The following is a 72089-nucleotide window of genomic DNA, read 5'->3' on the forward strand; positions in this document are numbered from 1 at the left end:
CATTCTACAAGTGTGATATCCTCATAGAACACACACTGATATATGTGGAACCTCCTTTTTCTTGTTTCTTATACGAGTTTTTCTCTGTGTGAACATTCTTGTCCATGAGGGAAAAGGACAGTGAGTTCCAAACATAGACGCTTCTCTGTGCGCCCATACCACCCCTGGATATTTCACAAGTCTTGTCAGTCAGCAGCCAAAACACATCGACTTAAGGAGGCATGTCACGTTTCCCCAAGACTTCGCAAGAGAGGGAATAATGAAAGTTTCCCTCCGCGGTTAGACTGAAAAGACTCTTTGTGATGTTTTATTTGACATATTGGTTGAGTGTCGAGAATAGTTGTCTTGGAGAAGGCCAAGCATCTACATTGAGAGCGCAGAAAAGGTTAGGGTGCGACGATTTATTTATAGGACAAACTCCAGATATTTTAAGGCAGCAGCTGCTCTTGAGGATCACCTTCATATCATCTACATATCAATTATTGATTTAAAGAAAACAGACATCATTAAAAAAAAGGCACGCTCATTTCGTGGCGCCTAATACAAACTCGTGAATTTGTAATGTGTGCATGTTTAAATGCAACACTTTTCTTTTTGGAGAGAGAGAGACAGAGGGGATGCTGCTCGCACCTTTCCAAGACCAAAAAGACCCATATGTTATAGGCCAGTGAAGCGAATGCGGTGCCTTATCAATATTTCATCAGCAGCTTTCTTATCTGAGATGTGCCCTCTGATGCTGCTGCTGCTGCTCACACTGAGAAATGCAAGCTCACATTGAGGACCAGAGATGCAGCTCAGTCTCGGCACAACTGGGTGGAATCAGGGGGGGCGTCAGGTGGGGATGGAGAGGTGTAGGCGAGGCCTCAGTGAGTTTCATTTTTTTAATCGGTAATGGAGCAAGCAGACAGAGCAGATATGTATTTGGAAACGCTACTTCTAGAGGGAAACACTTGATTTGTGCAGTCTAATGTGTTATTTCTATGATATATTTTACTTAATTATGACCTGCTACTCCAGAAAACACTAACCTAAGTGAATATATGGGAGGTTTTGGTGCCAAATGCACATCCAGAGTCAGACTTTCCCACATTTTACGCTCCTGTGCAGCATATATCTCCAAGCTATGACACACAACAGGTGACTAATTGGTTCATTTCTCTTTCCCGCAGAGATGTAAAGACAAGCTGAACTCTCTGGCCATCTCAGTGATGAATCAGTGGCCCGGGGTGAAGCTGCGGGTCACCGAGGGGTGGGACGAAGACGGACACCACTTCGAGGAGTCTCTCCACTACGAGGGCAGGGCCGTGGACATCACCACCTCGGACAGAGACAAGAGCAAATACGGCACTCTGTCCAGACTGGCGGTGGAAGCCGGATTCGACTGGGTCTATTATGAATCCAAAGCCCACATCCACTGCTCTGTGAAAGCAGGTACGGCTGCAAGATATTGTACCACACAGAGAACATCTGTCATGCGCACTGTGGAGGAGAAAATAAAGCAGATCTGTCACCAGTGCGCATTTTCCGTCAGGTGCGCGATTATGATCATGTAAAAAAAAAAAAAAAGAACAGGTGCACCTCTGGGAAGTTGAAGTCCTGATTTAAATCATTGTTTTGCAGTTTGTAAGTGATGAAGTGACAGCGCATGCGTCCAAAACAGCAACCAGCCATCATTTACAAGCTCCTAAAAACTAATCCTGGCAGCAGAAATCCAATAAAAGGTGTCTTAATATCTGCTGGTTCGTGCATACTGCAAAGCAATGATCACAAATGATCAGTTAATTAATAGTTAATCACAAGCACGTGAACGCATCATGTATCTGATGGAGTAATTAGGGTTTAGAGCTCACATGTTTGGGTATATATTCATGAATTTTGTTAAGAGTCGCGCATTATGAAACACATTTCTATGACTGATGTATGGGCACATCCCAGCCTGTGGCGTTGTATGCGTTTCCCATGCAGTTTATTTCTTGATCTTACATCGCCCCACACTGTCTCCTGGTGGGAACCACGACCAGAATCTCACAAGGCTCCTCGTTGTGACCTAGAAAAACAAATCATTTTGTTCTCTCTGAATTTTTTTGTGCTTTTTTTTTTTTTTTTTTTGCACACTAGTGGCCAAAGCCAAAATAAAATGCTGTGAGTTGTGATTATTAGGTCATATTTTGGATTTGATCAAATCGTGGAGAAACGAAAATGTTTTGAAAAAAAGGTGGATTTGATTTATTTAAACTTTGAGATTTAGTTTTTTCATTTTAATACGAGCTTCATTATGACTTCTTTTTAGGTTAAAATAATCTCCACTAAACTAAATTACACTCAGAAAACATTTCTTCACGCTGATTGATGAACCATTGCACTTTTCTCTCTCTCTCTCTCTCTCTCTCTCTCTTAGCTCAGACTTTATTGATAAATCCCTTACTTATCATTCAACACACACGTTTTGAGATCACAGTATGGGCCAGGCCGACGTGTCATTAGGGGTCATGCGACTTTACCAAAAGGATTTGGCTGAACAATGTTGAATTGGTTGGGGTAAATCTGGTTTTCAGTTGTCACCTTATTTCATGCTCGGGAATCTTAAAAGAAGATTAAAAGCCCCCAAATTCTGAGTAGGAAACCCCCTTTTTTTTCTGTGTGCAGGACAGTGTGATCCTAGAGACTGGTATGTGAAGAGCTCCACCAAGGCCAAAATTATTGTCATCAAGACTGACAACAAAGCAGGGAGAGGTGGTAGAAAGAGGGGACATTGATGTTGCACAACAGAAAGCATTTAAGAGTCTGGGCCCTCATTTAAATTCAAATCTACAACTCGAGAGGCTTGGAAAAGTGGCTCCACTGGGTAAATAGTAGTTGTGAGTCGCCTATTTGTGTGAATTGTCACATAGAGGTTTCTGCACCTGAGTAAATATGGGAAGAGTAGCTGGGAAAGGCGTAAGTGTTCTTTACCGAGAGTAGCTCGATCCACAAGCTGATTTAGAATAACAATGCCTGCTCTTTATTGGGTTTTTTAATTAAGAATAGATGAGCCAAGGCTTTCAGTTTTCTCGTCTCAGACAACGTGGGCCAAGCCAATACGCATTTGGCATGGAGGAGCAGACAGGGCATCATTATGCAAAATGCATATGGCCCACCATGATGTGTGTAAGCAGGAAAAATACGAGCTAAAAAAAAAAAGAGGGAGGTTTGTGAATGGGATTTTGAATGGGGCGGTGGTCCTGAACTGTAAAGGCTCAAAGCACCTGTAATTTATTTATTTGGAAGTCTTAAAAGTGTTTTAGATAATGCTTTTTGTGAGATGTTATGTGTTGGATGTGTTTTTTAAAAACATTTTCCGGTGGTTTAAATTATATTTTAACACCATAATCTTTTATTTTAACAGAAAACTCAGTGGCAGCAAAGTCAGGCGGCTGCTTCCCAGGCTCCTCCACTGTCACCCTCCAGGATGGCACCAAGAAGGCGGTCAAAGACCTACAAACCGGCGACAGGGTCCTGGCAGCGGATGACAACGGAAACCCGATTTACACCGACTTCATCATGTTCATAGATCAAGACTCGACGACCAGGAGGCTCTTCTACGTGATCGAAACCGACTCGGGCCACAAAATCACCCTCACCGCCGCGCACCTCCTCTTCGTCGGTCACAACAGCACAGAAGAGGAGCGGATGGCGGCGATCTTCGCCAGCCAAGTCCAACGTGGACAAAAAGTGTTCGTGTTTGATGCCGAGCGAAGTCGACTCGAGCCTGTGACCGTAAAACGGATTTACACGCAAGAGCATGAGGGCTCCTTCGCGCCCGTGACCGTGCAAGGGACTGTCGTGGTGGATCAGGTCCTTGCGTCCTGTTACGCAGTGATCGAAGACCACGTCCTGGCGCACTGGGCCCTGGCACCTGTCAGGCTCGCCCACTGGGTGTCCTCGTTGCTTTTCAGTTCCCAGCCACAAGTCAGTGCACAGAACGACGGAGTGCACTGGTACTCCAAGATCCTTTATCAATTAGGAACATGGCTCTTGGACAGCCACTCGATCCATCCACTTGGGATGTCAGTATCCCCGAGTTGAAACCCCTACTCCAGGAACAGAACGAGACTTAAATGTAGGACACACGAACTATTCAGTAGATTAAAAAAAATAAAATAATAATAATGATTAAAAAAAAACAAAAACGAACGAACAAACAAACAAGACAAAGGCCCCAGCGGAGTTGGGATATTTATTTCAGTGACTTTTCCATGTGTCCCCCTTTCAAAGAATGAACGGAGCCTTAAAAAAGTTTCTCTTTGAATAATTTATTCTCATGTGAACTGGCTGCTGTCACACAACTGGATACTGAAACGGTGTGAGCAGCAAATTGTGCATAATCTATTTTTGTATATCTCAAATGCAAAAAAAGAAAAAAGAAGAAAAAAAAAGAAAAAACGAAGATAATAAAAAAACGAAAAAAGAAAAAAATATATATCGCAAAGAGAGAGAAGACCATGTAGAAAGGAGCTAACTCTGACAGGTTGTAATGTTCATATGTGCATATATGTGCAACTGACTGTTATATTTTGGGGAGAACAAACTTCGCGGGGTTCCATAAATTATATTTTTATACACAGAATTGTAAATTAGATTTTGACAGATCGCTACCGAATCACATTTCGTTATTTGAAATAGTGTAAGATATGAGAATATATTTTAATTTAAATACAGTAGTTGGGAAAGTATTGGAAAATCTTGTACTGCTTGGTTTATTAAGAATTTTATTATTTTGGAAACTGTTCGTTTAAGTTGTCGGAGAGGGACAGATATTCTGCCTCATGTCTGCATTCTCTGCTTTTTTATTTTTATTTTGTTGTGTTTCTATTTTTTCTGTTTTCTTCTGAGGAAAAATATTAAATGCAGATTCTGACAATTCAGTAACAGTTAAAGTAGTACTGAAACAGTTTCGTTAAATAAATTAATAAGTAACTCCTGTAAATGTACTAAAAAATGTATTTTTCTTTTCATATTTTGTAATAGGGAAATAGTTTTATAGAAATGACCTGCGGCAGATGCAAAGTTTGGATAGTCTCTATAGCCAGACCATACCAGTTAACTTTCATAACAGGGCGATGCGTCAAAAATGTCTAGAGTTTATTATTTATATGTTTATTATAAAATGAGATAAAGAAAATCTTCAAACTTGCAGTTGTTACATGTCTTTGTCTGAATGAGCTTCACAGGAAACACAAAGAGGAACATTTGCACGACATTATGAGAGATTTAAGGTCTTAAATCAGTTGTTGGAACAGCTCATTGATTGAACAAATCAGCCAAGCTTGTTCTGATATTTTCCCTTTTGGTCCAATTAAGTTTTTATAACGAATAGAGCTTTAATTTGCGTTATAATTAACATATAATTGCTTTACATGGTAATTGAATGGGTTTCGCCTGCTGGGAAAGCTTTAGCAAACAATTCCACCCTCCTTTTCTGTCTTTTACAAAATGGGAAGAAAATATGGCGCTTTGAACTACCTTTTGCATGCTTGCGAAATGTTGAGAGCCCATGTCAAATTTAACGAGGTTTGCCCTCCGCAAATAACTTCTAACTTGCAGACAAATTAAACACAAGTGTGTTTGTTGGCCCTAAAATGTGCTTCTCGGTGTGTCTGCTGCTTGAGGTCACATCGCTCCATCAGTGACTGACAATCCGGTCCAAAAAGAAGAAATGCAGCCATTGTCTAAATCACAGCTTAGTAAAACATTTGTCAGTCCTAACAAATCGCTATAATCCTCCAATATTTTCACAGGGACTTATAGTGTGCATGTAGCACTTAATAGTGAGATGTATTTTTGTCCTCTTGAGGTGTTCTGTGGTATTAAGAAGGCTACGTATCTTTCTGTGATTGATTACAGCATCAGTTCCTCCCAGTGAGCATGGGCTTTAAGTTGTACAAGTGCGACACCATGTGGCCAAATAACGGTACTGCACACTGGCAATGCTTGGGTAACATTGGAAAATATTCTGCAGCTTGGAGTTTAAATACTTTATGAAAACTGTCTCACATGCAGAAAGAAGCAGCAACTACTGTTTGTGAGTTAACTAATAAATAAATTAATTTGTGGGCAGATTTATGGGCTGAGAGAAACTGAAGTGGCTTTCAATCTAGTTGATTTTAAAGGGTTTAAAGTTTGATGCCTCAAACTAAATAAATGTGTGTAATGACAAGTAGAAGTGCGAGTTAATTGCCAGAATATATAAGAACGCCAATGGAAATTGATATTTCTTATCACGTGTTACCATTTATTATATTTTTCCAATCAAAATCACAAAAATGATCCCATGCTTCACCCAGACTTATCAAAGGTAAAAGGGGCCCATTGAACCGGAGTTTTTGAACGCTGTAGCAACATGAGCAGGAATTCCATTTCCTTCTCTCACGTCGCCCACATTGTGTCTTGTTGTTGATACTGTGAGGTGGAAACTTTGGAGAGGGACAAAGCGGCCCATCTCTCCCGGCACTGTGACCTTGGGTCCCTGACAGATACAAAAGCGTCCATGCAGGGCAGCATTCCTTAGAGCAGGTAAACAGAGCCTCCTCTAATCCCTCTGGGGGCCCTCAGTCTGCTGGAGCTCAACAACGGCTTTTACAAATGTTGACATTTGCAAACACGAACAGTCTGGCATTCTGGAAAACAAGACTCTGCGTTTCTAAGAGAGTTCTGCAAATGGCAGCCCACTGGTCTTTTCCAGGCAACATTTACCACTCTGTTGCAACAACCAAGAGAGCGCTCAAGACAGACGTGAGTGGTAAGTTAGAGGGGAAAGTAATTTTACAAGGATCTGGTCTTAAACATGGTAACACACCTTTACTACGGCCTCCTCATTTAGTGCCAATAAACTGAAACAGAAACCTCAACTATTTAAGACAGAATCATACTTTGCAAATAAACTCATGATGGACAAATGTCAAACATGATACAGTAGAAGGACAAGAAGGATAGATCCTAAAAATACTGTAGACATGATTCTACTATCTTTTAAAAACCAAAAAAAAAAAGAGAATCAGTCAGGGTTGTCAGATGAAATAAAAATTTTTTTTACAATTACAACCCTTCGATTTAAATTCATTTTATTTTGGAGAGTTCTCAGCATTCCCTGTTGGTATCGTCCATAAAGACAACTTCTCTCAAATCTCTTCAAATGCAGCAGATAGATATTTCAGTTGTACCTGAATATCAAAATAAAGAGTTAAACATTTTAGTCTTAGAATTAATTCTAGCGGTCCTCAATTTCATGTGAAAACATCATGAAACCAACAAAAAGTAAAAAACTAACCAGCAACAAGTGCAACATTATTGAGGTTGTTCCGGCTTCGAGAACGCGTCGTACTGGAAGAACAATGATGCAGTTTCTTTTGGATTTTGGATTCCTTCAGATCAGTGGTTTCCAGGGGATTGGGAACCCTTGAACTGGTCGCCAGATTAATCTGAGGGTTTCGCAAGATAGTTAATGGGACAGGAAAGAAGGAAAATATTGTATTTTCCATTTTTCTTGACCTCTCTCTAAAGCTTTGCCTTTTTCCACTCACGTACAACAAAAGGTAGAAGCCTAAAGACGTAAAACTAAGATTCAACTAAAAGGTTTAATCACATCTTAGTTTCACTGCTCACAACAAAAAATATATCCAGCCAACAATGAGTGGTCACAAGCAGACGATTCTTTTTCATTTAAAGTGATCAGCCAAAAAAGGTTAACCATTCAGAGGACCCCCACTTCCTGTCTAGGTATTTCCCTCTGACTAAAGGACCTTGGTGGTTTTGATCTGAAAGAAAGTAGTTCAGAACTCAATTGCCAAACACTTTCACAATAAAAAACAAACTCCACGCCATTTCTGTGTTTATCAAAAAGTTTATTTTTAAAAAAAGTTTCTGGTATCAAATTTAACTCGTTCCATCTTTTTAAGAATGATTCACTTTTTAAAAAAAACATTGAATCTCTTTAGAAACACCATTTACAGTATCAGAACACATTGCACAGTGATTTCAGAGTTTTCCAACACAGAATATGATTACTTCATGTTATACATCAAAGTGTGAACACGACAGGATGGATTGTCAACGGCTTTAGTCAAAAATCGAGGTTGGATTTTCAGTCATTATTCGGTGTGTCATACTGCTCGATGTGAGGAAACCACTGTAGTGTCTTTTTCAAAAATCCAACCAAATAATGAATGTCAAGAAGCTTGGATGACCTTTGGTGCAGTGAAAGCCTTAAAGTGGCTTTAGAGTTACGTGTCTGCTCTGTGAAACCCGGCTGTCGTCACAGAGATGGAAACCTCCATCCACTGGGCTAACAAACAATGGTAATCCAGGTAGGCCACCCTGCTTGATACAGAAGTCTTAAGTTCATTCAACAATGGCAGCATCAAGGAAAAGATGAACAACTGTCAAATATATGTAAAGTTGGAAGAACAGCAATGGCAGGAAAAGCGGTAATGGAAGGAAATGGAGCAGGCCCAACACTCTTTAGTGAAGGAAATAAGCTCAAGTAAAGTCTTCATTCCAAGGCCGGACACTGTAAAAGAACCTAAAGTGTTGAGTGAGTGAGTTAAGGCAGGAAAAGTGAGAGTATTATGGCTAAAGCTGGTCAGTGGCTCCTGTCACCAGTACGCTGTTGAAAAATTAATGTTAAAATACGAGAGGTCATTCTGTTTTGGTGATGTGGTGACACCTGTCATGACTGGTGGTCACATCAGGTGTGTTTTCATAAGACACATCTCTACAGTAAAGCATCTGTCCAACTACAACCTCAAACAGCCCAATGCGTTTTAAACCATGGGCACCCAAAGTGTCGGACCATGCCAATGGTTTGGCATGCTTTCACTCAACCTGTTTGTACCTCTCATGCAATCAATACTTCTATTTTTAAAGACTTTTGCACTAATGATTATAACCACAGATTTAAGCCATGGATTTCATCAAGGCAAAAAAGCCCAAAAAACCCTGTAGGTCATTTTTCAACACTCAACGCTCTTTGCTGGTACAAAAATTATTCCATCTGGTATATTAAAAATGTAAATAAACCAGCTACAACTATTAACTGAACCAAACAAAGACAAAAACTGGAGATGACATACTATATCTTCTTGGTTGTTAAGCACTTAGAGAAAGAGGTTAATAAATAAACTTTCGGTCTGGTGATGTATTATTTACAACATGCAACAAATGAATTATTTTTCATACCAGCCTGATTTAAAAAAAAAAAAAAGCCTTTAAGAAATCAGGAAACGTCTTCAATACAGTAGCAAGTGGTTTCAAATGACCTGCTGGGTTTTTCCAAAGTTAACGTTAAATTGTTACATTAGAGGGACAAACTAGAAACTACCCAACTAAAATTTCAGATGTTGGAACTTTAAGCATCTAAACTTATAAACAAGGAACCAATATCGTCATCTGCTTTTCATGCAACAATAAAAAACTGATAGTTCAATGTGATGGATTACAGATCTTAAGCAAATTTATTTTCATATAGTGCTAGCATGAACTTAAACCAACAGCTGCCTTTCAGTTGGGGAATCTTGTAGTTATAATTTGTAAAGTGGGCAGCGGTAAATTATAACACATCTCTAACCCAATTTGTTGATTTGCTAAAACATGCTAAACCCTTGGTATGGTCCTTTAACGTTACTTTTGGGGGCTAGAAATCACAGCAGCGACAGCTGGAAACACTTGCTCTGTTCAAGTGGACGTGATCTGAGGAAAAACAAAGAAATAAATGATTATTTCAGCTACTAGCAGCACCCCTGATCGCCAAACAAACCTGTTGAGGAAAAAAGTTGTAAGTTAGTGTTATGTAGAACCCGACAGTGTTGTGTATTTGACCCAAAGCTTGTATAAACATTCTTATAGCAGCCATAATGAAGGTCTCTTATGCAAGCACAAGAAAGCCTCATAGACATGTCACAGATGAGCTTACTTAAATAGCTAAATATCCTACTGCAACCATGAGGTGATGCAATTGGAAAAACATCCTGCTTGTTAAGTAGCCTACAGTAATTCAAGTTGTAATAGAGCACCATTATTTTGAGAAATAGAACAGCATATCTTAACGTTCAAAAGGTACATATATGTACGAAATACTTAAAATTAAGGTACAGATAGATCCAATATGAATCTGTTCTGTTATTACAAGACCAAATGTCTTATACCGATATAACTACACTGGCATAGCCGATACTTTTTTCAAATCCACAGGATTTACCACAGCACTAAAAGTCAAGTGTAACCCACAACATAAAAGACATTAAATACACATTGTTAGGCAACAAAAAGCTCTACATCATTTCAACTAAAAACAAAAGGAATAAAAACATAAAGAAGTCAGTTTAGAACAACTGTACAACATACAAAAAGACTTGAAACCACGCAACCTCAAGTTTTACAAGAAGTAAGAAGATATCAAGAGTTTAGACATTTTCAGACACCGCATTTGTCCCAATACGTTTGATACTTAGAGCATATTAAGAATCTCGTCACCTTTACTGGCAAGAATCGTGCATGTGTAGATTATTTGGATTGAGGATTATTGAGTTATTTCAAGTAATGACTATTTCTAAAAAGGGAAATACCACTAAATTTATTGATTTGACTTACACATGCAGTAAATGACAGAGGCCAATAAATACTTGTGAATAAACTTTCTCAAGTCTTTAAACCAGATAACCAAGAACTTAATCTGTGATGTCATCCAGATGCACAGCCAGGATCGGATTTACTAAGTAATTAAAGAGACTGAATGTCTAAATATCAGCCATTCAAATTTTCTTTGTATAAAAGCTTAATCCAACCAACAAAATCCAGTAAAATCATTAAAATGCTGCTACATTTACTTATTGCTTTACCTCTAGCTTGGCAGGGCTGTACGGAGCTGAACATTAGTATGACATCACAGTTAAATGGGAAGGACAAAAATTCTCACGTTTCTGGTTATGAAGCAAATAATTTCAATGCCAAAATTCAGTGGCATCCCCCTAAATCTATATGAGGTAGTACTTCTTGCCATACAAGGTGTTTAAAAAAGTTTTTTCAAGTGTATGTGATATGTTGCAAGTTGAATACCCAGGAACTTACACAATACGAAAGTAAAAATGAATAAAATGCAGCACAAATAAGAAAGATCATTCATTGTAAAGGCACCAGACACATGGACATCACACAAAACCACACATCTTTGGGCTAAAGTTTAACCGGCTTCACATACCCGCAAGCTCACGGTATATTGGCCATGTTTTTATTTTCTTGTTATCCCTTAAACTTTTTGTCAAATGTCTTATAAACAGAAATGTGGTCCAGTCATTCTTCATTTTGGCTCTAAATTAGAAACAAAACACTTGTAAAATGATTTATGTCTGGACACGTCGGTATATCCTTACATATAAAAAATGTTTAACTTGATACAACATATGTAAAGAATAACGCAAAAAAAAGTTAACAGGATAAATATTGGGAGAAAGTTCTGGTCTACTTATGTACATGATTACTACATGGATAAAGGTTGCCCCCTCCGCTTCTTTTGTCAAATTCCTGCGAATGATGTACACGACGTTCACTTCTGAACTGCAGTCATTGGTAGATACAGGTAATGATGTTTGAATATTTAAAAGAACTGCTTTCAATCAACAAACTTTAAACCCAGAGTAGACAAAAATGTTGTGTGATGAAGAAAGGAATAATTGAATTATGGAAAAAGTAACTCAACCTAAATTGGTATATTTACATTAATAACTAATGTCTAGTGAAGTTAAAGAGCCAGACCAGAGAAATTAAATATTTAAAGAATTTAAAGTTTTCAATGATGTGGCAGCACTCCCCAAACAAGGGCACATGCTCAAAGTAAAATAAAGTGAAGCATTAGAGATTGCTTTTTCACACCTCAGTATGTATCTATATGTAGTATGATAACTATATGTTTAAGAGCCCAGCATTTACAGAGGATATCTTTATTATAATAGGGGTAATTTAATTTATGGGGCAAAGTATTACCTCCTCCGGGTATGCAGTGAAGTGATAAGGCACCAAATAATTTAGCTGATAGTCTCGCAGATTCTGATCCGAGTGGAGTAAAACCAAATGAATATATCCTTGCAAAAATGTACATAATGTGTATTTGAATTTATACGCAGTTTTCTCCGATCATACACGTATACGATCAATATTGTATCCCCAGTAGTATGCGTTTCAATTGTAATCATAAAAAATCTCAAGAAGAACTTACATACGCATTCCCTCAACGCACACTCCGCTCATTTGGAAACCTACCTACTCCATAATCACTCATACAACTAAAAAAAGACATCGAAGAGGCATCAAGGATTATTCCAAAATGTATGCCCGTTAACAGTTAAAAGACCTAATAACAGTTTAACAAGGAGCAACGCCAAATGGCCAAAGTGACTAACTTAAGCAAGTTATCTGAACAATCCGTCCCACAAGCAGCACTGAAACTAAAAAAAAAAAAAGTAGCACCACAACATCTACACAAGAGTCACATTTACAAGTCCCAAAACCACTGGGAATTTAGAAAAAAAAATGTTACATCCAATGCCAATTTGGCCCCAGTCACTGCTACATGTCGAATGTTTAAAATCAAACCAACGTGCCTGTATGCAAGTTCTCCACTAGGTAGTGCCATTCACCCAAAAACTACTTGGAGACTCATCTGTACCTGAAAGCGGACTCCAGTTGGGGGGGGAGAAAAAAAAAATGAAGCACCATTAGTGATGAAATACTGCCATCTACAGTTGGGGAGAAACACTGCTACTGAATGTAAACAGGCTGGCCACAGTCTGCCACAACTACTCAATGCGTCCGAACCAAAACACACAAGCCACAAATAATAAAAAAATGCTATTACTATGAAGTGATCGCATAAGAATCACAAAGGTTAAGTGTTTTAATAATGAATAGAATTGAGGAGGGGAGCAACCATTATCCCATGATAAGTTCTACGTGTATAAGTGTCCGTGTAAGACGCTCTAAACATTCTTCACAAACGACATCAAAGTAGGATAAACTGTCCAGTGTCTCTCCGGTGCCATTTTACAACAATGGACTATTGGTAGACAAAGTCAAACAATGGCCAGAGTAGTCTTTATGTTCACTGTTCCAAGTAGACGGGAGATGAGCGATGCTTCTGTGCAGAGACGTCGATGGTGGGTGTGTGTGACGCCCACCCCCCAAAAGGGCAGAAGAAATATTCCTACGCCAGGTTGGAGCTGTGCACGAGAGGGTTCCCGCGTTGGGAGAAAGTGACTTCTTGTTACGGGACTCCCTCGCTCTTTTGTGCTCCTCATCCATCAATCAGCGACACATCAATGTGGGACAAATCAATCATGTGCCTGCGTAGCAATTGTGATAATAATGTTTGAACCATTGCTCCACGGGGCAAAGACACTAATGAATGTTGTGCTGCGTGCAATCTGCTCAGCAGCTAAATATCCATCACATTGGCAACAAGTAAATGCAACCAACCACAGTATATTACTATTTTAATTGGTGTATATTAAGGTGACTATAAGAGGAAGGAATACTGATTACCTATGGAAGCTCATTTGAAAACTTGCTGCATGCTGGGCACTGGAAAATTTGGCGACTGCTTTCCTCTGCTGCGGCATCATTTTGAACATCTGCAACACACGGAAATCATAAGTACAAATTGAGTGCTACTAGTATCTCCCCTTATCCACCAGAGGGAGTGAGGGTGGTGGACGGATATTGATTAATTCGTTCACTGTCTCTACCTACCTAATCACTACGACAGAGGGCGCTATTGGATCACACTAAGAACATTTCATTACTGCTACTCTGGTGGGTGTAAGTATTGTTATAATGTTAGTAAATATCTGTGTTCTCCTCATGAGGTCGTAGCTTAAAAATAGACATAGTTACATATGGCATTAGTTACAACTTTAACTTCTTGTTAAACTTGTTAGACTCTACAGGGTTTACAAACATTAAATGTACCTACCTCGATGGGGCCAATGGACCTGAGAAGGTTCTTCAGTTGAACGTCCGTCGTGGATGAGGAGAGGCCCTCTATGGAAACGGTACAGCATTCGCTCTCTGCCGCTCTTTGGCTCTGTCTGGTGGACACCGGACGACCTCGACCCATCTGACCACCCCCTCTAGCTCGGCCCCGGCCCGACACGACAACCTACGCCAACGGCAGGTGTGAGAAAGATTGCCCACGTGAGGTACGAAGAATAAATATATATGTAATACGGGGAAAGGGTCGCGAAAACAGTGACTGAACCTTTCACTGCTTAAACAGGCATGTTGATGTTTTAATCCTGCATTCAGCCGTGTGAGAGGAGCTATACCGTTTCTGAGCACAAAGGAAGATTTAAAAAAAAAAAAAAAACGCTATGTGTTTTCCTCTCGCACCTCTCAGACACATGATTGACTTATCATATTTCTACATAGAACATCAATGTCAGAACATGATGCATGTGGCATGGCATATCTTCATTTGAGCTTTGAGAGGGAGAGATATGTTTCTTCAGCTGCAGAGGAAGAGGAGGTGGAGGAGGGAGAGACCCCCAAAAAAAGAGGAGAGGAGGTAGAGTGAATATGTGTGTGTGTGTGTGTGTGTTGGGGGCGGGGGAGCATAAAGGGAGAGGGAGCCATGCAAGCGTTATGGTGACTGCCTTACCCTGTCAGCGTCAGTGAGTATGGTAACTGTGACAGCAGCCTGGTGGTGACAGGCGTGCAGAGAGGCCAGGGGACCTTGTGTAGCCCCCCGTGTTACACTGCTTTCAGCTTGTCAATACTCCTGCACCTGGCATACTGTCCTGTCTTATTACCACTACTGCTCGATTGGTATGTCTGCTGAATGCCAGGGTATCGCCAGCGGCACAGGACAACTTTACAGGAGACATTTCAGCTTCCTTTATTTCAGAACTGCCATTACCCAACAGTCTGCTCTATTAATATATAGCTTTTAGGTGAGATGGTTGCTGGTGTCCAAAGCGCAGAAGAAGGTGAGTGCTCATTTGTGACATACCCTGTTTTGCTGTGGGTTGCCCATGCCCCCTCGGCTAGCCTGCGGTGTTTCGCCTGGTCCTTGTTGCTGCTGTCCTGTCATGGTGACCTTCCTTTGGACGGCCTGGTTGACCGGGGTTGCGGACCAGGTGTCTTGCTCCTGCGCCGGGCCGTCGGTGACTGCGGGTCCCTTTGCACTCTGGATGGGGATGATGGTGGACACACACTGATTTAGCACCTCACACAAAATCCAAGCTTTTTTTTAAAAAAAAAAACTCACATTAAGCATTTAGGCCGTGTGTTTGTGGACAAGAGGGAGAAATGCAAGGCCAACATGTACAAAGTAAACAGAAAATGTGCCAGCATCGGAGCTGGATCCTTATCAGACATGCTGTGGGGAATAAAGATCACCCTAACAAGGTGATGGTCTCATTATCAAATAAAGTCACAGCTCAAACTCTGTTGACATGCGGCGAGGAATTGAAGGTCGTCTCTTCCCCCGACTCAGCGGAGAGATGTGACAGATCAATACAGGGGAAGAAAAGAGGCGATATCTCTGACCTGTCCCCAGTTGAGAGTAAATGGATTAATCCCTCCTATAGAAATCACAGCTCCTGATTGCACCCATCAAATGCTAAGCTGCATTACACTGGAACGACAGCAACTCGATGTGTACCCCCCCATCCCCCTTTACACCCCCCCTCCTCCTCCCCAGCTTTTGTGTCTTGCGCTGCTTTGTATTATCCCTGATGAAAATATAATTTGCCTCTTATCTGTGTGCCTAAGCCATACAAATCCAAATCCTCAAAAGTGGCAACTTTCTTACACAGGTATTATGTCCCACTCCCCTCCCCTTCAACCAAGAAAGATTAATTACAAGGGTCTTGGATTGGCATCCTTTTGTTGCCTCACACCTGAGAGATGGGTTGATGGAAAAGAAAAGAAAAAAGCAACCCAGGGATGACAGAGAGGAAGAGAGAGAGCAAGGGGGGAAAAAAAAGAGAGGAGAGGAGATAACATTGTCAAACGCCCGTTGATGACAGCAGAACAATGTGGAAGAGGGAGCATCTAGACAATCTTCTTTTCACCACAGCTATAGGCCTTAGCTGTTTCTTTCCGTTTCCACCTCACATCCCCCCCTTTTTATTTTTTTTTCCTCCAAGATGCAGTACATCAGATAGCTCTGCGCAGGTTTCCATTAACGCACTGACACCCAGTTATCTTCATCTGCAGCCAGCCTGCGATTTTTTGGCTCTGCGGCTTGATCCTCTGGGATGGAGACGGAAAGCGGCTTATTTCAAATACTATCACATCCCACCAACACGTCTCATCAGTGACAAGTCTCAATGTTTAACATGCACGTCTTTGTGGTTTTTCAATAAAGATTAATGCGTAATTAAGGCCACGGCAGTAACTTATCAAGTGAGTATAAAATAGTCGGCAGTGGTAATTCTGGACTTTGTTGGTGTTACTGTCATTCTTGTTTTACTCTCTCCAAAGGCCTCTATCTTTAAAAGAATACTCTTCTGCCCTTAAAAAGAGGATATCAACCTTTAAGAGCAGTGATGAGGTGTCCCCAACTCTACAGATAAATGTCATACTGCTCTCTTTAATGCCTACAGCCTTTCTGTGTTCTAAAAGGTAAATTGTGCGTAAAGGCGTTGTGGCTTAAATACCAGTTCGGAAAGCTTAAGAGAGGAAACTCTTAACAGATCAATTTTGCCAAAATGACACAGACATCACCTTGTCATTCCCATAGGTTAGATATCTTTTAGATTACAAAATAGACAGCGTGAGGGCAATCGGTGGCATTTTATTTCAAAACTGTCATCGTTTCCCTTGTGGACGACATCTGTTGAGGGGGATCAAATAAATGTCGGACGGAAACACAAAAGAAGATTGTTTAATAAAAAATGAAACTGCACGCTCACCACTCCTGAAAGTTTGACGACTCTGACTTTTTGCGGCACCGGCTGCCCTTCGCAACCAGAGTTCTTCCGCTGCATCACAGTTCTTTTAGCCCCGGGTTTGGGTCCTTGTGTCTGAGCCTGGCCAGGGCCCGCGGAAGGAGTTACAGGTATGTTCTTTGGAGGGCCCTGATTGGACTGAACCTGACCACCAGGCCTGTTCACGTTCTGCAGAGCACTGTTCCTCCGCTGTTGTAGCATCTGCTGCTGATTTTGTTGGGGCGGTTTCCATTGCTGGTCTGGACCAGGCCCGGGGTTCTGTTGCTGCTGGGTGTTGCCTTTTACCATCTGCAGGCGTGTCTTGACGTTGGGACGTGGTGTAGGGGTCTGAGCACTGCTGTTGGGAGGGATGGGGGTGCCTTGATTGGGAGTCTTCAATGATTGATTTAATGGTTGCGGTGTTCTCTGAGGGAACTGTCTCTGCTGTTGGGGCTGTAGTGGTTGCGGCTGTTGTTTTTGTTCCTGCTGCTGTGGAGGAGGAGGATGTGGTGGTGTTGGTTGTTGTTGTTGTACAGGGTGTGGCATTTGCTGATTTTGTTGTGTGGGTTGAATCTGTGGAGGAGCTGGGTTTTGGCTTGTAGTGTGGGAATTGAGCCTGTCCAGCAGCTCCTTCTTTCTGACACCAGCCTGCATCTGCCTTCGCATCTCCTTTCTCTTCAGGATCTCCTCTCTCAGGCGCTTCTGCTCCTCAATCTTCAGCCGGTACTGCCGTGTCTCCTCATCCTCATCAGGGTTCTGTGGCAAAAAAAAAAAAAAAAACACAAACTGACAATATCACTGCCTGTCTACAGTTGCTGGAAGGAGAGCCATGAACCACTGTGTCTTATTTGAACCGTATTACTTGGCCTGACAGATGTAATCACAGGCAAAACCCAAGAGAAAAATGTAATAGTATTGATCTGTTCTATCCAACTGAACGAGACTGCTGTCATTAACAACCTTATGATTGGGCTTTTAATAAGTGGGAGTCCTTCTCTGCACACTAATAAGCTTCGCTGCGCTTACAATTTCTGGGACATTGAATATAGCTAAGCTTCGCTGCGCTTACAATTTCTGGGACATTGAATATAGCAGGAAAAAAATCCTCCGTTTACAAGAACATTTCAATATTTAAAAAAAATACTGAAACCTAAAAAAAATAATAATACTCTTATCTTATTATAAATAATCATTAATCCAGCAAATTTAATGTTTTTTTTATTCCTTTGTTTTATTCCACAACTGTCAAACTGACCTGTGGTGCCGTGCTGGACTGTGTGCTTGGGATTTCCTTGCGAACCACTGTCCTGCCGTCGGGCCCAGCGTGCGATTCATTCTTGGCAGCGACTTGGCCTCTCCCTCTGCCACCGGCAGGCACCAGCTGAGCGTTCTGCCCGGGACGCACCCCCTGTGTTGCCTTGGCAACAGGCCTAACGTTGGCGGCGGGGCGGGTACTGTTCATGTTTGCGTTGCCAGGTGCTACAGGGAGCTCACGTAGGTTGCTGTTGCGTTGTTGCATTTGCTTGGAGAGAGGTGTGTTCTGTAGAGAGAGAGAGAGGGCAACATAAATTAACAACCAATGTTTACAATAAATCTGATCTTAATATACATTTAACTAGTTTTATACATTCCCCATGTGATATTTTTGTTTGAGGAAAGTGCCGACAGAATAATGTAGAGTAATTGGCACAATGATAAAATATGGACCCCGTTTGACCAGTTTCATCAGTCTTAGAAGAAAATAGTTGAGCAAATATGGTAATCTCTCACCATCCTCTGCCTGTTGGACATATTTCGCTGTTGGGGGTTCTGAGGGCGGGGAGTCATCTGCCTGGGGCTACCGTGCGCCTGATGTTGGTGGAAGGGATTCTGGCCATGGTGCATCATGGGGCGAGGCTCGTTGACATTTATTTGCTGATGCTGATGATGGGGTAACTCCTGCCTGTGATGTTGCTGGTGCTGGTGCATGGGCTGATGGGATGGCATGGGGTCGTGGTGCGGAAGCTGGGAGACGGGAGGGCCGTGCATTAAGCCCTGAAATATCAGTGAAAGATGACAAACCACAACAAGAACAGTGTTACTTTTTAAGAGGGCTAATCTCGAAACTGAATCAAGCATTTCCTGCATAGAATTAATCTTCATCTGGTCCTCAAGTATCTAGTAGTAGTACAACAATGGGGATTCAATCACTAGAGGGAGCTCTTGTCTATGTCTCATGACAAGATGCAGAGGTGCCAGACAGACATGAGTCTTTTTCTTTAACACTTCAGAAGCCGTGAATATGATAACTAGTCTAGTTTATTCATGTGTACAGTCTAGTCTAGCCTTTGCCACAGTAATTTTAGTTATTTAGAGCAAACACAACAAAAACCAATACATTCATGGCAGAGAAAGCATGTGAATTGTTTGCCAGGCTCCGTTACAAGAATTGTCAGAGGTAAGAAAGAGAAAACACAACATACTCAGGTCAAATTACTATAGTGAGCAGGCACATAATAAGAATTTCATAATAATTTTAGAAGAACCGCACATGGACACAAATACACAAACATGTATTGGTTATAAAAATCACTTACTCTTAGTCGTACCTGCATCCCAAACTGGACTTGCGGAGGGGGAAAAAGGTTCCCCTGTTGGCCAAACGGCTGACGAGGGCCCATGAAGGGTCTGGGCTGGTTAGGGGGGCCGCCTTGTTGATCCAAGCCGACCATCCCCTGATGACCTTGGTGGGGAGGGAGGTTGGGTCTTGGGGGTTCTCTGGGAAAAAGTCCTAGCGGACCCTGGCTGGGCTGGTTGAAGGCTGGTCTTGGTGGGCCGAAGCCCATGTGGCCCTGGCCAGGCATCTGCTGCTGGTGGTGCAGGTTGTGGCTGTTGTTCATCAGAGGGCTGGGGCCCTGGTGATCAAACATGTGCTGCCCTGGAAACCTTGTTGACTCTGTGCGCTCTGTGCCCACACGAGGAAAACCAAACAGCAGCAGCACAACAGAGATGTCAGTTTTTTTTTTGCCTTGTGAGCCAATTTCAATACATCAGTTAACTCCCTCTCCAGATGTATAGTGTTACGGCGAGGGAAACAAAAACAGACAACTCTATCAAGGTGAAAGGGTAAACAACCAAGTGGGCTCTATTTATTCCTGCATTAACACTGTGAATGTAACAAATCTGAAATATAGATGTTTAATGCAGTTTCCAAAGCTCATTCAGATGTATATATATACACATGCATTTAACATGAGTGCTGCTAATAGAGCAGCAGCAGCAAGCTAGCAGCGTACCCTGTAGGTATACCGCCAGAGGTGATGTCGAATAGGATTAAGTATGCTAAGAGAGCTTTGTAACCCTCGTGCAGGCTCGGTGCGGGACTCACCTCCCATAAAGAGGGGCTCTCTGTCTTGGGGGCCTTGAGGTGGCTGGTTTCTAAAGGGCTCCATGTGATGAGGGGGCCGCTGGGGCTGACCAAAATTACCAGACATGTGCTGCTGGAAGTCTCCCGGTCCCTAGGAAAACACAAAACTCATGAATTATAGGCCATACTGGGAACTCAATAATCACAAACAAATTAAACTAATGAAAAATGGGAATTTGTTGTGGAACATTGCATCGGGCATGGGGTGCTTGTAATTGAAGGGCTAGGATCATTAAAAAGACGCAGAATCTTCAGCTGTAAACATCAATATGCATGCCAATATTAAAGGAACCCTTCAGCCTGAATTTGTGAGCAAACCTGCATTAATGCTACTTGGGGCATTGTTGATAAACCTTCTAAAAGCCTGTTTCTATCAAGGAAAGGTATTTCAGGAGGGGATAAGTGCCCTCACCTTTGTTTCAACCACTTCGACAGCTTTCTACTTATTGCCTGCACGTTACTCCCCATCTATCTTCCAAGGAAAACTAGATAACAACCCTTTAATCCCTCCTTGGAATTCGAATCCACCTCATAACTGTCTCCTTCATTCTTTCAAACTTCCATCTCTGTTGAAAAATTAACCTGCTATTCAACACATGGCACTTCCACAAATGGACTGCCTGCCTCCTCCAAGCCTATTGTAAATTACTTAAGATGCTATCAAGGCTTAATCCATCTTTATTCCACTGCTGCGTGGCGGTATTTAGTGAGGAGAGGTGTTAGAAAGCTAGAAGGCCAAGAGTCCCAAAAAAAACTTGCTTAACAGAAAGTTAATCAAAGGGGCTTACAAAGACAGGGCATCACAATGGGGGCGCAATCAGACTGTTCTAAAAGGTCAGATAGGCAGGTTTGCACAATGAGGACTCTGGTGTCCATGTAATACCTCTGAAATAACAGCTCATCCTCTCGCTTTTAATCCTTGATAAACAGGCTGCAGGCTGCTCAATATGTAACTGATGTGAGGATAGTTCTCAGCAGTGAGGGGATAACCAAGACATAGATAATGGAGAGAGGCCAAATGTCAAAGTATTTAATAAAGAACAGAAATTTGGGTATAAAGAGATGTTTTGGTTCTGGGCTTCATGTTAACTTCTTACAGCTAATATCAATAAAGACTGCAGGCACTGGTGCGTACTCTTTGTTTTCTGGATTAAGTGCTCTTCACAAGAGAGTTAAGAAGCTTCCAACTGCTACCAAGGAAGAATTTTATTATCAAAAGACACTTCTACTTTTAATTTTTTTTAATTGAGATATTCTACCAAGTCCTTCACAAGATAGAATAAATAAATATATATTTAAAAAAATGTTTTTAAAAGTGTCAATTTATAGAAATGACAGCACCGTACGGACCACAAATTCATCATGGCATCTTTATTTCGTGATCAAACTGAATGTCATTATCTAAACGGACGAAATATTCTAATAACTTTAATTGGCGCGGAGATTAATATTTCAAGACCAGCCTGCACCAGGAAAAAAAATGTAATGCAGTAATACTAGAGGCTATGACCCCCATTCGCCTGGTCTTTTAACAATTAAATTTGATGGGATGATAATGTATGATAATCATGAGTAATCAGGTGCCCACTGGTAAATGGAATGTTGCCGGCTGGTATGTCACCTGCATTTCAAATTGTGTCCTTGGCAACGGTAGCCTAAACGCGATTGACAGCTGGGGAATCTAACACTATGCTGTTCATCAGCCCAGTTGTCTGCATACCCTTCCAACCCCACCTTCTACTGTCTGATAAGAGCCAAAACAGCTTCCTTCTACTGTGCACAATCACAGACCTCGGGGAGCAGGAACTACACGTTACTGATATTGAAGGTTGGAAAAGTGGTAAATAAAAACAATTTTATTTATTTTTTTTGGACAAAGATTGACCTCAATGTGAAAGCCTGGCTCGTTTGGCAGCAGGGTTGTAAAATCCACATGAATGCAATTGGACGCAGCTATTTTCCAATAGCTAGTTTGCATAAATCCATACAAAATGCACTTTCCAGGAAGATGTCAGTCAATCCCAACACCACCTGATGCCTGGGCATCATTAACTCGGAGAACAGAGTAACTTAAGGCACTTTGGCTGACTTGCTGCGGGAGCCATTCCCCTCAATACAGTAATTACTTTAAAGGCATTTCCGTCATCTCTTGGACGGGTTCTTTGTGAGTGAAATAAAGGACCTTTTCTTACAGGAAATCACTGACTTAAGACCCCCTTTCTCCGACGTGAAATTCAGCCTACGGAATACACGGTGCAAGAGGCTCACCCCGGGCCCCATCAAACCACCATGTTTCATTAATTCAAATACCGTTCAAAAAAGGTCTCCGTGCCTTTGGGACACAAACTTCTGGAAAGTGAATTTTAACTGGCAGTATATCCTGGTTTCACAATTCCATTATGTACCAAGATGGCTAGTCTGAGCCCCAGCCCATCCATGAAGAGTTGCTAAATAAGTCCCGCCACTGAAGCCCCGACCTCCAAATGTCTACTGCCTAAAGCCCCTATCACGCATTTCCAGTTGTGCAGCCAGACTCGTATCAGTGTTTACAGATTTGCGTTAACAGTATTTGGCCAGGGCAGGCGGTCTAATTGCCGTGATGATATTGCCCTCACAAAAAAGGGACGCTAACCGTGTGGAGAGGGAGAAAAAGTGAGGCGAAAGGGGAGGGAGAGGAGCAGCTGCTACTCACAGGGAACCTCTGAGGACCCACAGCAGGTCTGGGCTGGCTCTGAGCAGGAGGCATCAAGGGCACTGCAATGAGGTAGAGAGGGGGAGTGAGAGAGAGGAAGAGAAAGAGGGGTGGAGGGAGGAGGGGGAGGAAAATGAAAATCAGGGGCAGTAGGCAGAGAGAGAGGGTGGTGATGGAAGAAAAGGAGGAGCCCATTAGACATCTCTATGCTAAAGGCAGTTACACAGACATACATGTTACATTTTATATCAGAGCTGCTGCTCACATCTTCACACATCTGGGTACGGACCAGGAAAGGAAGGAAACATTAGACACATGAGAATAATATGCTAAATACAAGAAATAAGAATAAATAAAGACATTTGCTGTTTGACAACATTTGGACCAATGTCAATTCAATAAATATACTGCTGGCTTCAAAATAAGAGAGACTGTAATTGTATGTCAACATCTACAGCTGGAAAACATTCAAGTGGAATCTTTCACTTAAATAAATATATAAGAAACAAACAGACAGACACATGCACACACACACACACACACTTAATCATAACCACAGGCAATCCCCGATTTTCCAGAACACGTCTTCTTCTCAGGAGCAAAACTCAAACCCCACGCACACTTGCACAGTGACACACACACACACACACACTAACATGCTTTGCTAACAAAATTTCAATCTTGGCCTGGACAGACAGGCCAGATAAACCCATCTCAGGGAATGAAATGGTGATGGCGCCAGAAGAAAAATGAAGGATAAACCCATTACTGGCTGAGAGAGCTATTCACTTGTCATTCAACCAAACAACTAAATGACATTCTAATCCAGACACCTTTCGGGACAGTGTAAGGATAACTGCCAGCCATGATGGTGCATCATGCACCCTAACTGAGCGTCTTACCGTTTAACTAGCAATTTTGGATGAAGTGGAAATTATGATTTTGAGGATTTAGAATTTTTAAAAACAAAAATATTAATTGCATTTTTTTTTCCGCTTTGTGCAGCAGCGTCCTTGAACCTTGGTGTGTGATTTGGGACAGCAGCACAGCACTAGCACTGTCCGTCCACCAGCCAAATGCTGGTAAAATATTCAAGTGGCTGGTAGATTTGTCTCACTCAGCAGCCAGAAAACCAAGTCGTAATCTATTAGGTAGCTGCGGAAATTTGAACATTCGCTAGCCATTTGGCCAGTGGACAGAATAATTAATTTTGCACCCTGGGACTGTCACAGCAACGCTGCACAACACAAAGGCTTACTCATACGGGGCTGCAACTTATGCTTAATATCATTCACGATTAATCTGTTCATCATTTTTTTTTATTGGTTGTTTGGCCCATAACATGCAAGAACTCTGAAGACTCAAAACAATTAATTGATTGAAATATTTGGCAATTAATTTAATAGTCAATACCTAAAATCGTTGCTTTATAAATGATGTGCTTGTGCGTCTCACATTTTGCCTTTGCAGAGGTCATCATGTGGTTTAAACTCAGTCCTCTGATTTGCTGAGGCAGCTTGTGTGTAATTAGGAGAACTTAGTTTGATTCAATAGACTTTCTTGCTAATGCACAGGTAGCTGTTATAATTTATGAATGAAATTTCTTAATCATAATTGAATAACTATTAACTGTGCAGCACTGTAGTCACCCCAGGAAAACATTGGAAATGGGGAGAAGTTAAATTAAAAAAAGCACATGAGTGATTGTGATTAGCCTACCTTGTACAGAGGATGACGTTGGCCCTCTGAAATGGGGGTTAATGTGGATGTTTTTGGGCTGCGGAGGCTGCTGCTGCTGCTGCTGCTGCTGGTGATGCTGGGGGAAGTTGGGAGGTGGGGAGCTCATCATCCGTGGTGGCGGCTCCATCTGGGGCCGCAGCGGCGGGGAGCGGTGAGTCATGTGCGGGGGGATGAGGGGCTGAAGGGGCTGCTGGGTCAGCGGGCGCCCGTGCTCCTGGAAGGGAGGAGGTCCTCTTGGACGTGAAGGGTGGTGCTGCTGGGACTGCAGTTGTTGCTGATGAAGCTGATGAGGAGGAGGCATTCGGGAGGATGGCTGCTAATTGGAAAGAGATGGGGGAAAGGAGAGGAGGCGAAAAAAAACAAAACAACCTGTCAAAACATATTTTGATATCACTGCTCGCAGCCGTGCGATGACACCGACAAGTCAATTCACCAGCAAGAGTGAAGGTGGTGTTCTAACGCATTTTAATGTAAAGCTCCTTGAAGATTAAAAGTGAGCTACAGCCACTAAGAAGAAACAAAACCCAACACCATCAGTCAGCTGCCTGCCAGCATTGGAATATACGAGCCAGGGATGCATCAAATAATAACAATAATTATATCGTCACGAGACGTTTCAAATAGATCCTTGATAATTGGCCGTTTGAGCTACCAAACAAACAAACAAACAAACAAATATGCCAGTGACCAAATTAGTCAAGTGGTTAAACAGACAGTATGTTGTAAAATGCACGTGCTCATTAACAGCAGTCAGCAGAATGTTTGTGGTGTTGCCATGTCGTCAGTGTTTTGAATTTTACAGCCCATTATCATTAAATTCTAAATAAATAATGATAATAACGGAGAGCTGGAGTGAAATGTCACACAGCCTTGAGAACAATCGCTTCACATAATGACATATTGGTACTTTAAAAACCACGTACTATAGCACAATGCAGCTTCTTTCAGTGATCAAATCAAAAATAACATAACTGCTTTTAAGCCTACGATTAACAGGGAGTGATTATAGTAACGACTAGTCCCGGCCCAGTTTTAAAATCTGATAACTGTGCAACTGAAAATCATCACCACTCTTCTCTTCTTTTGATTTAGGTTACATGTTTGAAGTGACTCTTCTCCCACCCTAACCTTCAAAAGGTGTTGTATGAAGTGACGAGCCATGTAAATCAAAGGATTAAATGCTTAAATGCTCAGAGTGATATCTAATAATAAAAGCCCACAGGAAACTTAATCCTGGGCAAAGAACACATTTAATTCGGTGTAATACTTTCTAAATGGACTACTGCCAAATCATTTGCTATAATCCATATATCAACACTGATACAGGGGAGCAGAGTGTTTTGACTGTTATCATGCGTAGCTTTGGAGGTATTGGATAGTAAGCGAACAAAACAAACGTTATAACTGTAACAAGAAGATAAAAAGGAGTGATTTCAGATCATCTTATCCAGCAAAGAAGAGTGTAACCAAATAGATATTCCCTTTAAAAAGTTGTTCAGGTAAGTGGATGACTGTACACTGGCTTACCTGCATGCCCATGTTTCCCATCAGGGGGATCCTGTGGTCATTCATTCTTCCTCTGTTTCCTCCTCTAAAATCCATCATTCCAAAAGGCGGGAAACCTCCTCTTCCCCTGCCTCCTCGGCCTCCTCCTCTGCCTCGGCCTCCGTAACGGTTTTGTCTCTTTTGCCGTTCTTGTTCCTCAAACTCCATCAGATCCTGTTTGGCCTTCTCAGACAGTTCTGATGACAGGCGGAACAGGAAAACAGCAGTTGTACATTAACAGCTCAGAGTTATGTAAACCTCCGCAGTGTAGAGGAGCGATGTAAGGTCAGAAAATATCTGAGGATTCAAGGTTAAATTATGTCCAGCAGGAATGATTTGTACCTAGTGTTTCGGGGATATCTCTCCTTTTACTTGCATCAGCCAATCGCACAACAGCGCCATCCTTTCTCTCAGATTTGAAGCGTATGCGACCAGACTCTTCGTCTTCCTCATCCTCCTCATCGGATTCGTCTTTCGTTTCTTCTTCAGGCACAGCTTCATTTTCAACCTGAGGACAAAAAAAACAAACATTGTAACTCTCGTCTAATTTTACAATGGGAATAATTGTATGGAAATTTGGGTTAGAGGTGACACTTTGCTTGTGTTTAAATTCATCATGGTGTACTCTTGTCTCGAGCTGACACAATCAACATTAGTTGATCGAAAGCGGCAACAATTTTCATAATCAATATACAGTTTAACATTTTTAAGCAAAGATTCTAAAAAGATGTGCCTCCAGCTTCTAAAATTTCAATATTTGCTGACTTTTTTAGTTTTATGATATTATGACGGACCTTTTGGGAATTGTAAAGACAAAAGTATTAACCGATTAAATCGTAAAAAGACCGTTCAAGAGACTGTTAGAATAATCGCTCAATATCAATCTTTAACCTTCTGCACAAATAAAACAAAAAAACTACCAAATTATTATTTAAAACTTAACTTAAAAGAACCAGTGTGTAGTGTTTAGTGGCATCTAGTGGTATAGTCACTGATTACAACCCCCTTGCTTCACTCCTTCCTAGTCTGAAGGAGAAACTAGGGTGACTGTGTATTTATTCACTCATGGAAACATAGTTATGAATATCATATTGCATTTCTGCCATGTTCTGTATATGGAGCCCCATGAATCTAAATCACTGAATGCTTTGAACGCGTCAGCACCACAAACGTGTGTGTTGTATGTATATGTATGACGAAGAATAAAAAGGATGAATCAATGGTTAACTATCAGCTCGCTCTGAGCTGGCCTGCAGCAGATTCTGAAAAGAAAACGTTAATACACAACAGCAAAAAGCGTAAAGTCTTGTGTGGAGGGTCTCGGCATACCTCCTCTGTGTCAAAGCCCTGAGAGCCTTCGGCGGCGTCTTCTTCCTCCTCTTCCTGCTGCTCTTCTCTCCCTACTGCCTCCTCCTCCCCCTCGGGGGCCTCCTCCTGTTGGACTCCATGTTCATCCACAGGCTGATCGCCATAAGAGGTTTGATATTCATCATCCTGTGGATGGATCACACGGATAATGTGTATTGATTAATAAAGTGGTAACAACGCTTGGATAAGAATCAGCAACGGAGGATTGTATTTCAGCCACTGTGGACAAACAATCAGCGTTTCTGTTGAAAATAAAACATTTATGGTAAATAGATGTACGGCAAATATATATAAGCATAAGAGATACATGGATGACTTCAACTGACATCCAAGAGCAATTTTTATGACGTGAACGTACATAAAAATGGAAGTACATCTCACTTTAATAGCTAAAATAAACAAAAGCGGACTAATTGATGATGGTACACTTTTGAATATTTGCAATTTAAGAAAAAGAGACAAAAATCACGCAGTGCATAAAAGGCAAACATTAAAATGTCACGGAGAGGATTTTGGGGAGACCCCATGTAACACCACCCCTCCTTCTCCTCCCAACACAAATTACCATAACAGTAGGAGCCAGGCTTCATTACTATTCCTGACAGCATTTGAAATTCAATGAGATGTAAATGTTTGACATGATATACAGAAATGCAGGCGCAGATAAAAAACACTCCTCCCCAGTTCAGTGATGGTGAAAATATCATTGACTGATTCCGCGCAAATCACTCCCGTTATTGGCCGCGGTGTAAGTTCACGACTCCGTGCCAGAAACATCGCGCAGACGTAAACATTCTGCGAGATGACAAATCAGTTTTTACTACTACACACAAAAAAAAATTCAAACCATGATGCAAATGTTTCATATAAGCCAAACAGCCAGCTCCTACTACCGGAATAGGAGTTGCGATCCATCCTATCTGCATAACACCCTCTAACAAAAACTCATTGCTAAATAAGGTCAGACTGTAGGTCACACCAGGGTGTTTGGTGTTGCGCTCCATTAACCTGCCAAACAGCAGCACATATTAATGCAGAAAAGAAAAGAGAAGGGAAAAAAAAAAAAACACTCAGCAAACCAGATGGATGGACAGGCTGCCCCAAGGGAACACAACAGCTTAATCCTTTAAACTGTTCCACAGAGTACTCAGTGAATACCGTGGCAAGCAAAATGTCAAGGCCAGGCAGTTTATTGACCTTGTAAACAGTTATTACACATAATACAAAAAACACATCTGCAGATATTTCCCCCAAAATAGGCATCCACTTGTGCTGCACACCCTCAGTAAGAAGGTCAACATCTTATCTTTGTTTGGAGAAAGGAGGCAGGCTAATATATCTCTGTCAGGTGTCAAATACCATCACACCTTGGTAAATGGACCATAACGGACATTTGCACATGGATCTGGTCTTATCTTTGATCCTCTTAGTCCCGGCTAAGAGGGAAGGGAAACGAATAAAGGGGAAACTCGCATCAATCATTAGAAAACTGTATGGGGTGTCCTCAGGAAGGTCAATAATCTTTTCACCTGCATGAGACTTTATCAGATCCAGTCTAAAGCCCGAGATAAAAGCCCCCCACATTAACCTCCGCCAATTGGCAGCACATCTACCCGACACAAAGCAGCTTCTTACTCCCCCAAAGATACAGGCCCCAAGGTCACAATGGCACGGGGATTTGGAGGCGACAGCAGAGCATTACCTCGTGCCAAACAAGCTGTCAACACAAACTTTGTCAGCAAGATGGAGAAATTAACTGGCAGGAAGCGATAATGAATCTAATCCTCCCCCTGCCTAAAAACGCCAACCAACATCTCCTTCGCCTGAATAGATTTTCAATCCTGACTGTCCTCTTACAGAGACAAGAAATCTGACATTATCTCTGGGTGACAATAGAGTGAGACAGAAAAGGGAGTGGGAGGACGAGTGTGTGTGTGTGTGTGTGTGTGTGTGTGTGTGTGTGTATCTGCAGGCTTTTACATGTGAGTAAGCAAACGTGAGAACTCACTTGAAATTCACCATCTATGGGCTCATTGATTTGGATGTCTAGCACTTCATCCTGGTAGCCATCGTCACCCTCAGCCTGCTCTCCAATGTAATCCATTTGGTCTTCAGGCATCTCGGCGTTGTCATCCTGGCTGTATCCCTCTGTGTACTCTTCCCCCTCTTGCTGGTACCCCTCCTCCTCCTCCTCCTGCTCCACATCCCCTTCTTCGCAGCCCTCTGCGCCCAGGTTTACAATGTCATCTGTGAAGTCCGCTTCCTGCAAGTTGCCCTGCTGGTCATAGGATGCGCCCAAGCTGTACGTGGCATTGAAGCTCACATCCTGACCGCTGAAAAACAAACAAAACATTGGGACGTTGCAGAAAACAAACATGGGGTATGATTGTAAAACATGCTAAATCTGAGCTTAACTTTGTCGGCTTTACAAGGAAAGGTGTTACAAAGTTGAACACATGGCACTTTTGTGATTAGTGTACCTCATATTAACATCTTCATCATCACTTTGTAGAAGGTCGTCGTTCAGCTCCTCGTCCGACACTTCTGAGGGATTCTGAAGCAAACATACAGTAATGTTACGGCGTGCTCTTTTAAAATAACATTCTGCTCTTCCTCAGTTGTTTGCCTGTGTGTATGGTGTGGGGGCAGGGGACCACCTCCAACCCCAAAGGATGCTCTATTCCCATGTGGTGAAGGCAATCTGGGCAGGTCAACACAGTTCCTTTTTGTCCAACGTACTTCCTCCTGGTTCATATCAACACTTCCCCCTGTGGAGGAGCCACCTGCTACAAGTCAACCACTCACTTCTATTTTATAAAATCGTCTACCAACCGCAACACCCCGATGTTTTGGATGTTATTTTCCATTTCCTGCTTGTAAGCAGAGAACCCACACTGAGTGTTTGAGTATAAAATCAAAGTAAACAAAGCAGTGAGACTTACCTTTTTACCCGACAGCCAATCCTCCTCCAACAACTCTTCTTCTAAATCACTTTTAAATAGGAAAAAAGAAAAATCAATAACAGGTTAGTCAAGTCATAATACTCACAAATGAGTCCTTATTGTTTTTATTATTGTTGGTCTCTTCTTAGAATCTGACACATTGAACACATTGAAATAAGAAGTTGTTTATTTAGGGTAATTCTTCACGATATTCATAATTCAGAACCATGAGACACTTCTTTAATTATTTTATTCAGCACGAATAAAGTTTCACTGTGTGTGCCAGGTCGTCTCAACCTTTATTAAAACACATATTGACAATCAATAACCTTAAAACTGACGTATGAATTCATAATTTAAGCCTGAAGGTGTAAATTTCACAACAGGCATATTTTTGTGACCTTACAAATATTATTAAAAAAATTGTAGTTGTTATGAATACAGATAAATTGAAGGACAACGTGTTTCTTTATGGAATATATTCTTCTACTCTCTCTGCTAAACACAACATTCAAACAAAGTTGTTGTTTTGTCAGGAACCCGTCTTGAATTAGACTATCGTAGCAGTTTGTAAATGACAGACACTACAGCACTCTCCCTGTGGAGACATGAGGAGATAATTTACCTCTCTAGATCGTCATCTTCGCCTCTCCTCCTGCGTGACCGCTCAGCACCGGGTTTGTCATATTCATCAAAGTCTGCAATAAAAAAAAAGCAGTTTTGCTTAAAAGACTTCATCAGCTAATGCTGAAAATGTGCACCATCCTCATGAAGGACGACGGCAGTCAGGCACGATGGTGTAATGAAAACATATGTCAATCTGAATCAATAACTTGTGTGGCAAGTACACAAATGCCCCATGTACCAACAGCAGGGCACACAACAGAGACTGGTAAACACATCTTTCGGTGAAGCCTGTCAAGGCTAAACCCAAATAGAAATGTACTGTACCATTTATATATACTAACTTATGTCTCAACAAAAATCTGTTATTGCAGCACCTTCCACGCCTTCTGCTGCTGTGTGATCATCAACTGATAAACGTCAACAACAATAATTTAGCCTCATGAGCTCAATGTCTTCCCAATCTTGCCACCATACGATTTAGCACACTGGCTTTATCAAAAGGAGGAGAAGAAAAAAGGCAGCTTGGGCAAAGAGGAAGCCTTTATTTTCCAAAAGTCCCACAACGTGGAGGAAATATGGGAATAACAGAATGGTGACTTCACATATCCCCTAAAAAGAATGTCATAATCAGGCACGATGGTGGAAACAATGAAAACATTTACATCCAGGATGGGTCTGTCAATAACACTTAGATTAAAGTTGGCCTTGTGAGCTCAGACCATTTGCAGTAGACAACACACAAACTGTACAATGGCAAACAAAGCCACTGTAAAAGTTTTGAAGCATTGAACCATTGTGTAACTTTTCTACCATAAACGATTCTTTTTAAATCAGATGAATGGTGCCTCTGTCACTCCCACACTCCTGTGAGAAGTATGACTTTACAACCCCTGGCTCTGTGAGGTCGCAGTGAAATTCTGTTTCTGTTCTCCACACAGCTTCATACCACACCAGGAGCATTTCAGAGCTTCTACCATGAGTAATTAGCGCAGACGTGCCCGGTGGGATTGGGCCACAAGTCACAAAGCACCGACTATTTTGCTTATTTTGGTAAAACTGGATCTTGATTTATGGAGAGAATGTTTCAGCTGCTCCGCCTTAACTCTCTCTGATTTACATTGTTTCTCATGGACAGTAAAGTAAACTGCCATGAACTATAGCTTTTATTAGCTTATGTTAGCTCAGTTTATTAGCCGGGCTGTTTGTACCACAGGCGTTTTGGGCCACCGGGAATAGGAGGTTTTCAGGCAAGGGGGAATACAAACTGGGAGCAGAGACAGTGTCATGCCAGAACCGGAGCTGGGCAAGCAGCTGATGTAACAGCAGCCTCTGTGGACATGATGTCAGAGATGAAAAGAGGATGTTGATGGAGGAAGCCAAAGCCTTATTCACACTGGAACGTAAGCGCCGCCGAACGGCTGCGCTGTGGTCACCGGAGCTGATCGCTGCCACTCTAATCAATGAAACTATTCCCACCGGGCACGCTGTGGATCGTCTCAGCAGCGACTCTCCGCGATGCAGCGCTATCATTCCGTAGCACTTTTATTTTTGATGCGAGCTGCTAAACCGTGTGAATCTCAACAGAGCAGATTGCACCAGACAGGAAATCCGACACAGAATCACTTTATTACACTTCCGCCCCCTTTCAAAATAAAACAACACACAGCTCATGTAGCCTATCACGACTTCACATCAATATTACGTCAGCAGTCAATCGATCACAGGGTCTCAACATGAACGATGAGACGAATTGTTGAAGTGGAACAACACACAATAATTTATGACACAACAGATCCTTTTTAAAATCTCTTCCACATCGGAGAAGCAAAGTCCGCTGTTTGTTGTCATTTTCTTTATACACAGTTTATCGCGGGGTCTCGCGTACATTCAGGATTCTTGCATGATCTCGTGTGAATACGGCTGGCTGGCTCGTTACGCTGCCGCCAAGCGCCCGGTGGGGATTGATGCCTTACGTCCCCGGTGTGAATCCCCAGTAAGAAGAAAACAAGAGAGTGATCAATGAAGAGGCTGTCAGACAAGTGACCACCACGTTGGTGAGAGCTTGGTAAAATAAAAAGCTGAAAGACAGACAATTTTTTTTGTGACTGTCTACGTGCACAGACGTGACGGAGTTCAGGTTTATCAGGTTAATATCAAAATGTGTCTGAACGTTTTTTAAGATAAGGTTGTGGATGTGGCTACATTAAATACATTAAAGTCTACAGCCTTTCCTCTTACATTTCAGTCTCTGCAGCTTGCAGCTCTCAAATCTCTCAAAAGCGTACTCAGACATAACATGCTGATGAAGCTGCCCGTTACAAAAACAGCCACGAAATGCAGACAGACTTCTGCTGCATGATTTTGAAAAAAGAAAAAAAAAAAAAAAAACATTTGGCAGCCCGCAGCTGAAGCTTCCCACACTTCATTTTGCACCAGTCAGCTGTTTAACGACAGCACAAGCAGTACTCACGAACACAAATATCATGCCAAGTTCTTTGCTTTCAGGTGATCAGTAAAGTTGTTAATCACAAAACAATGCATCAAAATACTAGCTGCATGAAGACACAACCATAACTATCTCGTCTGCTAGTTGTTATGTTTGAAATTCAAAAGGTCGTGTTGCCATTTATTGTTAGTTTTCACCTGCATTTTATGTCATTCAACTATTCAGCTATGACATTGATTCAATTGCATTAACCTGTTTTTATTTGTTGTATTCTTGTAATTTGATACTTTTAACCTGTTTTTATTTGTTGTATTCTTGTAATTTGATACTTTCACGGTTCTTTTTGTTCGTTTCTGTTATTTGCTGTCTACTCTCATTTATTGTACGGTGTCCTTGGGTGACAGAAAGGCGCCTATAGAATAAAATGTATTATTATTATTATATTTAACTGAGGAGGTCTCCCTGAACACACTATTAGATGTCTCATTTAGGGGAAGAGCTTTTAACTCCACACTAGTGATGAGCAATGAGGCCTGGTCCGTGTATTTCATCACCTATTATATTATTACCTGTATCATTGTCACTTTCTTTGCAATATTTCTTACACTATGGTCACTTTACATTACAATACTCTTTTTGTACATCATGCCACTTTTATCCTCAGTACTTGTCTGGTTTGAAGGTTGATTGGTTTCGTGTTATAGATATTTTTTTGTCTGTTTATTGTGTTTTTTTTTTTGCCTTTTCTACTTTTTTCTAAGTCTGTAGTGTATGCTACACTTTCCTCTGCTGCTGTAACAAGTAGATTTCCCCGCGGTGGGATGAATAAAGTATATTTAATCTAATATTTACCTGAGGAGGACTCCCTGAACACACTATTAGATGTCTCATATGAGGCCTGGTGCATGTATTTCAAAAGTCACTTTGTACAGTCTGACAATAACACCGCGTAAACTGCGTCACATGCTGCTGTCCCTTATACACAGTGCAGTCCCAAACCCTTGAAGGACCAAGACCATGAAATGAAACAAACACCACTGTGGTGTTATGACTAACAGTGAGGGCAGATGAAGCCGAAGAAACTGCGTGTTCGTCCCAAACAATTGTCGTAGCATAGCCGCTAATCCTGCGGTGGCGGCGGCTACGTTAGCACCAAATTAGCTGCCCTTAAAGGAGCCGTTACTCACTTTAAACATCACGTTAATCACCGCAACACTTCAACAGACACTCAAACAGGCAAACAAGGACCCCAGTGATGACATTATATTCAATTAAGTTATTAAAATGATTAAACATTTGTACAGCAGTTAGGTACAAGCTAGGCTAGGCTAGGTGGGAGCTAACTAGCTAAGTTGTTTACGATGTTTAAAGACTTTTTTTTTAAGCAACCTCAAGTTGGAGATTTGGACTTTTAATTAATTTTAATAAAATCTTACGTTAGCCAGCGACTTGGCCCGTGATTTATAGCTTTCTTAGCATGTGGCTAATATCATTCAACCGTTGATGCTAATCATGCTAAGCTATATATCAGCTCGATAGCATCGCTGCTAAGCTACTGCAAGTGTCCGCTTGAGCTAATCACTGTTTACAGTGTCAATCACGTCGATTATTGATTGTTTGTTTAAAAGGTAACTACAGCTGAAGTCCACCTACTGTGTTGGCCTAGCGTCAGTGTAGCCGCGTGTTAGCTCCCTTTAGCTTCACTCGACAAAAGCCGCTGTACTCACCCTGCGCGTCGGCTGACATGGTGCAAGGCGCGTCCCGCTTCAAGAGTCTGACTGCAAAACCGGAGAGCGCATTTAATCTTCAGTATTTCACCATAGTGACGGTATAAAAACTTGAAACTTGACAGCAGCAGCTTTCCTACGCGGCGATCATTTCACCGTCCACGAACAGGGGGAGCACAAACATGGCAGAGCTGCGTGTTTGCAGCGATGATGCATTGTGGGAGGGAGGCAGCAGCAGCAGCAGCAGCTCCCCCGACCGGTTTGCTGCACAAAAAGCTGCCTGACACGTCAGGTAAACAACATTATGGATATGACGTGCATCTCCCCTCCATAACTGCATGCAGTCTATTAGAAGCTATACAGTTACTGTTTCACTCTTTGTTTTATTTTGCACATGCAGCACAGGGGCTCATAGACAATGCAATGGAGTGCCCTGCGGTGCCTTGCTCAAGGGCACCAAGGCAGTGCCCAGGAGGTGAACCGGCACCTCTCCAGCTACCAGTCCACCTTCCATATTTTTGGATTTTTGTCCACCCTCCAGTTCCCAAGCCAAGTCCCTATGGACTGAGCTACTGCCTCCCCCAATATACAGTTGATTCAGTGAACACATGCCTCATTAATTCATCAAGAATCTCACATCTATAGATGACTCCTTTTATAAATATATATCTTTACAATAAATTCACATTCACCTGCCTAACAAAAACTAACAACTACTCTGTGCTCCTTTACACCTTTCTCAGCTTATGTCCTCCTCTGTAAGTCGCTTTGGATAAAAGCGTCTGCTAAATGCAATGTAATGTAATGTAACATGTAGGTTATGAATATATATCAATATAAGTTTCTTTCTTAACACCTCAAGGCTGAATTGGGAGCACAGTATTCTTCTTTACATACAGTAAAGATGTTTTCTTTATGATATATTATATATATGATATCTTTAGATGGACAGAATAGACACTGCATTGTCATCCATCTATTACATTTTTCCTTTATTTGCTTTAAAGGGGTATTAAATTATACTTAGGTTACGTAAACACCATATTCTTCTGATCACAAGATATTCAGGTCATGCCAATAAAACACAGATTCTCATATTACAGATGATGTATCAACGATATTATTATGACCTGATTTATAGGTGTGTTCTTCACACACTGACATTTCCGTCTTACATGCAAATATAACTGGTATGACTAGTTCTACAGTAGATCCAGTTTGGGATCGTCTTAATCAAGCTTCATGTATGGGACATACAATATGTTCCTGTTTAGCAGTCAGACACATCTGTATGATAAGAACTGAACTCACTCTAACCAGTCCCACTTTACAGTTAGAGGCAAGTTTAATTACACAGCAGATATTTGCATGCATCAGAGTTTAAAAAATATGGCCAATTTTAGTGCTCCAGCAAAGATGCCAGCTGTATTAATGCTTGCTCCTTCCAAATGTTAGCCAGTCTGGCTGAAATTCAAACCGGTGCTTAATCTTTATTCAAGTCACTCCTTTGATTTTTCTTCCCTGTAAGGTCAAAGCCTTTTCATCTTTGACCAAGTTTTTTCCTCTTTTCCTCGTGCTTAAGTCTGGGAGTCAAAGTTGTTGTCTGAGTCTACAGCTCCACTACAGCAGAATTCTAACGCCCAAATTCCTCCTGGGCTGACAAACGTCAACAAAGACCCCGAGAGACACCAAAGAGAGGTGAGCAGTGAACTGAAGCCTCATTGTATTGGCTCATTATGGGGTCCCGCAGTGAGGAAGAAGCTATTTTGTAGCACCACAAGGTCAATATCTGAAAGCCAGGGCGATGGAGGGGATCAGCCGTGAGATTTTTAATTTGAGAAAGCGTAAAGGGGCTTTCCTAGTGAAAGACAGTCTGTGAATTCTAATGGACTGTGGGGATTGTACAGACAAGATGTTGAGTTGGCAAATGTTTTTTTTTAAGTGAGTGAGGGAAATGCAATTTATCCATAGTAAGCTCCCAGTTACTTCCTTGTATGTCATGTGGCGCTGATGCTGCATTCAAGGTAATCAGGCAATTTAAAACAAAAATTTAAAATGGCAAGGGTCCAGCTCTGCTGCTCTTTTCTAACATGTTTAATGAAGTTTCTAAAAGCCTGTTGTTTGAGCATCCCAAAGTCACAATTTTCATGTTGTATATGCACATGCACAAGCTCAAATATCCCATTTTTCCTCCTTGAAATGAATGCAGGTGCAATCCGTGTCAATATGTATTCCACAACTTATTAAATATTCACTCTTAACAGCTGTTTCCAAAGCTGTATGAGATATTTCTATGCTCCCTGGATTCACTTTCCCAGGAATTTTGATTTTACTTCCAAATAGATGTGAAAAGAGGAGCTGTCACACTCTATTATGGTGACCTCAATGATTCTGTGCCCTATCCAAATCCAGCGGTTTTCCATAACAATGCAAATTAAAGGGTGCAAAGCCGAAGGAGACAAGACTTGTTATTTTCCAGCCAAAGGACAGAGGTTCTTTACAACAAACTTGTCTGTACGCCTTGTGTATTCTTTGACAGAATTTAAATCCAACTTGGAAGTTGTTTTGTGCGAGACAATACGTTTTTGCTGTCAGTTCACAAGGATCAGCAACTGTCTTGAGAAAGTTGCTGTGGAGTGGAAGCGTACGGGCCTGCAAATATATTTTGTAAATGAAAGAAATGTAGTGTAGTGTATTGTAGTGTAGTGTATTGTATTTAAGTGCAGACTAACTCTGTCTGAGACCTTCTGAGACTAATTTGATGTCGAGTTGGAGCAGTTTTTCATAATGAGGGGAGTGTTTCCATGTTGCCATACTGGAGAACTATTAGCTTAATATACTCCAATGGGAAGATTTGCGGATATCTAATCCAACATACTGGGGGTGTGAATCCCACATCTTTCACCAGACACTGGTCAAGGATTTGAGCATCAATTCTGAGCATCTTTTATGCAGAAAAATTCAATATCAATAACCAAGGACAATCTGAGGATGTATATCTAGAGAATACATTTAAAATAAACATTTTCTCCCCCACTATTCACATAGATACATATCACTGGAGACATCTTGATATTCATAACTTAAATGCTACGAACATTGCAGGAATATTGCATGCATTCACATCATGGGTGCTGCGTATATCTGTGTCTCAGATTTAAAACAAATGACACCAGAAGATCTGTCTGGTTATATTTATTTGCTTTTATATAGTATATGCACGTGGGGGAAAAAAAGGCAGATTATGATTAATTTAATAGTTAATTGCATCTGGGTCATGTGATGTGCAATTAATTAATTTAACAGTATTTCTCTGTTATGACTAATACTGTGCTTCTGTCATTTTCTCACAGTGAATAGGCTGCAGTCAGTGACCCACATCTCAGTGCAATGAACTGCTTAACTCAGACTGTTGTTTTATTCAGTGCGCTGTCAACAGACGGATGAGGAAGATGAGGAGAGGCGGTGGCGTTTATACATATCGGCCGCTGTGATTGGACGCTCGATTCGTCTCCTCTTCGCCCATTGGCTGTCCGCGCTGTCACTCCCGCGATCTGTTATCACCGCTTCCCGCGCCATTCGGCGTGCACGCGCAAGGCAAGCAGGCACGTAACCGCTTGGAGACTGTCTGGAGTCTGTCTGAAATTGATAAAAATTGGAGATGGAGTTTTTTTTGTTTTTTTCACTGTACATCCTTTTTGCACAATTACAAGGAAGCCAGCCGGGTGGAAATTGGGAATGTTTTGCTCTCCTTTCCTCAGACGCCTTCGCACACGAGTCTCACGAGCTCAGCCCCTCAAAAAAAAAAATATTTTTTTTTAGATAAACGCTGTGAAAGTTTTTTCCTCCTGCAGTCTATCGGCAGACAGCTCTTTATGCACAGCCAGGTAAGACAGGCGCCACAGCGCAAGTTGCCCTAACATAGAGTGGATACTGCAGCGTTTACACATGAGGCTAAAAAAAGATATATATGTATTTGTGATGTGTGTGTGTGTTTTTGTGGAAAGAAAACGTTTTTTTTTCCTGTGGTTATAATTTAAATTATTCTGCTCTCTCGTGTCAAACTGTTGTAGTAGCTGTGTTAATTTGTGCCGCTTAAAGCAAGTCGTGTGATGTGTGTTTTTTATGTATTTCTTTTGAATTCAACACAGTAAGCTACATTGTTTTGACCTCATTCACACTACTTCAGGAGGACGCGCAGGTGACGCACCTGTGCTGACGTGAGGTTGTTGATTAACCCCACGCGCGCTTAAACTACCTGTTACTCAGCAGACACCTGAGGGGAGACTTCTTTTTTTTTTTTTTAACCCTTTCAGCTTACACCACCTTTACAATTTCTAATTACAAAGCACCAAACAACATCTTTTTTTTTTCTCAGGCATTAATTATACTAATCTAAACTAATCTACATGACCCTGAGGTGAGGTAATATGAATCCTGTATGAATTTTTTCCTTTTTCCTTTCCTCTCCTCGTTTGTGCTCTGCAGGGGAGATCAGCCGGGCAGAGTTCAGGAGGAGTGCACCATCCACAAGGCAGTCTGCAGCTACCAGCTCAGAAAGGTTGGTTTTCTGTACACACTCAAGGTTGAGAGAGGGGTTAGTGTGTTCACTTTTTAATGATGCGGGGTGATGCTGATTTGGTTTATCAGATCATTACATTCATTTATTTGTCATAACTACATCTCCCTGCAACATTTTTAGCCACTTGCACTCTTATTTTTCCTTCATTATTCATCCTAAAGTTCCCACAAGTAGTTTCAAAGTACAAAGTACAATATCTGACACTGGCACATAAAGTCTCTTTCTTTCACCCTATATTTAATCTATAGTAATGTCATTTCAAATCTGGCTGCATCGTCACTTTAAGTGGAAAATTTCTGATGTTTTGACACATTTTCAGTGCTCGATCTTGGCACGTTTGGTGTATTCTGAAATGTTGCGACCGTTGCTAGAATTCGGTCTAAACCATGCTTGTCCACACTTCAGGGGAGGTTAACTGTCGCACTATTTCTGACCAAAAATCAACGAGCTTTTGCATCTTATTAAGCCGAATGGGGAAAGAGGGTAAATCCAAATTAATGTAACTTTTAAAAAAAAGCAGCGTGGAAGTCAAAGGAAGTTGTGTTACGACAGTGCATGTGTACCTGATCTGCAGCTGCTGCCTCAGACTCGTCTAGACGCTTTTGCTCTGTCACTGCAGTTGTCTGCAGACAGTTCAGTCATATGACTTGGGGGAGCCTTCCTCCCTCCTCCCAGTGTCTGCTCTTTTTTTTGGGCAAGATGGCTGCTATAGCATTGTTGTTGCCCATGACGTATATGAATTGATGTGAAACATGGGAAGGATGGTGATGCATTGTACTTCAATGACAGAGAGCACAGCTGCTCAGGCATGTATTGCACAAAGAAGGGACGATGAGTGTTACTCTCAACGGGTTCTTCCACCTAAATTTGGTGCGTTTAGTCGATTGGATGATTATTTAATAACTAGTCACCATTAACGCGGCACAGTACCTGGATAGTTTGGGTGTTATTATTTAATTCTTGACTTGATGGGAGTTTATTTCTTTCTTGTTCCTCTGCGTATCTGTCTGTTATTGGGACGCCTGGTAGCCATTTTGTCTGATTCATCACAGCCAATTGGTGCCAAAGTCTTCCAGGGTGTCCCAAAATTTGTGTGAGCAGCCATAATGTTTCTATAAATGTCAGTTGTGGCTCTTGATTTGGAAATATTTGTATTTTTTTATAATTGGTGTGTTATATGTCCTTTCATATCTTCTGTGAAAAACCATCCTCCTGTGAAGAGTCCACTGTATTTTTGCATATGCTTACAGTATCTTACAACTACACATACTCACAGTACATATCTCTAGGGTAAGTGCAATATCTTACAGGCAGCTTGAAAGAAATATTGCCTTTAGTAACTCAGCATTTCTTAACATGTGGCAAAGCACAACAGTCGTAAAATGAGTATATTTAGTAGATTTTGGACTCAGACTGACACTGCAAAATCCTGGAGCTTACACTGCGTTTTAGTTAGAAGGAAAATATATTTTATTATCACAGATTATCACTTTAGACTCAGTGCTGTGATAATATCCAGTGAAACTGATTATTATCGTCATCATTTCTATCATAAAAAGTAGCGATAGAACGATAAGATGATAGAGGATAAGCCTCTTATTTTCACGGAAGGTTTAGTTTTTATAAATTGTAACCTGGATTTCGCGAAGCACTGCCTCGCTAAAATTGAAGAAAAGATTTCATATTCTTTTCAACAGCTTTAAAAAAAGTTAGTGTATTGCACAAAGCGATTTAGATGTGTTTTTAGAAAGTCAAAGCAGCTGCACTCTTTCAGTGAGTGAGTGAGACAGTGAAGGCAATATTAACTTTGGCTTCTCAAAGTGCTCTTAGCCTCAATGTGACACTACAGGTTACTTTCACTCAGTGAGTCTGTGATGTTTATCTGTTTGCCATATCAGTGACCAGCCTGGACAGATCTCTTCATTATCAGCTACTTAGTGCATACTCGTCTGCTTCCAGACAGCTCTTTTAGTCTCGTCTTGTCATATTGCTTAATAGTTTTTGAGTTCTTGTTGACTATGTTTGCACTGGAGCGTACAGACACATTTAAAACATGCAGTATCTTTGCAGGCCTGTCCCAAACCTGATCCAGTGTCTTGACAAATATGATTGGAATTGCAATTAGAAAGGTAAGAAAAGAGTGGAAGGCTGAGTTTTCGAGCCGCACATATTTCTTGGGGTAACTTGTTGCGATTTCTAATTGTTTGGCTGCTCTGCTAAATATATATGATCATCTTATGCCTTTTTGATGGTATGGCTTCTATATTGTTCTTGTTTTCCGGACACAAAATAATAATCATGTATCACAAAACCACAGTTTTCAGCGATGCATACAGTATAGCAGGTAATTCGATGATATTTGTAGTAGTGACCTCAATACTGAGTGGATGATGATTTTTGTGCTTCTTGTATGCAGATTATTCCTACTTCATACTACCTAAAAAAATGTCTATTCCTAATTTATGTGGCTTCAATTAAGTGTTATCTCTTTTACAGTAAATATTACAATAAACAGCTACAGCGTGTGCATTATTTTTTTTTTGAGCGATTATTATAAACACTTTGCTTTTACATCATTTTCAGCGATATTTGCAACCGACGCAACGTAATGTTTTTATATATAAAAACTATTTGACCACAAATTATCTTGGATGTGTTCGAAGTTAAATATAAACAAAACAAGAACGACAAAGTCTAATTTACTGCTTCGTCTTTAGTTTGTGAGTTTTTTTAGTACTTTGTTTAGTTTTTATTTCCCCTGTCTGTGACAACAATAATGTGTCTTATCTTCACTGTTACCAAGCCACACAGTTGTTTGATGATGTTTTTTTTTGCTTTTGTTTTTCACAGAGGAGCCATGGTTTCTTGCAGCCTGTCATGCCTTCATGTCTTCAACGCTGGAGTGTGTCCGCCTCAAATGGTAAGATCTGTGTTGACCTGTTAATTAAAGCACATTTGGACATGTTGAAAAGTTGAGCAGAGCAATTCTAGGAATGCTTTAAGGTGCTGCAGTGAGTAAACGTGAGTGCCTGAGGGAAATATTAGTGCGCTGCACAGACCAGTATTTATAGAGGTTGAACCCTGCAATGCCAATTCTACATGCTATGATGGTGAGAAATGGCTAATCAAATTCAGTGCTGTCATTCACTCGTCAGCAGCAATCATTTTTTATTAACACAGATTTGTGATCTCTTCATAAGATAATCATGGGTATGGATCTCGTAACTTTCACTTGAGGCTTAGCCGGAAAATGCTGATGCAAGAAGGGTTCTGAATCTTCATCCTGTTTTTCTATTGGTGCATTGTCTCCACCCACAGTGCAGTCACGAGGTCTAACATCATGATGATGTCTGGAGAAAACAGGCTTTCATCTAGGCTCTAATGCTGCCTGAGCTATAATGAAAAGATTTCTTGGGTTATTTCTGTGCACACACAGAGTAAAATTTGAGCATGTTTCAAAGCATTTTTCTGGACAAGAACAGCACCTGCTATTGTCTGTTGTAAACGGTGGGTTGTTTATCTCACCAGCCTCTGCTGCGTGATGACGCAGTTTCCTTTGACATTGGTGTGGCATATTTTAAATCAAGGCCTTTACTGTATTTTAAGGAGTCTCCTGGCAGCCTGCCAAAACATGGATCCATTTGCCTGTTCCCTCCTAAGAGCACAACTGCACAGCTGTGACCCTTAGCTGGTACTAGCCATCGAAACCTCAAAGCCAGCAGCGTCCATTTTAGGTTTAGGCTGTGGCGAAAGAGATGAAGTCTAATGTAGCTTTGTAGAAAATGAAATCTGAACCCACAGCGTAAATCCTGTTAGAAAACGGCACGACTTTTGTGCAGCAAACAAACTTTTCAGTGAAACGGATTTCAAAATAATGTCAAACAAACGGCTCCATGTGCAGAAATACTAATATTGAATTGCGGTTTATAATTTATATGTTTGTTTTTTGTCATGTGCAGTGCGATTTCATTTTTTATTTGGACTAGCATTTTTGATTTTATCATGAAATTTTCCTATTTATCTTTATACTTTTTCACAGTTTGTCGATGTTTTTGATGGAATATTTAATACGATTTACAAATAATACACAGCGATAAAGATTTAAAATGTCGAAGCAGTGTGAAGTGTTTCATGCGTACAATAATATACTACAGTAAAATAATATTACCGTATGAAGTTAAATTATTTTGTTAAATTGTGTGCGATGCAGAGTGCTGTTTAATTTTTGTTATTGCAAAAATGATACATGACACAAGCTACTTCAGCAAAAAGTTAGTTATGCAATACACCTGAATTAAAAAAAATATTTTGAAAAGCAATAAAAAGACAATTTTTTTGATACTTTTCATGATTTTTTTGTGATTTGAAATTTTCTCCAGGATGTAGAATCAATGTAGTTAAATTGTATTTTACAGTATTCCTAAATAAACTAACATCAAAAGAGGATATGCACATTAAATAAAAAGCCAGTCTGGCATTATAAACATTTTTTAACATAAAAATATTTTTTCGGCATTTCTCCCGAGTAATTACCAATATTAAAATGTCAGGTCGCTATTTTGTGTCTAATTTTATGCTTATACTTTGAAATGATTTCATTTTGAAATATTGTTGTGCACAATGACAATTTAGTTGCATAAAGCTAACTATATAAACATATATATTAAAATCAAATTAAGGTAATAAAACATTTTACTTTTTATGAACGTACTGAGAATTAAAGCGATAAACAATGCGATATAATTACACTGCATTAATTGAAAATTCTTCGTGTTGAAAGTGACCTTTCTAATGAAGTTGCACAGGATAAAAATCTGTTGCATTATTGTATTGTAGCCTATTGCCACATTTATTTAAGAGTACTGTACATTGTGATGTAGAACTGCTAACTTGACTCATTGAGAGGTTTAGGTGACCTTTACCCTTTTGAATACTTGTTTTCGTCCACTGTTAAGTCCTCGTGTGAAAGCCAGACTGTGTTCTGATGCCACGTAACACAACAGTGGCTGTCAGTAACATATTAAGCTGGGCCTCTGCTCTGTTGCCATGAAAATAGAGAGAGAAAAAGCACTTTGGATTTATGCACGTGTGGTGGTTTCATGAGGGAATCGAGGCAGGTCAGAATTACCAAGCAAATTTATTTATTTTTATTTTTATTTATTTTTTGCTCACTCAAACCTGTTGACCTTGATACATGATACAAGTGAAGTCTACTTCACCATATTGCAAGTTACAGTAATGCAGGCTGAAACTATTTCAGCTGTTGCCAGACCTAGAATTGAAACCCTGATTGTATTAAACAGTCATTCGTAACGAAGCTTCAGTTCACCACTAACACTTTTGATAATATGCTATATTGTTTTTCGTTCTTTAGATCTAATATCTCTGCCAGTCAGTTACAGCTGAGTGTGTTTTGTTTATTACTGTACTCACAATGCCCTAATATTACAATAACAACATGAGTGACTTGTTTATCGGGTGGATTTTGCAAACTATCTTGTTCTCTGCTCAAACACAATTTCTGAGGTATGAAATTGATCTTGGGTCAACAGTAAGATTCGTCGTTAACACAAGCACAACACACGACTCACTGACTGAGCAGAGATTTGAATTTCAGGTGCAGCCACAACAATCAATATCAATCCCACATGAATATTAGATCCTCATTAGAAGAAAGCTACCTGAAATTGCACAGTGACTATACTGTTGTTAAAACTTACTGTTATTTTGCAGGCTTTGTGAAAGGTAAGTGAATAACTTGATTTCTTTTGACTGCAGTGTTGTGTGACTGTTTGCCTGCGTTTGTTTTCCACTGTGACCCAGCTAGTCTTAAGATGTGCACATGCAGCATGTCCGTTCCCCCCACTCAGCTGCAAAGAGCATTGACAGCTTCAGCAATACCTCCTGTTTTAATTTGACTGCAAATCCACCACTGGCTTTTCAATGGAGCGTGCTCATCTATCACACCCTCATAAACGGTACAAAGAAGGCTGTGGGCCTGGGTGACCACTGTTTGACTGCAGTGCAAGGCTGCATGCCTGCTTAAACTGAAGAGCAGCCTGAACAAGCGCTTACTTTTTTGAAAGGAAACTTTTGGCCTGAGATGAACTTCTGCTGTTTTACTTAACTCTTAACTTTCCACACATACTGCTGGATCGAGGCCTTGCAAATGAAGAGAAGTCCAGTCTACGTTACCATTTTCCAACAAAAACAGCAAAACGGTTACACATAAGCATTTAACACACTGCAGTACTTCATGAAGATTGTATTGTTCTTTAGAATAACAGTCAGTGTCGATAGTAAAATCATCTCAAGTGTATGTTTGGTCAGTTAAAAGATTAATTATTTTACACTTTTACGAATATTTGAATATCTGAATGTGTCAGATATCCAACCCAGGACTACCTTACTCTCAGACGTTTTTTTTTTTGTTTTTTTTGCAGGCCTGACCCTCTTCAGCTTTGGTATGAAAGGTTCAACGTAAAGTACATAGTGTCCTTGTAACCATGGTCACTATACAGCCTGACTAATATTGGATTTTACAGCCTCACAGTGATGTACAAAAAAACACATTTGTTTACTTCACACACATTCATATGCAGGATCAATCAAAGTCGGTTATAGTAGGTGTGGTACAGTTGAACAATAAGGTGATTGTTCTTTCTTGTGAGTACAAACATCTGGTCAGGCTGTAATATAATACTCTGAGAATCAGGCAAAAGATTTTGCGTTCATTTCTCGTCCACTCAGTTATAAATTTAGCTCTTTTCAACCCGAAAGATGCTCGAGGTTAGCATGTTGAATTAACTTCACATATTAACAAAAGAGAAACTATAAAGTTATACTTGTTTGCAGAGACTACTTTAACGCCGGTTTAGCAGAAAGCGATAAAGTAAACGCTAAAAAAAGTATTTTTTCTCAACCGTTCTACTTTCTCTCTCCTTACGTAATGAATATGTAAAAAAGAATACTCTAAAATACTCTTGACATGCCACAGCATTAAAATTACCCCAGTTCAGGAGCTTTACTGAAAGTTTCCCGTCCAAGTTGGATATGTGAGACTTGAGGGTGTGCTTGCATTTTTCCCTAATTGGGGCTTATTTTAACACACCTGGAATACCTGCCTTCACTTTGCCATTTGACCTTTTGTGAATTAAGACAGCAAGGCAGAGTTGGAGCTCGTCAACCCCGCGGTACATCATGGCGAGGGGAGGCTGCACCATGACTAATTAGTAAATCTCCCTCCTCTCTCAGGTGAAGAAAATGATTTCCTTTGCAGGGAGATTGGGGGGGGGGGTTGATGAGTAAATACCCACCTGCACCAAGTTGCAGTAACCTAATAAGTCTCCCTGGACTTTGAAAGTGAATATTTCATATTTCACTGATCTCTAACAGCTTTTCTGCATGTCTCATATTTGACTCTCCATAAGCCATGTAAGATGGGTAAAGGGGAAACACAGACTGCAGGGTCCCTTTCCTGTCACACAATGGCCTGGAAAGGTCAGGCCTAATGAAGTCGGGGGTGTGACCCCTAGTATTCAGTGACTTTGCATGAGCCCCCATCCTACCGCTGCAACCATGCCAGTTAATCCCTTTTTGATCCTAATTGATAGGCATTAACATGATCCTTATCCAGGAGCTGTGTTTTGTCTTCCACAGCCCTTCTCTCTGGGTGTCAGTGACACAAAGTGTGAAAGCGTTAAACCAAATGTGAAATTGATATTTTTCATGTTTGTGTGCTTAAAATCTGCCGGTGTTTCCAAACACTCACACAAAAGTGTTCAGCGTGCAGGGTTTGCCCTTTGAGGCTCTTAAAAGGACTTAGCACATGACCTCTAGAATCCGACTGTGATGTGAATGGTACCAGCCCATTTCCAGTTTGTTTTCCTTTGAGTCCTTTTATCTTCATCACTAGGTGATTACTGCCTTTAACTGTTAACTAATTACCCTCTTTAAGATGTTTGCGCTGACTCCAAGTCAGGGCCCATGTCACTTTTCTGAAAGTGCAGACACTGCAAGAGGATTTTCCAGAGTGCAGATGTTGCACCAGTTCCCAAGAGTTTCTAACTTCTCTTAAAAATATTTGTTTGCATACTGAAAACTCTGTAACTCTGAAACTGAATTAACAATTTATATTAGTTATGCGTGCCTCTTATGGTTGACCTGTTAGTTATGTTTCATTCTAGCGATTAGAAGTGGTAGTCCACTTCATTAAATTATAGTAGACCTCTTTCATGTTGCAGCATCAATACTAAAGTGTTCCATTATTCTCATCTGTGCTGGCTTTGTTTATACATTTACGCCGTTGCCAGCAATTATAATAATTTGCTTCTTGGCTCTATGATGAAAGAAACAGTTCTTTATTGATTTTAATATATTTCATTATCATAAAATGCCTGAAATTGAATTTTATCTTGGCGGTGAGTGATTGATATCAATGCAAAAGATAAATAAATAATAATTCAGGATGTTTAAAGATGCTTCATAAAATAAATGTTTCACAAACTCCTTTTTTATATTTTTACAAACCAGTTACACTGAAATATGAAGATGGTCAGAATCAGAAATTAAGAAATGAATTTTAGAAAGTTTAGATATTGAGCACAATGAGGTTTTTTATTGGAGTTTGATCCTTGATCGGTTAGTTTGAGCTTAACAGTTTTGCATACACAAGTATTTTCGTAGCGCATAAGGATGAGTTTTAATTTGAAAAACACAACGATTTAACAGAAATCATTTCCGTTAATAATAACTTTGTATAAAGAGATGGTCCAACCTGCTATCAAGTCTTTTTTTTCATTCATTCACACTGAAAATTACTCTGAATGCCTGACACAGTTTATAGTTTATAAGGAAAAAATTGCATTAAGTGTTATCCTAAAGGGGAAAATAATGATGATTAGTACTTATGAGGCATACTATGAGAGGAGAGTAAATATTCGTAGTCTTTTCGAGAAGGGTTTGCCATTTTAAAACACCTTTCCTCTCTTTGCATCTGTGATTTAGGTTTAATTGGTCCCTTTTTCCTGATTTGTGATTTGATTTTTGCTGACGTTTTGAAATGTTTTTATACCATTGAATGCTGTGAGGCATTGCCTTTTTAAAATGAGTAATTACTGTAGGCGAACCCTGATCAGCTCACTGCTGCAAAAAGGCACGATTCACATATAAGATACCCCTCTTGAACTTTCAGCCACAATAAGTTTTTGCTTACGCGGATCATATGTTTCTTTATAAATGTATATTTATTTTTTTAAAAGCAGCAGGTTTTTCAGCTTTTATTTGGACGACCATATGTGATTTACTTATTTATTTTTTTCTTAGTACTCTCAAACCTGCACAATTAAGAAGCATGTCTTGCCATTGTGCTCAGCAGTGTGCAACAGCCCACTTTAGCTGGAAAATGCCAGGTGTCGTGTTGGTTCTTGTTGGATTCACACAGCGACTCAAAGTCCCTCCCTGGAACGCAGTTCTCAGGTCTCCATAGGATTGAGTGTTATTTCCAGCTTGTTTGTTGCAGTGAATAATGAGTACTCTGTAAGGCCTGATGACATAATTTGGAGATTGCTATGGAAAAATAACTAATTATAGAGCTAAGAAACTACAGATTGGGACTACGCCTGTGTACTCCACTTGACTGGCACCACCTGCCCTCTATATGTCACACTCACTTCACTTATCCCACAGTTGTGAAACCGAGCTGGTGTCTGCCAGTTATATGCAACCCCCAGCAGACACCCCATGCACGATGAATCAGTAGTGGGTTGGACTTGATAACGCTGTTGTTATTTAGATTTTATTTACCCATAAACAAAGAATTGGAAGTAGATGACGTGGAGGATTGAGAGTTTGGTGGAGGGAAGGATTCAGTGATAGCAATAGGAAGAGAATTCCCTTCAGTGTTGCTGTCTTCTCTAAGACAGTAGGAAAGTTGAGGAAGTCAGAGCATTGGAGAGAAAGCACTGCATGTTTTTCTAAGTGTCAGCAGCACTGGACAGCATTTGTAAGATGTTGTGGCTTGACCTGTTGATGGTAGCGCTTTGGTTTTCATGCATTTTATCTCAAATATTTTTTCCCAAAATGTTTAGGGAATAGACTTTTAGCAGTGCAGGAACATGATGTATGATCGCATGCAGCACTGTATGAGGAGTTTGCTTCAGTTCTGGCTGTGAAGCTTGTTCTTCTGAATTATCTTTTTTTCTCCACACTACCTGCTTTAAAAAATGTGGCAAAGTAGTTCATGAATATAAAACAGTTTTTTGTTTGTAAGACTTCTGTGCAAGTTTGTCTGAGCACATAGAATTCATGCCAGCGCTACACTGTTAGAGCGAGTTCAAATAAATTAATTTTTCTAAAATTGCCATAAAATTCAGCTGTATAATAATCGGCTGATACCTACAGCGTGCATCCGATTCCTACTCATTTAAAACAGTATTTTACTTTGTACAGTTTATCAGTGAATTTTCATCTTGCGGCATTCTCGACAAAACTGTTTGTTGTTCTCAACTTGCATTTTCTGTTCTCTTCTGGTCTGCACACCTTTTTTCTGACTGTTTATTAATAATTGCAAGGCCAAAGAGTACTTCTTGAGAAAGCAAAGAACAAAGCATCAGCCACCCTGTTATTTTTTTTGTTTTCTTTTTTTTTAGAGGTTTGACTTTCAGTGCTGAGAGTAACCAAAGCAAATACAAGTGTGCAGCATCATTAGAAAGGACAACCAATATGGCTGGCAACTGACTGTCCAGGCCATGTTTATGCAAATCAGGTCTGAGTTTGGATTCATGCATTATAGAGCAGTTATAGGCGTCATATCTGAAGTTTGGAGGTGTACTTTTATTTGATGTAAAATATATACATATATATTCCTTTTGAGCTTCATCACAAGGACAGCAGACAGATCACAGCACCTCTCCTGCTGCAGCGTATTCTCCTCGTATTGTTTTTATACAAACTACCTCTCCCAGAAATGACACAGATGAAAAAAGTCTGACGTAAAATACTTGAAGGATGTTGTTGCATCACAGCAGGGATGAGAAGAGTTTGTTGTCATGTTTGAAGTAGGTCCTTTTAAGAGATTGAAATCTACAGTAATTTCCACTCTTCTCAGGATATAGCTGTCAAAAATCATACGAGTAGACTGTCAGTTACATTCTATTCATTTTTAAGATTATAACTTATCTTATTTTATGTCATTTGACCATTTTCATCTGCTAAAATATGCATCATTTGGCGCGTAACTGCAGCTCTTTAGCCTATTTTTTGTTATTATATAAATTTTCACTTTACTTTAAACTATTTAAATCTGTACTTAAAACAGACAACACAAGGTTTTCATCCTGGATATGCTTTTATAATAAAGAATTAAGCAATAAAAGCAGATACAGACAATTAGGACTGGTAGAAAATGAAAGTTGGAAGGTGAACGATTCACCGAAATTGCTATTTTATGTAACAACTTACATTAAAAAATGTCAGAGCAGGGAGTTTCAAAGCTGATAGGGGAATCTTTATCAAAAATCATCTTTTGGAGTTTTACCTGTATGGCTTAACTCTATATGCATATACCTCATGATTCATTAAAGCATCAGTTTGTTTTTTGATTTTTATAAATCCCCCATGTCTACATTCAAAGTTAGGATGACAGGTCTATCTGAAACCCTTGAATACGTACATTCATTTAAAGCTAAATTCTGTGCTGTAGCTGGTTGTATTTGCTGTAATCCTGCTGTGTGCAGGCATAGACAGAATTTTAAAAAGATGACAGTGAATTGGTGCATAGTCCAGGCTTCTCCTGTCATGATTGGTGGATTTTAGGAATCAAATTTAGTTTCAAAGCATATTATCACTGTGATTTGTAGCTGTTGGAATTATATAACGTGTGCAAAAATATATGTTTTGTGCTCGTCGTTACTCAGCTTGTGCCAGTCGAGCTGAATTTAGATTTTTTTTTTTTTATTTATTTATTTATTTTTAGCTTTGTTATGAAATCAGTTTTCATAACAAAGCTGCTAGTCCCATATGAGCAGGCTACTCAATCCAACTTCAATGCTGCACATTCACCTTTCTCCTGACGGCAAAACCATTCAAGATCAAGGGCGGCATCACCTTTGCCACTAATGAGGTTGTTTATTTACCAAATTTCCTTGTGGACTGTGAGAGCGAAAACAAGCCATGCATAGCAGAGCATATAATCAGCATTAGCAAAGCAGAGCTCCAAAAGCCCCAAGTTATACATTTTGTGACACCTTGTACTTTACCTGAAGTACCCGCGTGGTAAACATGTAAACATTTCAAAGAGGCTGCCACATTATTATCACCTGAACAAAGATTGAACATAATATTCAGACATGAATAAAGATTCTGGACTGATCTTTTCCTGTGATTACACGTTTTAAAGCTTTTATTTAAAATGATAGAAGCGCCTGCTACTTTATATTCACCTCACATCTCATGATTTTCAGATGATTATGTCAAAATACCACAACTTTGACAGCAAAGGTGTCTAGGTGACCGAAGCAGTAATGTCTTCATGCGCTTCTGCTTGGCTGTTATTCTACAGTGTCAGTGCACACACTGGACATACACATAAACACTCTGAAGCAACTTAATCACGATTGCAAACAGTGTTACAAATGCTGGTAATATTATGTGGAATGCCGGTTAGCAGCGTTTTTCAGTTATAATAGAGGTCCAGTAATCAGCACTTGGATTTCTGGGATTTATCAAGGCAACATGAGCTGCAATCGGGCCAAATAATCTGTGGCAAAACAGCAGCTGCAATGGATAGAAGAAGGGGGGGAAAAAAAGCAAAAATATTTGTGAAATGAATGGTCAAAAGTCATGACGCCATGTGCCAAACACTGACACACAGCTGAGACAAAGTGGAATGGGCACAATATAAGAGGAACCAATAAGGATATGACAGACATGCAGCATGCAGACTATGGGGTTGCAGATGCTGCTTACTGGCAAATAACAATGCTAATTTAGTAAATTCAAAGTTAAAAAATCCTTTCGGCTACAATATACATAGGCTTTTTTAGTTGCGTTTATGCATAATGTACTGCGCCTTTAAATAATTTCTCCGTTTTATCGACTGTATTGTATTAAAAACTCAAAACCATCACATATTTTAGTGTTTTTCTGCTCATTTCCATCACAGATCTATGCACGTTGGTACAACATAGACTAGTATAAAGTGATGAACAGCCTCTGGGCATAGGTTGCAATAATAATAGTGTATGTGTGGCACAGTTCTGTATTTGGTGCACACCAGAATTCCATTTTTCTGCTTAAATCCATCAATGATTTGCAGACCTGCTCATCAGAGCCCATGTACACTGCTTTATTTGCTGATGTAGATTGGGTTCCAATCTCTGCGTAAATGTGTGAGGCTTTACTGTATGTTTGCTTATCTGTCCAGCCATCCCATCTATTCAAACAGTGTTCCTTTCATTTAAGGCTGTGTGCTGTGCTGTGCTGGGCTGGGCTTTTCTTTTTTTTCTTCTTCTTTTTTTTTTTCTGAGACCTTTTCTGTTATTTTGGGACCAGATGGCGAGGGGCACGGAAGCGCCTCTTTTGTCCGGGCGCCCCTGTGAAAAGAGGCTGTCCTCCCTAATGTAATCAGCGGCACCGGAAGGGTCCATTTTGGGCTGTGAAAGAAGACAATTGGGTCTGGACACGTCTAGATTACAGAAACGCAGAGTTCATCTCTCGACCCTGCCCCCTTTGACCAAGGCCCTGGCATGGAGGATCCTCATCTTTGATCAGTGGAGGGTGGAGGTGCTGATCCGACCTCATGAGGGCCAAAGGCCACCTCCCCCCACCCCCCCTTGTTTACTCTGCACTTGGCTGCTGCTGACACCTCCTTCCGGAAAGAGCCAGGGGGTGGTGGGTTGGTTTGGGCATGGGAAGGGGGGTGATACCATGACCTGTCTAGACACCGTTGCTTGTTGCCCTGGTGTTGCCAAGGGGACATGATGAACTTTGACCTGAAATGTAGTTGGTTAGGAGCCACCCTGGTCATCCAAGGAAGACATTTTTTTTTTCTTTTTAATTTTCAGAGTTGAGGGTGGTGACATGAGGCCGGGGTATGGCTGTGACCCACATAATACACAATCTGCTTTGAGGGACCACAAGCGTTGAATTTGTTGGCAAAAACTTCCTTTTTTTCATTTGAATAATTTCACTTGTGTTACAGGACGTCAAGGACGAGCGTGCAAGACAAAGAACAATATTGCTGAACTTTGACTTTCAACTCTGAACAGTGTTTGAATTTTATGTTTGCTCGCTTGACTTCATCTGATCCCACGATGACACTGTTGGAAGGATTTTGTTTATGTTTTTTAAAAATTTGTGACACTCTCTCCTTTGTTCGTGACTGTTTTTTGAATTTGATACATTTTTGGAAATTTTATTTCTCGTGCACCGTAAGTAATCTTTGAATTTGAGATGTTTTAACTTGTTTAAATGTGATATTCAACAGGCAGTTTGTTGAAAAATATTCTCGTCTTGGCTCAGAATTTTGAAACATTACTGAATAAATCTTGTCTTCCTGAGCTGTTTTTATGTTGTGGGTTGTTGAACCATTGACAGGTTTCTACTTTGGGTAGACTTACAGTAATTTTGCATTCTTTTTTTATTCTGTTTATCCTCACAAAAATTGTGATATTTGTATATTATATATGAGTACATGGAAGTAATGTGCAGTACATGCACTTGTTTCTTAATTTGTACATGTGGAAGTTTATACATTGATGATTTAATGAAAAAGAAAAGCTAACACTGACAAACAGTAATGAGTATTTTGAATTTAAACATGCAAATGTCACAAATCAGATGAGCAGATTTTTTTGCATATGCAGGATGATTTTTTTTCTAATTTATTATTATTCCGTAATGCAAATGTTTCGAGACGTTGGTATTATTCTCATTAATCACGTCATACTTCGTCCTTTACCTCGAGTCCTTATCTTTGGCCTGAACCACGACATAGCCCAATGTACGAATTGGCTTTGATGTCGAGGCTGTTCCTCAGGAGTGGGTGTAGCGATTCCACCATCATGGCCGCCACTACCAACCCCGCCCTCTCGCCTGCCACTCAGGAACAGTTAAAATGGCAGCATGCAGCAAAATGAGTGAGAGGGAGAAAGAGAGAGACGCCCACTACTGTGTGCTAAGGCACGGTCGACTGAGCCGTAGCTCGCCCTGTACGCCAACTCAAACTGAGATCATTATTTTTGGTGTATTCGGCCGTCCGAGGACAATGTAAGAATCTAAAGAAGTCTAGACAGGTAGATGGTGCGGAAATCAGTGAAGGGTTAACCTCTTTTGTCACCGCTTTATCCAAAATCAGTAGCTCACAATAGTGCTCAGACATAATTTGTGCGGATGTAGAACAAAATGTCGCCGCATGTACTTCTCTAAAACGATTGAGTTTCAAAAAAATCCATGCAGCGAAACCATGGATACACTGTTTTCTTTGTATAGACGCAGCCAAATAGAAAACATTTATTCTAGAAATATATATTCTTTGCATTCAGATTGACCCATACTACATTATGTTGGAGCATTTTTTCTCTTCAGGTCTTAGGCAGGCTGCCATTTTATTCTCCAAATTAGCAGTTGCAGCCTGGTGCAATGGGGACGGGCATTCGCTGATTATCACCAAATTTAATGCTCTGCAGCATCTAAGATACAAGAAACAAGCTATATACGATACTGTGTACATATCTTAGCTGTAATAGATCTTAATTTTGGCTCATCAGCATTGGTCACGGCATCATTTGTATTCTGAAGTGGTGCGGTTCAGTATTTCATTGACTGTATTCATTTTTAATGTAGAAAGAACAAAGTGCTATGATCAGTGATCATTGAAACCCTTTGCTCTTATTCAAACAGCTCTATGCATGCTCTTATTATGTCATCCAACTAATACCAATTAAAGGCTATACGCTACACCAACCCAACGCTGTTTCAATGAGCTAGAGAGAGTGGATCACAGGGCGTAGATGTGTGTATCCAGTCTCAATAAACCATCTGAAATTAAGTATTACACCCAGTGATTTTAAACCTTTGTAGGTCTGGCTTCCCCCTTTATAACAACTCTATTGCAAGGCATTCCACATCCAAACTGCAGTGTGGAGAATTTTAAGGTAAATGTCCAAATCTTCTATTTTTAGGTCTTCCTGCTCACACTGAATGACATTTTATTATTGGCTCTTGGTGTGAATATGTTTTCTTTTTTTTCCCTCTCTCCTTCCCTCCACAGTGTAGAGAGAGCTGGTGGTGGTGGACTAGGAGGAAGATGTCATGCTAAGGATGGGTTTTGGTGATGATGTTGCTGCTGTTGATGCAGCATCGAGCTCTCACTTTGTGCCTCTGTCAGCTATGATGCGTAACCACAAAGTGAGTGACAGGCCAGTCCCCGGGGAGAGCAGGGGGCCTGAGGTGAGTCAGATGTATCCTTGACCCTGTCTAGCTGTGTCAGCAAGCAACACAAACTCAGTAACAAAAGCCAGAAATGGCATGACTGTATATTGTACATCTTAATTTAGTATGTAGAAGAAGAAGCACAACCACCTTGACTGTTTCTATTCAAGAGGTTTGGTTTTTACTGCACAAACTCCCCTGACCTACAAATTACAATGCATATCACATTGATCTTATACCTTCAAACCCTTTGCATACATGTAATGTTGCACCAGAGTCCTGAACGGGTTCTGTGATACAGTTAAGAACCTGGTGCTGATTTTGGTAGGTATTCTACATTGTTTACTTCAGCACATTACAGATTTAACACCCAATGGCAGGTTATGACTTTGATAAAAGATGTCAGAAAAATATATTTCTGTGGAGTCACAGCTTGTTTATTATGAAGGTTTGTTTTGTTGCATACCTATTTTAGCACATATTAGCTTTCAGGGAGTTTCAGGGAGCAGGAAAGTGTGTAAAATTTTCATTTTATTACTAAGAAACTTGAAGATGGAATTTGAGCAAACCTTCATTAGGAAATATATACTGTACATAATACATGACCAACCAGGAATCGATGTAAACAGACAACAATACTTAGTGGATGGTGATCTACCTTTACGTATAATGCAATGTATTTTGAAAAATGTTACTTCCACTCGGTCCTTGTTTGTTGAAATAGACGACTAGTCAGTGTTAAATTAAACTTTCCACCAACACGAATGATTAACAGATTTGTAAAGAAAATGTAATATCAATTTTATTCACATATTACTCCATATCACACAAAAAAAACATAAGCATGATGCATTTGACAAAACTAAGTCATATTTTACTGCAGAAATCGTTAATTAATTGAGAAGTCTAGCAACAGAAAATTAACACTGACTCTGATAATCGATGCATTTAAGACATTTATCAGTGAAAAATGCAAAACTTTAAAGGCTCCAGCTTCTAAACTGTGAGGATTTTCTCAATCTTTGACTGGTGTTTAGACAAAACAAGCAATTTGAAGACGTCACCGCACGCTCTAGAAAATTGTGATTAGCTTTTCTTGTAGTATTCCTGATTAATCGACAAATGAAAAATGTAAACGAACTAATCGGTAGTGTGTTGCAGCACATGTTATGGTAAGTGCATTCATAAAGTTAAAAACAAACCAAGTCTGTCGACATTTCAGTGGTTAAATTAGTATTAGTTGTTTTCTTTAGGGAAGACTATCTGCTTCCATTTCTTTGAGAATTAACACTAACTTTCAACGTGATGTATTCATGTTATCTTCTCAGAGTTTCACTGGTGTTTGTGGTGATCTGTTGTCTCAGAATTCAGTGTAACAAGCAAGTAGTTTTATCAAAGCCGCAGTCAATGTGATATAAGCAGTCTGCAAAAAAAATATCATGATGCAGCCTGCACCATCATCTGCAACGTTAGCAGATTTTTCTGAACAAATACACTTTGATGTTAACTGTTAATGAACAAATGTTTCTGATAGTGTTCTCTCATTATTGGAGGAAGTTATCTTTATGTGACACATCCATGATTCGCTCACTGACGACCAGATGTATTGCTGCTTAAATCACATTTAAAAGCAACTTTGTGAAATTTACCACAAGATGATTTCATGTTTTTTAATCTATTCCCCAAAAGCAGAAAACATCCACTGACGGAACCAGAAGCGGTGGCTACATGGGAAAAAGTTCATGGAGATTTTTTTTTCTCAATTTCGTGAACAAAAAGAATCTTTATTGAAAAGTCTTGCATCTTTTTTTTTTTTTTTTCCAAGAGTCGCTCAAACACGGTGTGTGAAATGAGAGTTGCCTGGGTGTGACTTTTCGAGAAAGCATCCGCTTTCTATTGTCTGCCTAGTCAACTTCTGCAGGCCCCAGCGCCCTGACTTCCATACATGAGAGATCAAGGGTTACCAAGGTGCTTTTGAGAAAGGAGGGCTCAATGTGAGAGGGGACAAACCAGTCCACAAAATACTCATTTCCTTTGCATGTTAGGTGCCCTAGTGGGGATTCAGATGGGGTCACTGACACAACCAGTTTTTTTTCTTCTTCTTTTTACCCCCTCGTTGTTCTTAATGAAAACTGTTGCTTGCCTTTTCAGCGGCTTGCGGCTGCTATCTGCTGCCCGTACAGTATGCAGCTTGATAATATGCTGAGTTTGCCCAAAAGAAAGTTTGTTCAGACTCTGGCTGTTTATCCGGTGCCAGACAGAGGCACCTCATGTAGAAAAGGTAAAAGTAATTCTGTCCACCTCTCATTCTTGCCAAAAAGTTCAGTCACTGAGCCACAGCATTAACTTGTATTCTAACAAGATTAAAATATATTCGTCCTGGGGATTAGCATAGTTAGGTGTCCTTTTGCCTCTTTTTTTTCCTGCACTGGTGCGGTGACAGTGGGCTTTGATCTGTGTTGCGAGGCAAGAGTCCTGGCTTGGACCTAGCCATTCGAGTGCCAAGTGTGAAATTGGCCTGATGTCATCCCCATTCTTCACCTTTTACATCTTTCACCACTTTAATTATGTTTCCGCCACAAAGCCCAGGCACCTCCGAGCAGATTCCACTCTGGCCGTAGGAAGCATTTAGAAACTGTGGGTAAATGACACAGTAGGGGAGGGGGAGGATGGTAGGGAGAGGTCATAGCAGGATGGGGCCCTTTTGTGTTTAGAGGTAGACATTGATACTTTCCTGATGTATCCTGTGCTCACTTCCATTTTTCTACAGCATGAGAACTTTCTGAAATTGTCAGCACTACTCCAGAAAATAACTTTTATTCCAGGCATATTTTTTTTAAAATATATTTTCTGCATCCCATTCCAGAGGATATGTGTATCTCTCAGTCTTATCTACTCAGATTACTGGTGATTTATGCCAACGCAAGACTCTCCTGTTCGCACTTAGAGGCCCAAACAAAGACGACTTCTGATCACTTGACCACCTGAATCTCCCTTCCGGAGATGAGACAAATATTCTCAGATAAAAGCTTTTGTTCCAGGAGAATGTGCCCATGCAGCCTTACAGCTCCAGCTATTGTTCATGCATTGGTGTCCCTATCTGAACTTCAGGGAGCTTCCCTGCCGGTGAATATTTTGATGAAGGTTCCTATTGATGCGCTGAATGAAGGACCAAAACAACAGGGGTACGTGTGCATGTGAGGAGGCACGAGAAATGAATGAAGTGTGTGGGGATGTGTGCGTGCCAGGCAGGAATAAAATAAAAGTCATAGTAAGATGCATGTGTGTGTGTGTGTGAGTGTGAGAGAGAGGAGGGAGAGAGAGAGAGTATGAGTTAGTGAGAAAGCTGTGTGTGGAGAATGGGTTACTGAGGAGGGGGGGAACCAGCCACCTGCAGCCATGACAGGCTTTGACCTTCATTGCTCTCTCTCTCTCTCTCTCTCTCTCACTCTCTCTCTCTCTCCCCCCTCTCCCTCTCCCCCTCCCTCCCTCACCTCTCCCTCCCCTGTTTCGACTCCCCTTCCCTGCCTTGTGATAGAAGCACAGGCTCCCTCTTTTCAGCAACGACGAGGAAGACTGACCGTCGCGAAGACAGTGCTGGGAGCAGCCCTATCTGCTCTAATGCTACTCACCGGCCGTTAGACATGGCGTTCAAAGACTAGCGGTGCAAGTATGGAAATGCAGATAAGGCATTGTTGAGGAAACATGCCTGGGAATTGTTCAAGGCTTTCCCTTGCATAATGTTTGGATGCTTTTGCGAATGTTTTAATCTCAAAGCCCATGAATTTGATCCTCCATGAATGTGATCCTGAACCGCCCATAGAAGGAGTGGGCGTTTGCATGGAAAGGATTGTCATGCTATGCAAATTAATAATGTTTGTGATTATATTTGTGTATATTTGACGACTTGGCAACGTTTATTTTAACTATTATTGCACACATTTCTCTTTTCTAGGCAATTTGATCCAATAATTCATTTGTTTTTTTCTACTTTTTAAAGCCTGCAGAAGCTCAGCGTTGATTGACAGTCACATTTACTGCTGCAGCCAGTTATTTTCTGTGTTTTTATGGACATATGTGAACTCTTCATTTCACATAAAGATGCTAGAAACTTGCTTGTATAATCTTCAAGGTTTATTTACTCTTCTTTTGCAGTTTTTCAGGAGGCAGTTAATTACACAATTAATACATGATACAAATTATGTACATTTATACCAAAGAATACTTCCAACATAAAATAAAAAATAGCATTGTCTTCTACAACTCTGTGTTGTAATTTTATTTAAACATGTTCATATATAGATAGATATACGCTGATGAGTAAATTCATAATGTCGTACCAGCAGTTTTCATAAAGGCATTAAACTTGAATAGTCTGCATTTGAAGTAATACTGCTTCTCTGATTCGGCACAGTTCTGTTTCAGAAAAAAAAGTTCACACTTGAACTTTAAGGCAAAGTGTGTTTCTGTTTGGTGGATTTTAATTCACACACACTTTTTGCAGATACACAACAAAAACACTTTGAAAGGCAAAAAGTCCACAATTTGGTATGGATACAGTCTAAAACTTAGCTCGATCATACTTCTGTCGATAAAGACCAAAGTTTATAAACACAGTTATTTGCCCAAGTACAACAAATTGCAGCTTTCATGCAAAAAGGCCCCATAAACTATTTTTCATTCACAAAAAAAAGAGAAAGAAACAAGAAGAAGTTATTGCAAGATAAACAAGCAGTGTAAACACCTCAGATATCTACTCTAAAGCAACACTGGTCATTGGATAGATTTTTTTTCTCAATATAATCTATATAAATACACATATGAAGTCCTTTCAACAACGATAAGAGATTTCCAACATTTGTAATACAGTCACTGACGGATTTGCCTTCTTTTAATGATATATGGATATGTAATAAAACTGTATATAGAGAAAGATTTAACAAGAACATCCAATAACCTGCTTTTATAGTCTATACTCAAAGAGTGCGCAAAATGGTTGTCATCATTGTCTTTATGCTACAGAGTTGTTTCTGTGACTTTATAGGCAGCATTATAGCCTTCAATTCATTTAGCTACAAAAAAAAAAAGATTCATATTGCTATTTCAAACTATAATAGCTGCACTGATGCATTGGTATAACGGAGGGAATACGCACATAATATTTGTTTTTAAAGGCTATGAGACGACCACAGACATAGAAGCAAAGACTAACTTAGCATTTAGGTTAAGTGGCGTGTTAGAAGAAAAGAAAAAATCGCTAGAATAATAAACTGTTCCTGTGGATTTTTCTTCTTTTTTAAAAAAAAAAAAAAAGGTATCAAAATTTTTGCCCAATTAGGTCTGCAACTGACACTCCAAAAAAAAAAAAAAAAAAAAGATACTACCTCCTGTCCATTTTTACATCAAACACAACCAAGGAAACCAACAAAGCATGGAAATAAAATCGTGTTAGCATTTATTTAAATTCACAGTAGCCTGGATGCAGCAGAAAAATATTCTTTGGACTTCAGTTTGTTCACTTCACTGACAGATGGAAACGTCAAGTGCCAGTTAGTTTAAATGTAAAATGATGACAATCATGGGGGGGTAGCAGTACAGGCCTATATAAAAATGAAGGGTGTAAGCATTTGTACCTCCTGTGGGTGGGTGTGGGTGTGGGTGTATAAGGGGTGGGGAGGATTCGGGGGGGACGACAAACAAACAATGAAAACATACCTTTATACAACATCTTTTATAGACGTGATATTGCAGAAATATCTCTCTCTATTTTTTTTTTAAACAATTTATGCTGGTATACTCTACACACTGGCCCTTTATTCGATGAAATTATTGCATTGTAGGCTTGACAAACCTCCCATATAACGAAAAAATCACTATAATATTCCTATAGAGACATGTGGTGTCATTAAATATTCCTGTAGGGACTCTAACAGTCCAGTGACCTTATTGTTCCTTTGTAGTATTTTATTTTTTTAAATTTCCTGTGATCTGCAGTGATAGTAATAGAGCTTTATGGTATTTTCATCTGCTGTGGTATCATTAAATATTCCTGTAGGTAGAGTTTTGCGGTGATATCTCTCTAAAAGAAAAAAAAATCTATCATAGGATTACTATAGTTTGTTTTTCGTCAGGAGGCTGCTGTGACTTCTCTGGAAATCAATCGCTGTCTGATTTTTCGTCTTTCGACGAGACGGTGGCGTGATTGTACAGTCCCTGTGCCATCAGGTGCAAGGCCAGACTGTTTTTAGCGCCCGTGGCCTTCTTGATTTTGGCCCTCTTGTTCTGAAACCAGATCTTGATCTGGGACTCGTTCAGGCCCAGCTCCTGCGCCAGGTTCTGTCGCCTCTGCTCGGTCAGATATCGATTTGTCTGAAACTCCGATTTTAGTCTTTGCAGCTGCTCTGCTGTGAAGGCCGTCCGTGGTCGCTTGTCCTCTTTGCTGGTCGTTTTCTTCTTTGGTTTGCGAGATCTTGGCCCTGTTGGGGGTGCATGTGGAGGGGTGGGGGGGAGGGAGGTGGAGGAGGGGGTGTCACAGAGACACATACATTGGTTTGTATCAAAACACGGTTATGAATATGACGATGACAAGAAAAACGCCTTTGCAAACAACTTTATGAACAAAAAATCCATATTTTTTTTATGTTTTCTCATTAAAATGTTCACCCACGTACATCTACAACACAATTCTACTACTTTAAATTGAAGCTAGAGCCTATATGTGTATCCAAAACACGTGCGTAAAGTCTATTTTGGAAGAAAATGCGCATTTCTCAACTTATTTTAATCTCCAAAATGGCTGTTCAGACATCTGTTGTCATGTGCTCCCCGTGTCTCTAAAAGCTTTTTTCTAATTAAAAAAAATAGAAATAAGTTTAGTTGATTTCCTGAAGCATTTTGGCAAACTTTTATCCCCCCAAAAAATGAGGTGGGTTGATTGTAAAATGTGACACGTTCACTGAAGAAAACACCCAAGAAGCAAAATCCTCCCCTCCCTCCCTGTTTCTATCCCTCTTCCTCGCTTCCACACATATACGTACGCGTACACACACACACACACACATCTCTCTCACTCACTCACACACACACACTGACACTGTCTGTAGTAATAAGGGATTATTAACCAATAGGAAAACACTGGAAAAAAAGCATCACTGCCACTGTTTTGTAGGTGATCTGAAATACAGGATTGATTTCAATGCAGCTACTGTGCTGCGTTTTGTTTTTGTGGGCCACTTGAGAAGCTCCTCAATGGACAAACGTGAATAGAATTTGAGCAGCACACATCGGATACACATTAATTTTCCATCTGGATGGAGGCCCTATTTGTCGGGGAGCTCTGGATTGTTTGATTCCCTCCTCCAAACAGTGAAAAACATTAATGAAACAAAGGCCGAAGCTTTACACTGATGAATCAGCTCGTGTGTGTGTGTGTGTGTGTGTGTGTGTGTGTGCGTGTGTGTGTGTAGGCTATATAAAAACTGTGCACCTCTACAACTCGTAGTAGTCGCCTACGCCACTCTATACAGACGTTACATAATGCATGAGAACAAGTTGTACTCCACTTTTGATAGACGCAAAGAAAAAATACAGCACATATTAACGTTAGTGCAGGCTGAGAAGTTGTAGCATGTGTTTTCTTATAAATAAAGATTAGAAACGACACAAAAAAAAGTCACCACTGCATATACATGTTCTATGGGGGCGTCCATCGTGGAAACAGATGCATATTTAATGTATCCAAAACGCAACTCGCTTTACGCATCTAAGAAGCAAAAAAAAAAAAAAAATCGGCCACGATTAGAGCATTAAATATTATTTTACAGACACGCACATGCTATCTGGAAGACGCGGAGCTCGCTTTTGTTTAGTATATGTAGGACCCCACTTATTATCATATTCATAACCCGAGGACATTTGCAACAAGACTGCCTGAATGTGATGAAAAGAATCTGTGCGTAAAACCGCAACCAAAAAAAAGAAAAGAACAAAAAAAGCGTTTTTTGAAATGTTTGGATGTATTTTGGTGAGAAGTTAAAATGTGAAGATTTAAAGGAAAGTTTGAAGGTTTGGAAGATGGTTTTCTCTCTCTCGCTTGCATTTTAAAATAGGCCCACTCTCACCCGAAAAGACGTTTTTATATTTTTTTTTTACGTGTTGTTTTTCTTCCCTAAATGATACAAGGACACGCTGTTCGCAAAGACGTGCACGTTCTTTATCTCTTGCATGAAATAATATTTCCAAAAAAATCTAAATGAATTTATATTTGATGAATTCTCTGTGTGCGCTGCACTGCTCGCTTCGCTCTGCTCTGCTCTGCACGGGAGAAGTCGGTCAAGGCATCTGGGGTCAGTGTTACGGGGTATTTCAGGTTACCGAGAATACGGTATGGAGTAAAAAAAAAAAAAAAAAAAACGCATGCACGGTGCCACCAACCTGAAGAAGGCCTGTCCGAGTATCTGGTGCAGTAGACCCACGCTGGCCACAGCATGGGTTTAGACTGGGATGGGTTTGAGCTGGCTTGGGAACTGTCTGAGTCTGAGCTTAGGCACTGGTCTCCGTTCTCCCCGCGGGGTTTCAGGGGCTCCTCGGCGGCTATAGCGGGCTTCTTGGTCCCGGTAACCGTGTGCGGAGTGGAGGTTCCTTCCGCTGGCACCGTGCTCCCCACCGGCTCGGTCTGAGGGGCTGCGGGGCTGTTGTGACTCTCCCGCGATGCCAGGCTACTCTCTTCTCGGTTTGCGACTCCGTCCTTTTTCCGTCCGAAATCCGGCCGTAAGATGTTGTCGATGAAGAAATTGGTGACCCGGTGAGGGATCTGCAGGTTTCCCGGCGCCTGTAACAGGGGTAGGATGGCTCTGTTTGATTCATCCGCCGACTCCTGCCGCTCCACCACGTCTCTGTTGCCGTGATCATTTTCTTCCATACTGATTCACTTTCCCCGCTTTACTCTCGTTAACCCCTTTATCGCTCTCTCTGCTGCAATAGAATTTGCAAAACAACTTCGGAGAAATTAAAATTGCCAAAAAATAAAATAAAAAACAAAACAAAAAACTGCACGCGTAAAATAAATAAAAAAATAAAACTCAAATTCTAGTGAGTGCGTTGGACACCATGCAAAGCCTTGCGATAGTGTCCTCTGAGAAAAGCATACTTTTTGACATATATTCCCTCAATCTCGGGTTACACCTGACACCGTAGAGCTAAAACATGTGCCATTTGCGCACCGTCCAATTTATTGTTATCCGATTTCAGTGTGCCCAGTAATGCCTACGTCTAAACTAAACTAAGGGTAAATAAAGAGGCTCCTAAACTGATGCTCTAATACTCTCACTCTGGAGTTTTGTTCTTATTTTCAATACGAGCCCCCCGAGTGACGTTTTCCCACCGTCCTCCCAGACACGTGCCTTGGACCAATAGGATGGCAGAAACCAGGCCATGTGATGCAGACTCCAGAGCAGTCCACAAACGCCCATCCTCGCCTTAGTAAAGGGAAAGAGTCCTGGACTGACGGAGGAGAAGCCTAATTTAAATCCAGTGCATGCTCCCAGATAGCTCCAATAATTCATCTGTGTTTATGAACCTGCAACTTCATCTCCTTTTTTTTAATATGGAGTTTTAGTTTGCAAATGAAAACACGATGCACATCACTTTGTTCGGGGTTTATTAAAAACAATGAGAGGTTGAAGCATCGCTTGTCAAAGTGGGTTGTGGGGACCCCCGGGGTTCCATGCTTGCAAGGCAGGCAGGGAGGGATTCCCAATAAAAATGAGGAATAGTACATTTTTACTGCGCTTTAACGCACTGTTACATATGTTAGGTGTAGAAAAAAGTTGGATTTTATCCACTTTTAAATGAATTCACTTCAGTATAGTTTGATTTTAAAGAAAGAACAACAACAAAATCTGCTCATATGAAGGAAAATGAGACAGAATCCAGTGAAAACAGCGTAAATGGCCTACTGTGGATGCAGTGGGGACCTGTGCGCATGGAAATCTTTGAGGCAACATATTATCTAAAAAAAATACTTTATGCAAGACTGAAAACACTATAAAATGTTGGAAATATCTCATAAAAATATCTGCACGAAAGGATGTTATAACACCTGTGAGGACAACAGCACTCAGAGTAACTTAAAGTCAGTTTGTCCTGGCCAAGGTTAAATGCGTAAAACAGAGCTGCTGCATGGCTGTATGCTCCTGTTCTGAACTGAGGCTGGGTTAACTGTATTTTCCTTCAAATTAAATTTAATCTCAACGCATTTCAGTATTTTTCAAACCCACAGCAGCAACATATTCTTGCTTCTATCAGTGATATTTATCCAGTCTGATTTGCAGGATGGTCTAATGTGACATGTTGCTTCCTCTCGCCTCATAATTGGCAACAAAATGCACCAAAACTGAAATGTGACAAGCCAAAGAGTCCCCCCCCACCACCACCACCACCCCTGTTTGATTTCAAACGCGCAGGGATATGTGTGTTAAGTATTTTTGATGTTCTCATGTTCGCCTGTCGGGACGCTGCGGTCGACCAAGAACTGGGTCCATATCCCTTTAAAAGAAATCAGTGATGCAAACAAACTGTTTTGTGCACGGTGCTCAGGGTGCCGAGTCGCGCCAAAGACAAAACTTTGAGTAACTTCGCTGACCAGCACTAAGTTTGTATTCCTCCTCACAGGACGCCACCGGGCTCGCAGGGGATGGCTCAGCCGGTTCTCCGTTGACTTTTGAACCGGGGCTGCGCGTAACAGAAAAAAAGGGGGCATCGAGGAAGGACCAGCGGAGCAGCAATGAGACTGAGTGAGGAGCCTTTGAACAATTGAGCTAGAAAGTCAGTCAGCTGCCTTCTTTTTTTATTATTACAAGCATGCATTGTCTTCTTCTGTTTTTGAGTGTGGGAGTAACTTATATTGAAATGTCTGATATGGACACACTTTGTTGTGGTTATTTGTGCATCACAGGCCGAGCCACCCTGTCTAACATGAAGAAATTATTCGAGCTGTGGTGACTTCTGCCATGAAATGTGTACTCCATGGATGCAACAGTAACCTGCTGCACAAAAACACTTGTTTTAATTGGTGTTTGTGACACGTTTCAACTCTGTAATTTAAGCTCGAGTCTGAGAAAACATCCCACTATTGACTTTCCACGTGTTAAACAGGCTTTGTGCAAATTGCAAAGCAATTAAAGTCTTATTACCTAAAATATTAGTTTGGGTTTTAAAGCGTTCAAACGCGCATTGGCACCTCATATGCGCACAGATTCACAAGCTTCAAGTAGATATTTTTCATCTTAAAGTGAATTCTTTCTCTCTCATATCTGATGCGTTTTTAAAAAATCTCACCCCCCAAAAATCTGAACAACACCCCTCTCTGCTCCTATCTCACATGTCCCCACCAACAAAAGGGCCCATATCCGAGCTCTCACGTCGGGCTGCTGCTGAAGTGAAAGTTGGGAGTGAAAGATGTAATTAGACAGGCCACTCTCATGCTGCGATTGTTTCTCACTTGTGAGGGGAAGCGCAGATTAATGTTGAGCGCTAAATAAGCAGCAGACAATGGAGGCACAGACAGGCCGCTACCGCCTGGGCTTGGCCTCTAACCTCCCAGCAAAACAGGGATGTCTGGAGGAAATGACACCATTTCAGACTCTGAATTATAATAAGAAGCCTGTGTGCACTGCAAAACATACACTTCTTTTTTTTAACACGCCAAAACAAGCTGCTGTTAAAGCCTTGATTGTTATTTCTGTCAAAAGTGACACATGTGGCACTTGTTCCACTTGTGTCCATTTTTAAAGCGAGCGTTTTCAAACACAACACACACAGAAAAATGAGGCTGGGTTGATGGTAGCGATTCGGGAATAGTGTTTTTTACGCACAGGACCTACCTCGAAATAGTAGTACATCTCACTCTACTGCAGTATCTTAGCAAGAAAACAAGCTTTTAATGCTCAAAACTGGACTGTGTGTGTGTTTATTTATTTTTTATTTTTTATTTTTTGCAGTGCAGCACATAAGCTCATTATTGTGGGGTTTGGTTCTTGTTATATGGTGTGTGTGGTGGTAAAACAAAGATAAAAATGTGTCTGTTCCAGCAGAGAACCAGTCGTGCTATCAACATTTTGACATTGCGCATGTACAAATACATTATAGGACAGTTTGTCCTGGTGGATTAAGGGTTAAAATAGTGCTGGTTTGCATATTGTGATATTGTTGCTTTTTCATTTTTAAATTCCAGGTGAAATCTGCCATTTATTGTCTCATATGAAGCTCTGAAGTCTGTTTTTATAAACCTGCACTTTCTTTTATGTTTGGCTGTGTTTTCTATGGTGCCATGCTTGCAGTGTGGTTCTATTGTCTTGGTCGCTTTGGACAGTGAAGCCTCTTCATATTCAGTCTTTAGGATGTTTGTTGTTTATTAAAATATTGTTTAATACAGGAGGGGAAATCTGCCTTAAAAATGAAGCTTTTATGATAGTAGCTCATTGAACATTCTGTGTTTTATGAGGGCCCGAAGTGTCCAGGCGCGGTCAAATGGAAACATGAACCCACAATAATATTAGCTTGGAACATGAACAAAATCTGCAATAGTGGCTTAATAACGTGCATGCATGTGTTTCTTTCTTTCTGTCGTTTGTATTAAAGGGCGTGTGTAAGTTTTTTTTTTTAAAGGTGACTTTGCAACCTTTTTAATCAAACATTGTGCAGTGAGAAAAAGATATATTCATAAAAATGCGACTATTATCAATTATTTGCGCCTCAAACATGTGACACAAACACACAGCTTTCACATTTAAGTGCTATTTGCTTCATATAAGTGTGTGACGAGAGCTTCCAGCAGTTTCCTCGTTATTTTCTTACTAATTTGACCTTACCTTATCACTGAAGGTGTGTCTTTTGCTATATATATATTTTTAAAGTGTAGAATGAGGGAGATGCATTGTGGTTAAAGTGACATAGGCTGGATAAAATTCTTCTTTTTTCTCCATGAATATATTCTGTTCTTGTTCAGGGAAGCAGGAAATATTGATTATCGCACATGTCATGTCTGTGAGCTTCTGCTAAATAAGTGAATGCTTCAGTTTTCTGCTCTGTTCTCTCTTGTTTGTTTGGGGAAAAAAAGCAGAGGAGAGTCTGGTTTGCTTTGCATGGAAGGGTTAATATATATATGTATATGTATATGATTTTTATTTTTTTTTAGAAAAACTTCAATGCTGGTAGCGCAGTCTGATTTTGTTTCTATGCAGACTATAAATCCCAGCAACTGGATCTATTTCATATTCACTTATAGCTCCCTCCCTCCATCCTCACACACACACACACACATATATATATACACACACCCCTCCTACTACTACTATAATAAATCGCATGCATTGTGCGCATGTGCCCTGTCCTTGAGTTCCTATAACCTATTTTTTTCCTCTGTATTTTCCTTGGTAGGATTGTCTTACACGTCACCAGCGCTCAGTACTATGGAGTACTACAAAAGGTGACGCGCAGAAGGAGGATTTGTGAATGGACGCCGTGATGTGTGCCAGCTCACAGATCAGAGGGCGGTGGGACCTCTGCAGATGCACCCTGATCCCCCTCCACCCCTACCCCGTACCCTCAGCACCCCCCTCCCTCCCTCCCTCCCTCCTCCCCCCGGTCACCATCCCTCCCCTCTAGATGAATGGGGGTCTCTAAGATATCAGCTCTGTCACCATGCAGGGGTCGGGACCAAAATCCTCCAGCTTCCTGTGCCTTTCAAAACCTGAAAAGCACGTCTCTCCTCCATTTGATGATCCTGTATGATTTTTTTTGTTGTTGTTGCGCTTTTGTGGGTCCCTGGAAGCTCGTTGCCCCCCCTGTTTTTTTTTCATCCCGGGTCAGCCAAGAGCATGGCGGCCGAATTAGAGACGATTAGAAACGGGTTTAATTGCGTGTAGTCCACACTGCAAAAAGTCAACTAGTCTTGGAATAAAATTGACCTTAAATAAAATTTAGGATTTTGATAAGGGAGTTCGGCCTGTTTACTATGCCCCATTGTTTCAGGGAAAGTACAATATGTTGAATTTAAGGGGGGGAAGTCAGTTTATATCACAAACAACAATTATTTGGCACATTTTGCGTCGAGATATGGAGATTTTTGCAGCATAATATACGAACTGCGTGCGTAAAAATGCATTAGTGATTAATTTTACTTGTTAAATCTTCATATCATCATATAGTTTATATGTAAAGCTACTTGTCATTCTTCTAAAAGTCATAACATGATAGAAAACTAAAGTTTGGCTTTTTATTTTTAGGCTAAACATGCGTGTTTCTATTGGTGAATCACCCTCCAGACATCAACCTTTACTCCTCTGTTTATTCATCAGACATCACTGTATGGAGATGATGTCTATATAATATTTTTTATTTTTTTTTTGCTGTGAATGTGTTTACAGAGAAATCCTCTGGAGTCGCCGAGCAGCGGACTTTGGGGCTGCTGAATTTTCTGGTTTCAGCCCTTTATAGGTTTTAATAACTCTTAATCCGTCTGATCGCTCTGGCGTAGATAAGTCTCATTTGAATTGGGATTGTTCTTAAGGAGCGGCTCGTATTTCTCCACAGAAGTCTCAAACAGAGCTTAGCAACAAAACAACTGCACCACCCTGAGCGCAATTAAGGCCTCAGCTAAATTAGATGAAGGCTAATTGAATGCAGCTGAGTTCCCATCAGCCAAACTCTTGAATGCTTCACTAATAGGAGAAAAACGTTCAGAGGAATGGCATTGTGTTTTTTTTTTCCTCCTCTCACGTTTAATATTTCTTAAAGTGTCAAAAAAAAGTGAATTTTCTTCCAGACGAAGCTGCAGCTCTTCTGTCTGAATCCACACCCTGTTGGAGAGGATTTTATTTTATTTTTATTTTTTATTTAAAGAGACACAAAACTAAGTGGAAAGTTTCTGTAGCTGTTTTTAATTGAGCTGTGTTAGATGTAGAAAAAAAAAACCCTGACCGATATAAAAACTTAGTGAAAATAACGATTCACGCTGTGACAATTCCACCAAATTTAATTCTGATTTCTGTCTCCAAGTCTCGCAGTGGAAAATACAGTTTTGTTTAAAAAAAAAAAAAAAAACAAACTCAGTGATTTGTGTATTCATCCTAAAACAGGATTAGTATGAGCCCTGAGAGTAAAACCTAAAACTGGATGGAGGAACACGAAGAGTCAGTTTGTTCAATTTCTCTTTTATTGTGAAATAAAGAACTTCACGGCGAGCTCAAGCTTTTAAAAAAATAAAACACTACATAAGATGCCCAAAAATAAATTAAAGTTACAATAATAAACACAAAAATGGAAAAGGGGATAAAAACTCATCGCTTTCATTTGAAAACGAATCTTTTTTTATTTTATTTTGAAATGATTTAAAGGTCTGAGAGAGGAGTTTTAAGCCTCTTTTCACAGCAGCCATTTTGACATGAAACAGTGCAGGTGTTTGCAATGATGTTAATTAAAGTTCTGCTCCATTTACTGCAGCAGAGACTTTCCAGCATTCGTGTTTAGTAAGAATGGCTGCTATATGTGACTTTAAGAATCAACGAGGAAGGATATAAAAGGTTTTTAAAAAGGAAAAAAGTTAATGGAGAAAGAGGCACACTAAAGT

The 72089-nt window shown here is 40.4% G+C and overlaps 3 protein-coding genes and 1 long non-coding RNA gene across 6 annotated transcripts in view; 2 read left to right on the top strand and 2 right to left on the bottom strand.

Annotated features, from left to right (window-relative positions):
- Positions 1–4395, top strand: part of shha (sonic hedgehog signaling molecule a) — an 8312-nt gene extending 3917 nt beyond the window's left edge. The window contains exons 2-3 of the mRNA XM_010740884.3: positions 1170–1431; positions 3386–4395. Coding sequence (XP_010739186.3) covers positions 1170–1431; positions 3386–4065 — 942 coding nt within the window. The 3' untranslated portion in view covers positions 4066–4395. The remainder of the gene's footprint in view (positions 1–1169; positions 1432–3385) is intronic.
- Positions 4396–8681: 4286 nt separating this feature from the next.
- rbm33a (RNA binding motif protein 33a) lies at positions 8682–35664 on the bottom strand. 3 transcript variants are annotated; one of them, XM_019271637.2, is made up of 19 exons: positions 35449–35664; positions 31274–31346; positions 30649–30697; positions 30187–30260; positions 29715–30039; positions 27668–27832; positions 26681–26846; positions 26321–26535; positions 24773–25106; positions 23054–23115; positions 20323–20452; positions 19532–19899; positions 18726–18989; positions 18211–18495; positions 16941–17711; positions 15032–15208; positions 13997–14182; positions 13567–13655; positions 8682–13367 (listed from the first exon to the last, which is right to left on the bottom strand). In XM_019271637.2, the coding sequence occupies exons 1-19, from the start codon at positions 35465–35467 to the stop codon at positions 13319–13321; spliced, it is 3801 nt and encodes a 1266-aa protein (XP_019127182.2). In that variant the 5' UTR covers positions 35468–35664; the 3' UTR covers positions 8682–13318. The 3 variants fall into 3 exon arrangements, with proteins under 3 accessions (XP_019127182.2, XP_019127184.2, XP_019127181.2); XM_019271639.2 differs by having other exon boundaries at positions 19544–19899; positions 24773–25109; XM_019271636.2 differs by having other exon boundaries at positions 24773–25109.
- Positions 35665–61899: 26235 nt separating this feature from the next.
- en2a (engrailed homeobox 2a) lies at positions 61900–67136 on the bottom strand. Its single transcript, XM_010740882.3, has 2 exons — positions 64895–67136; positions 61900–62937 (listed from the first exon to the last, which is right to left on the bottom strand). Exons 1-2 carry the CDS (start codon positions 65379–65381, stop codon positions 62618–62620), a joined length of 807 nt encoding a protein of 268 aa, XP_010739184.1. The 5' UTR covers positions 65382–67136; the 3' UTR covers positions 61900–62617.
- Positions 67137–70099: 2963 nt separating this feature from the next.
- LOC113744457 (uncharacterized) overlaps positions 70100–72089 on the top strand; it is a 9610-nt gene continuing 7620 nt past the window's right edge. The window contains exon 1 of the long non-coding RNA XR_003461548.1: positions 70100–72089. This exon is cut by the window's right edge and continues 657 nt beyond it. This is a non-coding gene — a long non-coding RNA (uncharacterized LOC113744457).

Source organism: Larimichthys crocea, chromosome XXIII (assembly GCF_000972845.2).
Source record: "Larimichthys crocea isolate SSNF chromosome XXIII, L_crocea_2.0, whole genome shotgun sequence".
Taxonomy (NCBI): Eukaryota; Metazoa; Chordata; class Actinopteri; family Sciaenidae; genus Larimichthys; species Larimichthys crocea.

Coding starts and splice junctions, on each gene's coding strand:
- en2a (XM_010740882.3), bottom strand. CDS start 65,381: ATGGAAGAAAATGATCACGGCAACAGAGACGTGGTGGAGCGGCAGGAG. Junction 62,938..64,894: donor CTCGGACAGGCCTTCTTCAG/GTTGGTGGCACC, acceptor CACCCCCAACAG/GGCCAAGATCTCGCAAACCA.
- rbm33a (XM_019271636.2), bottom strand. Junction 30,261..30,648: donor ATTGGCTGTCGGGTAAAAAG/GTAAGTCTCACT, acceptor TGTTTGCTTCAG/AATCCCTCAGAAGTGTCGGA. Junction 19,900..20,322: donor AGAGCCCCTCTTTATGGGAG/GTGAGTCCCGCA, acceptor GTGTGGGCACAG/AGCGCACAGAGTCAACAAGG.